This window comes from Muscardinus avellanarius (assembly GCF_963383645.1).
Source record: "Muscardinus avellanarius genome assembly, chromosome: 10".
NCBI classification, from domain to species: Eukaryota; Metazoa; Chordata; class Mammalia; order Rodentia; family Gliridae; genus Muscardinus; species Muscardinus avellanarius.
In genome coordinates, this window is record NC_137796.1 from 60,671,188 (window position 1) to 60,741,925 (window position 70,738).

Consider the following 70,738-nt stretch of genomic DNA (forward strand, 5'->3'; position numbering starts at 1 on the left):
TGCACTCGCCTGGACCGGTCCTTCTTTCACTCAAATGCGCATTAACACACTCACAGTTAGGATCCTGGATGAGGCCGAATGGTGTCCACTTCAGCGGCGGTTGGTCAACCAGCTCAATGATCTCTTCATTTGACGCCAGGATGTTTCCTTTGCTCGAGCCCAGAGAGGAAGAATCCTCTCTTCGAAGAGACTTAAAGAAAGTCTCTTACTGAGGTCACCTAGGCCTTACACGGCATCCTGATGCCTAAGACTTTTCCTCCAGCCACACTCAGGCTTTATACGGCATCCCGATGCCTGGGGCTTCCTTCCACCCAGACCTTACACACGTCCCGATGCCTAAGGCTATTTCTCCTCTCCTCAGGCCTTATACAGTGTCCCGATGCCTGAGGCTCCTCTGTATATAAACCCTGCCCTTAAGGGGTCGTTTGCTATTAGAAAGGGGACTTATCTAGGTGGGACCTCCAGATGTTAAGGTTGGAGAGTCGCCCCCTTACCCAAATAACAAAGAACCCACCAAGGATGTAAATCACACGCAGGCTTTATTGTGCTGCAGCTCTTACTGGCAAGCCAGTGGTCGGAACTCTTTCACAAGCCTAATTGTCATTAGAGGAATTGCCCAGCAGCTACCAGAGATTTCCCTCTGGCGGAGCTAGCGCTCAGCCCCACTGATAGAAGGGTGTGGTCAGAATCGACCCTGAGCCCACTTCAGGTTCTATATTTATAGCCCCTGAACAGAGTGGTTACACACGTCATGGCCCGCCAAAAGGTAGGATACAGCCAGTCAAATAAAAAGGTAAACAAGTACAACCAATGATTTTAAAAGCAAGCACACACACACTTGAATCACAGCAAATGGTTTTAAAGGACAGTCTTTCTACGTCACCACCCGCCAAGGAATGTCTATCTCTCTTAGGCTTGGTTACTATGGTAACCTTTGGCTCGGGCCATGAGGGCCAGATGTTTTCTTATAGATAAGGCTGTGGCGGGCTTAGAACTCACTTCCAAGGAAAATAGCTTTACACTCTAAAACACTTTATAATATTTTAAAAATAGTTCAAACTTTAAAGAAATGACTCCTAACATCAAAACAAGAATCTTAAAAGACAAGTCTAACCTTAAAACAATTTCTAACAGCAAGCCAGGTTTTTAGATTAAAACAACTTTTAGCATTAGAGCAAATAGGGCATAAGCAGGATTACAGAAGCAAGGACTTGAGCAAGCAGTTACAAAAGCAGGAACTCACACGTTTTTACTCTGACCTAATTCTTGGAAGAGATATAGACATTCCTTGGTGGCAGTGACCTAGAAAGGCTGTCCTTCAAAACCATTTGCTGTGATTCAAGTGTGTGTGTGGTTGCTTTTAAAGTCATTGGTTGTACTTGTTTACCTTTTTATTTGATTGGCTGTATCCTACCTTTTGGCGGGCCATGACGTGTGTAACCACTCCCTTCAGGGGCTATAAATATAGAACCTGAAGTGGGCTCAGGGTCGACTCTGACCACACCCTTCTGTCACTGAGGCTGAACGCTAGCTCCGCCAGAGGGAAATCTCTGGTAGCCGCTGGGCAATTCCTCTAACGACAGTTAGGCTTGTGAAAGAGTTCCGACCACTGGCTTGCCAGTAAGAGCTGCAGCACAATAAAGCCTGCGTGTGATTTACATCCTTGGTGAGTTCTTCGTTATTTGGGTAAGGGGGTGACTCTCGGACCCTAACAACACCTCACAGACAACAGAGATTTTGTTGGGGTGAGTTCTCGGCTCAGGAACTCGAGGTCTGCAGGGTCTTTGGCTAACATGATGGAAAAGAATTTCAGCACGCGCCAGTTAGAGACAAGACAGAGGTTTATTGGGAAAAAGGGAGGAAATACACATTCAAGAGAGAATGCGGGCCACCTCAAGATGAGGAAGGCATATTGGAAAAATCGGGGTTCTCTTCTTATAGGGGACTTTCGTGAGGGGTGGGCTAGAGAAGGTATGCGAGGATGAGCTCAGTCCGGGGGTCCCAAGGCGGCTTATGGTGGGCAGGTGGTCTGGCAGCCTTAGGGTGGATGAGCTCAGTCCAGTAGTCCCAAGGCGCTTCCTGATCATCTGGTAATCTGGTCAGCCTTAGGGTGGATGATCTTGGGCTGATTGGGGTCCTCATTAGTTGATTGACGGATAAGCTAGGATATCCTAAATTATAGGTTTTCTCAGAGATATTGTTAACTCTAGGATCTACAGGTTGCCCAAGAATTTATGGTAGAGTCAGGCCTGGGAAAGAGAACTGGTTTGTGGACTAAGGCTGAAGCACTTCAGCTCCAGGTTCTTATATCAAAGTTGTATTTTTACTTTTCCTTCCTGTCTGTCTCCTTTCTACCTACTTATTCCTTCTATCCTACATCAGTTTTTTTGTTGTTGTTTTTGCGGTACTGAGTGTGCCAGTATTGGGAAATAACTTCAAAATGTATTTGAAAATAGCTCTGGTATTATAAAGACTGAGGTTGGGTGCAGGCAGGCACTCAGACACAGAAGGAACCCTGCAGAGTTCTGGGCACCAAGGAGAACAATAGAGATAGCCCAGGGCCCTTTTTCATTGTAAAGACAAATTTACATAATAGATAACTTCTAGCAGGACAAGCTAAAATTTCCCAAGAATGTGGGAAGATGCCACAAGCTTTCAAGAGATTCCAGACTCCAATAATGAATTAATACATTTTGGGGTGTAACAAAAGGCTTAGGAAACAGGGCAGGCCTACAGGAAGAAATCCCCACATCAAAAGTCTTGCCCCTTGCCAGGCGTGGTGGCGCACGCTTGCAATCCCCACACTTGGGAGGCGGAGACAGGAGGATAGCGCAGGTTCGAAGCCGGCCGTGCTGGCTTAAGAGACTATGTTTCCAAATAAAAAAATAATAATAAAAAAATAGGTCTGGGAGTGTAGCCCGGAGGTAGAAGGGCTTCTAGGAACCCCAGTACCACCACACACACACACACACACAAAAAGTCTTGCCTCAGAGAAGGGGTGAATCTAGTCGGGTCAAAAGATGACTGGTTAAGCAATGATACAGGGGAAAAATTCTTTATAGAAACTGTTCTGTATCCAAAACTCCGGTAATTTATTTTCCAGTTACTCCACTACATTTATTTCTTTAACGCAGTGCTTTAATCTACTTCTATTTTTCCATTTTTGTAATAATAAAACTGCTTAAGCTTATGGCATAAAGGGGTTCTGGCTATTGTTTTCTACAAATAGCTAGGAACAAGAACCCATGGCTACATCTCACACTGGTACAATTTCTCTCTACCGGTACCATAACACTAAGGGGGTAACCCAGGGACGTTATACCTCCAAGCTACACCCCCAACCCTATTTTGTATTTTTTTTTTCTTGCAGTATTGGGGATGGAACCCAGGGGCATTCTACCTCTGAGCTAGATGCCGAGCCCTTCATTTATTAATTATTATTATTCTTTAGTTTAAAACAGGGTCTCACTGAGTTGCAGAGGGCCTAAGTAGCTGAGGCTGTCCGCGAACCACGATCCTCCTGTCTCAGCCTCCCAAATGCTGGGATTACAAGTGTGCGCCACCACTCCTGGATTATTCTTTATTTTAGAACAGGATCTCACTAAGTAGTTGAGGCTGGCGCCAGATCTGGCCACCACACCCGTCTCCCAGGGCTTACACACTCTGTATCTCCTTTTCCAGTCAGACTCTCAGCAGCAGTCTCCTGGAATTTGCATAGTGTATTTGCATAGTATCCTTCTTTGAGTTTCCTTATCTTGTTTGGGGTTCCAGGCGCTATTTCCTGGACTCTCCTAAGGTTGCTTATCAGCAGGAACAACTGGAGTTTTATGAAGCTCTGGTCACTTTCAGTAGGCTTTGATCTCATTATCACTTTTCAGGGGTTTTGGAAGTTGTTTAGCTTCTCAAGAAACGAAGGGGTTTTTTTGTTTTTGTTTTTGTTTTTACCGTGGCCCTCTGGCCCTTTCTACCTACTTCTTTCTACCTCCTCTGCTGAGGTTGTCCTTGAATCAGAGATCCTCCTATCTCAACCTCCCAAGTACTGGAATTACAAGCATGTGCCCCCATGTCCGGTTCACTGGGTAGATTTTACAAAGCCAGGAATGAAAAATATAGACACATGTACAAAAGTTACAAAATAAACTTGGGTGTAGTGGCACATACTTGTAATCCCAGAATTTGGGAGGCTGAGACAGGAGGATTGCAGGTTCACGGCCAGCCTCGGCTATTTAGTGAGGCCCTCCACAATGTAGTGAGACCCTGTTTCAAAATAAAGAATAAAAAATGCACCAGTATTGGAATGACCTAGGAAGATTTGGGAAAGCTCTGATTATTAATATATTTCAAAAGAAAATAATTGGTATATTTCAAAATAATTGTGCCAAAATGGTGGCAGACCTAGACCGAGAAAGGCTTGGCTTTGGTCAGGAAGCAAACAGCTATTAGATTGACTTGGCTACATGTAATTAGCAAGTCAATAGAAGAGGAGAACTAGGCCTTTCTCTATCTAAAGACAGATCTACAGGATTGAATAAGCTAGCTAAGATGGTAGGAGGGGTCGACCTTCATGAAAGGAGACACCTTGTCACACCTTATTGGGGGAGGTACCTTACAGGGTTAAGGGGAGGTACCTTACAGGGACATTCACTACGTCAGAGTTACGCAAATAAGATGGAGGTCATGGGTATAAAAGGCCGAGTCCACGTGTAATTCCTTTGGTGTACTCATTCGAGTCATCCCCTCATGCCATCTTGGCATGGGGCTGTATTTCTATTTTCTGTATTTCTATCTTTCTAATAAATTTCTTTAAATCTTCAGCAACGGTCCAAGCTATGCATATTTATTCTTAGCTTAGGACAAGAATCCACGGTTTTTTCTTCTGTTTGGGGTCGTTTTGGATTTTGTTATGGGTTGGGGGAAAGCGTGTCCGGGACCCTAGCAGGGGTCCCCGGGGAACGGCTTCCACAAATCATACTCCCTCGATCCGTAACAAAAAATAGGCCTGGAGGTATAGCTCAGAGGTAGAATGTCCCTGGGTTCCATCCCTAGTACCGCAAATAAATAAATAAATAAATAAATAAATAAATAAATGTTACAAAATAGAAACCTACCAATTTCTATGGGATCTTGTGTGAGACTATAATCAGATCCTTGTGTGTGTGTGTGTGTGTGTGTGTGTGTGTGTGTGTGTGTGTGTGTGTGCGCGATACTGGGGATGGAACCAGGGACATTCTACCTCCGAGTGACACCCTAGTCCTATTTTTTATTCTTTTTTGGGGGGCAGGTCTGGGGATGGAACCCAGAGGCATTCGACCGCCGAGCTACACCCCCTGCCCTATTTTTTATTCTTTATTTTGAAACCGGGTCTCACTGAGTTGCAGAAGGCCTCACTAAGTAGCTGACGCTGTCCGCGAATCACGATCCTCCCGGTCTCAGCCTCCCGAATGCTGGGATTACAAGTGTGCGCCACCACGCCCGGCTCTATTTTTTATTCTTTATTCTGAAACAAAGTCTACGGAGTTGCAAAGGTCCTCACTAAGTAGTTGAATCTGGCTGTCAACCCGAGGTTCTCCCGTCTCAGCCTCCCAAATGCTGAGATTACAAGCACGCATCACCACGCCCGGCTCTAATCAGATCTTTGCTATCAAAGGAATAGCTTGACTTAAACTTCCTTTTATAAAACTGCTATTGTGTAACCTTGTGTGCACTTATGTTCTTTGTAAAGAGAGCATTTCCTGGAAATCGTGGGTGCCAACCCCTCCCCAGCATCTCCTTCAGCCAATGGCATAAGGTTGTGCAGCTAGGGCTCCTACCAATCAGAAGACAGTACAGGAGCCATTCGCTGGAAATTAAAGACCCGGCAAGTTCCCGACACGTTGCTCTGGCACACCTAACTTTCCTGGTGTCAGGATCCCTCGCTTTGTTGAGCCACTTTTGAGCACGTGTCTTTTTCTTACAATGCCATGGAATTTTATTTCTAACTCACGTGACTTTGATAGAAAAGCCTGCTTTCCTTTCTTACATAAGTGGCCCATACATCCCTAGTTCTTTCTTGAGACATGGACCGTTTTTCCTGCCAAGGTTGCTTTACTTCTGACTATGCTAACTAGTCAGGCATCACAATCAGGAGAAAAGACAATCTGGGGCTGATTTTCTTAAAGGAAAATTAGCCATAGTTCTCTGATTTTTCCCTTTATGGGCCTTTTTTGTCTTACGACTCTTTTCCCTCGGTCCTCATCTCCTAAACGTGCTAACAAAATTTGTTTCCTTCTAGCTCCAGACTATCAAAGTTCAAATGACACTCTGCCAAGCCACCAACCCTCTGCAATTGTCGCCAACTATTCTGAGGACCGGTGGACCAACCTGCTGTCCTAGAACATGTCTGGTCCCAACAGGGCCCGCCCTGACAGAGAGCAGGACCAAGACGTCCTGGTGTGCCTACATCCCTGTCCAGCTTGAAGAAGTTACAGAAGACGGACCATCAGCCGGGCGCGGTGGCCCGAGCTTGTAATCCCAGCATTCGGGAGGCTGGGACAGGAGGATCGCGGTTCGCAGACAGCCGCAGCTACTTAGTGAGGCCCTCTGCAACTCAGCAAGACCCTGTTTCAAAAATAAAAAAAAAAATCCCGCCGGGCGTGGTGGTGCAAGCATGCGCCACCATGCCCGGCTCCTACTGACTTTGTAATAAAGACTTGTTGAAGCTGCACCAAGCTGTCTATTGATTTTAATTTCCCTATTCAACAAATACTAGTTGAATAGAGGAAAAAGAGCCCACAGCAGCATTACGTTGTTGTTGTTGTTGTTGTTGTTGTTGTTGTTGTTGTTGTTGTTGTTTTTGCGGGTCTAGGGATGGAACCCAGGGGCATTTTACCTCCGAGCTACAGCCCCTGCCCTAATTTTTTATTCTTTATTTGAAACAGGGTCTCACTGAGTTGCGGAGGGCCTCACTAAGTAGCTGAGGCTGTCTGCAAACCGCAATCCTCTGGTCTCAGCCTCCTGAATGCTGGGTTTACAAGCGTGTGCCACCACGCCCGGCTTAGCAGCATTACAATTGTAATAACAGGGCGGAGGATTCAGTCAGCGCCCCTTAATAAGGATAAGGAAATTCACCACCTGGCTACAATAGCCATCTTAGATGTGTGTAATGGTTGAGAAACTGCTACGGTGGTGGAACTGTTCCGGGGGACCCTTTTGGGCTCCTGAAACTGTTCGAGTTATGGTGAGAGAGAGGGAGAGGGAGAGGGAGAGGGAGAGGGAGAGAGAGAGAGAGAGAGAGAGAGAGAGAGAGAGAGAGAGAGAGAGAGAGAGAGGGGTAGCCGCGGGTTCTTGTTCTGAACTAGGTATAGAAAACTCTAGTCCGAACTTTGCAAGCTTAAGCCACTTTATTATTACAAAGATGGAAAGATAGGATATAGATTTAATAAAGCCCTATACCCAAAATAGTATGGGGGGTTGACTTGAAGTCACTGAAGTCTTTTGGATACAGAGTATTTCATGACCAGCCTCCTGACCCGACTAGATCCTCCCTTTTTCCGAGGCAGGTCTTCTGATGTGGAGATTCCTCCCCGTAGACCTGCCCTGTCTCCAGCACAGACCCCACACCTTTTGTTACACCCCAAAATGTGTTAGTTGCTTATTGGGAGTCTGGGATCTCTTGGAGGCTCATGGCATTCCCCCACATCCTTGAGGAAGTTCGCATCTCTTAGAAATGTAAAAAGAGCCGGGTGTGGTGGCGCATGCTTGTAATCCCTGTGCTTGGGAGGTGGAGACAGGAGGATCGCGCAGGTTCGAAGCCAGCCGCGCTGGCATAAGAGACCCTGTTTCCAAAAATAAAATAGGTCTGGGAGTGTGGCCCGGAGGTAGAAGGGCTTCCAGGAACCCCAGTACCACCAAAAAAAAAAAAAAAAAAGTAAAAAGACCCTAGACTTTTGGGCTTCTTCTCTTCTCTTGCTAATCACCCTGAGCACCTGGTAATCTGCAGCCCTTTCCTTGAAACTTCTAGCTTCCTAATACTGGAGGTTGTTTTTTTCCCCCCACATATTTCTCAATACTGGCACATTCAATATTTCCCAATACTGGTACATTAGACCCTCCCACCTCCACCCAGGGTTTCACTTGGGCACCTTGGGGAAAGTTTCCAACATAGTAGAAATACTGCAGGTACATTACACGGTGGCACAAAAGGAGATATCTACTCCCCAACATGTATATACCTGAGGAGGAAGCTTTCCAGAGTACATCAGTCTCGCCCGGCAGAGAACTTGCCGCCATTTTCTACGTCGTGAAATGGACCATTCTGTCAGGAGTCACAGGTTGATTCCTCAATGTAAGGACAGCGGGGTCTACGGCAGAAATGAATTCCAGCACGTACCGGGAAGAGACAAAGACAGTGGAAAGTGGAGGACACACATTCAAGGGAGAATACGGGCCACCTCGAGAGGGGAGAGCAACTGTGAATTCTCTACAGTTCATTTTTATAGGGGACCCCTGGGAGGGGTCGGGTGGGGTGTCCCACAGGGATGCAAATATTTTTTTGAACCCTCAGGAGCCGGGCATGGTCTTGTACACTTGTAACCCCAGTACTCGGGAGGCTGAGACAAGAGGAGTGCAGATTCAAAGACAGCCTCAGCAAGTAGTAAGACTCTTTCAATCTATTGAGACCTCTTTAAAAATGAAAAATAAGCCGGGCGTGGTGGCGCACGCTTGTAATCCCCGCGCTTGGGAGGCTGAGACAGGAGGATCGCACAGGTTCGAAGCCAGCCTCAGCTACTTAGTGAGGTCCTCAGCAACTTAGTGAGACCCCTGTTTTCAAATAAAGTATAAAATAGGTCTGGGAGTATAGCCCCAAGGTAGAAAAGCCCTTGGGTTCCACCCCCAGTACCACCAAAAGAAAGAAAGAAAGAAAGAAAGAAAGAAAGAAAGAAAGAAAGAAAGAAAGAAAGAATAAAATAGGGCTGGGGGTTGTAGCTCAAATGTAGAGTGCCCTGGATTCTATCCTAAGTATCACACACACACACACACACACACACACACACACACACACACACACAACTACTTTATGGGAAGTAGGCCTCATGTCATCAAGAAGGCAGAGTATCATATAGTCTCTCATTTTTATCCCCTCACCCCACCATTTGGGGCTGGCTGTCTACCAGGCACTGCTACAATGGGGCAACCAAGATAGCGACCTTGTGGTGTTACTGGGTTGTGACCACGTCATCACAAAATGGCGGATGACAGGGGAAAATGGGGGAGAGTAGTCAGAGGGACAGGAGCACAGGAAAAGAGGCCTGGACATAAAAGACTTCTGACCATTCACCAGACCACTTACAAAAATTGCTGGTCCTGGTCAGGGTATTAAGATCCAGAGCTCCGTTTTTGGGCCACAGTGACCCATTATTTTGGAATTCTGGCTTCCCATGTCTGGTCCGCAGGTGAGAATGAAGAACAGGAAACAGGCGTCCCTGATTATCCTCGTCAACATCTGGGAACCGGGATCAAGAGGGCGGGAAAGACATCTCAGTCCCTCCTCAAGACCGGAGGATGACCTGGTTGCCTGGGGGTGATTCTGACATGGCCACACATTTCGATAACAGAGAAGCCGGAGGCAAGAGGCCAGAAGGCAAGAAGCCTGGACCTGCTGACCAGAGGAAGGGAAGAAACTTAACCTGTTTGAAAGCAGAAGCAGTCGGTCCAATTAAGGGTTGGGTCTGAGAGTCCAGGTTCCTGGGAGTCAAAAGGAGGGCTCCCAAGAGGAGACATGGGGGCTCAGGAAAGGATAAAAAAAAAAGAAAAAAGAAATCCTCTTGGGGTCGGAGGGGTTTGGCACCAGATGTAATGTTGAAATTGAGTTGGGGGGGGGGGTCGCAAAGGAGGCAAACACCAGCCAAGTTTTAAAGGCCTCTTTCATTAAAACTGGCACCTTCGGGCGAGGTCTGCCGACTGTGGAGGAAGGGACCGATGGCCGAGCAGCAGAGTCACATGGTCATCAGAGTCACGGTCAGTCAGCAGAGTCAGGCCACAGAGAGGAAGTGAGGGTATTTATGTAGCCGGGTCTTGGGGTGGGGCTAGCAGCCAGTCCTCTCACAACATCTGGAGTCTCACAGCATCTGGAGTCTGCCCTGAGATGTCTAGAGTCTTGCGACACCTGGAGTCTTGTAGCATCTCTGCTTCCGGCTTCTGGGCTTCCACCTCCTGTCGCCGCTGTGGGGTCTCGTGGGGGAAAGGAGGGACCCACGAGATTACAGGCCTGTGCCACCATGCCTGGCTCTGGCTCAAATCTTTATTTATTTATTTATTTATTTATTTATTTATTTATTTATTTTGGTGGTACTGGGGTTCCTGGAAGCCCTTCTACCTCCGGACTACACACCCAGACCTATTTTTATATTTTTGTTTATTTGGAAACGGGTCTCTTAAGCCAGCGCGCGCAGCCGGCTTCGAACCTGCGCGATCCTCCTGTCTCCGCCTCCCAAGCGCGGGGATTACAAGCGTGCGCCACCACGCCCGGCTGGCTCAAATCTTTCTACCTATTATTTTTTATTTTTCCTATCCTACCTCCATTCCAGACCCCTTCTCTGAAATGTACACCTTAACCCGGCCTTCTCTTAAGCTGTACCACTCTTCCCTAAATAAGCTTTGTCTATTCCCTTACTTGTATTTTCCATTTTAAATATTTCTCTTGCAAAGCAAGGACCAAGGATGAGACCGCACTACAATGTTCATTTCTAGGAAACCTCATCGCCCTTCATCAGTACCATGAAAACAAAAACAAATAAAAATCATAAATAATCCAGGCATGGTGGCATATGCTTGTAATACTAGTACTTTGGGAGGCTGAGACAGGAAGATCACATGTTCCAGGACAATCACAGCAGTAGTGAGACCCTCATCAGCCTCGTGGAAGAATATAATTGGATCTTGTCTGTCAAAGGAAAAGCTTAACTTTCACCTCTATTCTGTAACCTGGTAGGAATTCACATTTCTCACAAATTAGCATCTCTTTTTTTTTTTTCTTTTGCAGTACAAGGTATTAAACCCAGGGGCATTCTACCTCCAAGCTACACCCTCAGCCCATTTTTTTTTTTTTCCAAAACAGGGTCTCACTAAATTGTGGAGGGCCTCACTAAGTTCACTAAGTAGCGAAGGCTGGCAAAGAACCTCTGATTCTACAGTCTCAGCCTCCCAAGTAATGGGATTACAAGCGTGTGCCATGAAGCCCAGCTAAATTAGCATATCTTAAGAGAGTACAAGCCAGGCGTGGTGATGCACGCTTGTAATCCCAGCATTTGGGAGGCTGAGACAGGAGGATCCCAATTCGTGGACAGCCTCAGCTACCTAGTGAGGCCCTTTGTAACTCAGTGAGACCCTGTTTCAAAATAAAGAATAAGAGGCTTGGTGGCGCACGCTTGTAATCCCCGCGCTTGGGAGGCTGAGACAGGAGGATCGCGTAGGTTCAAAGCCAGCCTCTGCTATTTAGTGAGGCTCTTAGCAACTTAGTGAGACCCTGTTTCCAAATAAAATATAAAATGGGTCTAGAAGTATAGCCTGGAGGTAGAAAGCCTCTGGGTTCCACCCCCAGTACCACCAAAATAATAATAATAATAATAATAATAATAATAATAATAATAATAATAAATGAAGCTGGGGTATAGTTCAGAGGTCAAATGCACCTGGGTTCCATCCCAGCATTTGGGAGGCTGAGACAGGAGGATCGCAGTTCGAGGACAGCCTCAGCTACTTAGTGAGGCCCTCTGCAACTCAGTGAGACCGTTTCAAAATAAAGAATAGGCAGACAGGTGTGATGGCACAGGCTTGTAATCCCCATGCTTGGGAGGCAGAGACAGGAGGATTGCGCTGGTTTGAAGCCAGCCTCGCTGGCTTAAGAGACCCTGTTTCCAAATAAAAATATAAAAATAGGTCTGAGAGTGTAGCCCGGAGGTAGAAGGGCTCCATCCCCAGGACCACCAAAAAAAAAAAAAAAAAATTAAAGAAAATAAAGAAGACGGGCGTGGTGGCGCACACTTGTAATCCCTGCGCTTGGGAGGCGGAGACAGGAGGATCATGCTGGTTGGAAGCCAGCCGTGCTGGCTTAAGAGACCCTGTTTCAAAAAATATAAAATAGGTCTGGGAGTGTAGCCCGGAGGTAGAAGGGCTTCCAGGAACCCCAGTACCACCAAAAAAAAAAAAAAAAAAAAAAGAATAAAAAATAGGGCTGGGGGTGTAGCTCGGAAGTAGAATGCCCCTAAATTCCATCCCCAGTACCACACAAAAAAAAAGATTGTCAACCCCCCCAGCCTCCCCCCCATAGTCTGTAGCTGACCAGGAAGAATGTAAACTGTAACTCCCACCAATAGTTCAGCACAAGTGTTTTGGTCAGATTATAAGACCCACTGGGTTCTTTGTCAAGTATGCAAAAAAGTAAAATCCCCTTGCCAAACAATTTTTGAACATGTGCCTTTTTGACACCATGAAAATTTATTTCTAACAAAATTTGCGTGTATGTGTGGTACTGGGGATGAAACCCAGGGGCATTCTACCTCCGAGCTATACCCCCAGCCCTATTTTTTATTCTTTATTTTGAAAAAAAGTCCCACTGAGTTGCAAAGGGCCTAAGTAGATGAGGCTGTCCCCGAACCGGGATCCTCCTGTCTCAGCCTCCCAAATGCTGGGATTACAAGCATTCACCGCCACACCCGGCTTATTTCTAACAAATTTAACAGCCAACGTGGTAACATCACCTCTCCAGAGTGGTGAGGATCCCTTCTTTTTATTTATTTTTATTTATTTTATTTTATTTTATTTTTTTGCGGGTCTGGGGATGGAGCCCAGGGGCATTTGACCTCCGAGCTACACCCCTGCCCTATTTTTTATTCTTTATTTTGAAACCGGGTCTCACTAGTTGCAGAGGGCCTCACTAAGTAGCTGAGGCTGTCCGTGAACCGCGATCCTACGGTCTCAGCCTCCCGAATGCTGGGATTACAAGCATGCGCCACCACACCTGGCTGAGGATCCCTTCTGAACAGAAACACATTTTATTGCCTTTTTGGGGGTAGTTGTCCTGTCCCTAAGGCTCCAACCTGCAGAGCCTTAGGAAAGAACACACAAACGCCGAGTCTGCTGATGATGCTTCCTCTTTAATGCTTCCCCTTCAATGCGCACAGCAGGCAAATATATATCAGTCTCATAACCCCTCCCTCATCACTCCACCAACCCCAAGCTTCCCACAGCTAGAGCATGCACATTTCTAACCCTCTCATAGGCGGGCTGGTGGTAGCATGAGGCGCTGAATCACTGATCATCCGTAGGGCGCCTGATAGGGCTCACTGCGCAGGCTCAGGGCACCGCCAGCCTCGTGAGCCTCGTGACTTGGCAACATGCCTAGGCGCCATCTTGAGCCACCGCCCCATCCCGGTCTAGCCGAGCGGGCCGCGACAGGTAGTCTTAGGATGAAGGGGGCCCACAATCTCTGGAGCAGGTGGAAAATCTTCAGGCGAAAATTTCGAGGCAATGCAGAGAGGGACTTAAAAGACCCAGTGGTCACCAGAAAGAAATTCCATGCATGGACCCAGGTATGGATGAACGCTTCTGGGTGGTCGGGTCGTCTCGGAGGTTGTGGGTGTGTGTGATTGAGTGAGTGTAGGGTCTGGATCTGCCATTCTGTTATATCTTGATCCTTTATATAGTATAAAGCGGCCTCCCCAGAGGAACCTGCTGGGAGTTTTAGCTAGCCCGCCAACAGCGAAGAAGTGCCTACCAGCCGGGCGTGGTGGCGCACGCTTGTAATCCCCGCGCTTGGGAGGCGAGTCAGGAGGATCGCGCAGGTTCGAAGCCAGCCTCACTGGCTTAAGAGACCCTGTTTCCAAATTAAAGGAAAAAAATAGATAGATAGATAGATAGATAGATAGATAGATAGAAGCCCTGGGAGTGTAGCCCGGAGGTAGAAGGGCTTCTTTCCAGGAACCCCAGTACCATTTTTAAAAAATAGTGCCTACCGTGGATATATTTCCCTCAAGGGAAATCACAGAAAAATCACAGTGCATCTGGGAAGGAATACTAGAAATGTCCAGCAGGGGGAAACTAGGTCTCAGCCAAGTACCTAGTTGTGGTTACATAGCTAGGCAAGCCAGGATGGGAAATAAGAGTTCTTCACCCAGTGAGAAGGGTCCCCGGGAGAGAGAGAGGCGTTAGACAAAATTCCCTCAGAGTCCCCTGTGGCCTATGCACCGATTTAGGGAAGACAGTCCTAGGACAGCAGGAAAAAGTGAAACACCAATGAAAAGATACGGCTGCTTCATGAGGACACAAGAACCCATCCTCAGAACATCAGTATTCTGGCCAAAGTTTGGTTCCGATGAAGATTAGGTTTGCCAATCATTAATCGAATATGCCAAAGATAAAAGTCTTTACCAGAGCCAGGCGTGGTGCCGCACGCTTGGAATCCCCGCACTTGGGAGGCTGAGACAGGAGGATCACACAGGGTTGAAGCCAGCCTCAGCTACTTAGGCTCTCAGCAACTTAGTGAGACCCTGTTTCCAAATAAAATATAAAATAGGTCTGGAGCTGGGCGTGGTGGCACATACCTGTAATCCCTGCGCTTGGGAGGCTGAGACAGGAGGATCGTGCAGGTTTGAAGCCAGCTGCGCTGGCTTAAGAGACCCTGTTTCCAAATATATATATATATATATTTTTAAAGTATAAAATAGGTCTGGGAGTGTAGCCCGGAGGTAGAAGGGCTTCCAGGAACCCCAGTACCACATATATACACACACACACACACACACACACACACACACACACACACGTGTGTGTGTGTATGTGTATGTGTATATGTATATGTGTGTATATGTATATATATATATATGTCTGGGAGTATAGCCCAGAGGTAGAAAGTCTCTGGGTTCCACCCCAAGTAACACACACACACAAAAATGTCTTTGCCAGGAAAGAAATAGACTCTGCGCTCTGCTGAAGGAAGGGACTTGTATTCTTGTTCCCTATTAAGGCAGAAATGAACAAAAACAAGGGCAAAAATGGCAATTGAGACCCCTTGACTGTTTTCTTCCTCCTTATAATTCAGGGAATCAACAGACTGACCCACCTCAAGCCATCGGGGAGGCAGCGGAGGGGGCAGTCTCAGAGGTCTCCCCCTCATGTACCTCTCTTCCTTGCTGAGATAAGAGGTTCAACTATGTAAACAGGATGTCCAAAATTCCCCTTTTTCTTCTGAAAACGATCGGCCCGCTGGGCATGTGGTGCACACTTGTAATTCCAGTACTTGGGAGGTAGAGACAGGAGGATCACAGGTTCAAGGCAAGCCTCAGCTGCTCAGTGAGGCTCTCTGCAACTTAGTGAACCCCTGTTTAAAAATATAGGACCGGCTGGGCGTGGTGGCACACGCTTGTAATCCCAGCATTCGGGAGGCTGAGACCTGGAGGATCGCGGTTCGCGGACAGCCTCAGCTACTTAGTGAGGCCCTCTGCAAATCAGTGAGACCCGGTTTCAAAATAAAAGAATAAAAAATAGGGCAGGGGTGTAGCTCGGAGGTCAAATGCCCCTGGGTTCCATCCCCAGACCCGCAAAAAAAAAAAAAAAAAAATAGGGCTGGGCCGGGCGTGGTGGTGCACACTTGTAATCCCAACATTTCGGAGGCTGAGACAGGAGGATCATGGTTTGCAGCCAGCTTCAGCTACTTAGTGAGGCCCTTTGCAACCCTGTCTAATAAAGAATAAAAAATAGCGTTGGAGGTGTAGCTCAGAGGTAGAATGCCCCTGGGTTCCAACCCCAGTACTGAAAAAAATAAAAGATAAAAAAAAAAAATAGGGCCGACTGGGGGTGTAGTTCAGAGGTACACCGAGTTTAGAAAGGAGAAAGGTTCAGCCCCAGGCTGTCTACCCTTTTTACCCATTTAGGGAAGCTCCTTGGGCAGGGAGGATATTGGTTTTAAAAATGCCTCCCCCAACTAGTTCCAAAGTTAGAGCTCTAAGAAAGGAACTCAAGCCTCTTCTACAGGACCCCACGGGGTCACAGGTCAGCTAGATCAATTTCTAGGGCCCTAGACTTACACGTGGACCGAACTCATATCCATTTTGGTCATCCTCGTTACTGGAGAGGAAAGAGCAGCCGTTGGATAGACAGCCATGGCCGCATGGCAACAAGAGCTTGCTGAGGCCAAATTTCCCCACCAGGAGCCCTCCTGGAATAACAACAACCCAAGACATAGAAGACATATGAGGATTTGAGGGACCTTCAGGAACTAATAGTTAAGGGGATTAGAGAATCCATACCTTGGTTCCAGAACATGACTAAGGCTTGCGATGTACTGCAGGGAAAGGAGGAGGGACCAGATGATTTTCTTAACAGGTTGAAGGACCAGATTTTGAAATATTCTGAGTTAAACGTGGAGGTCTCTCTAGGACAAGGAAGGCTTAAGTTACATCTTTTTACTAAAAGTTGGAAAGACATTGCAAGGAAACTACAAAAATTAAAAATCAGACCCTAGAAGAATTGGGTTTTTTTGTTTGGTTTGGTTTGGTACTGTGGATTGAACCCAGAGGCATTCTACCTTCAAGCTACACCCCCAGCCCAATTTTATATCTTACTTGGAAATAAGGGTCTCACTAGGGTTGCTGAGAGCCTTGCTACGTTGCCAAAGCTGACTTTGAGCCTGCGATCCTCCTGTCTCAGCCTCTCAAATACTGGGATTACAAGCATGTGCCACCACACCTGATACAAGGAATTGTTAAGGGAGGCTCAAAGGGTATATATATAAAATTGTGTGTGTGTGTGTGTGTGTGTGTGTGTGTGTGTGTGTGTGGTGCTGGGGATTGAGCCCAGGGCCATTCTACCTCCCAGTTACATCTCCAGCCCAATTTTTTACTTTTATTTTGAAACAGGGTGTCAAAGGGCCTCACTAAGCAGCTGCAGCTGTCCTGGATCCGCCATCCTCTTGTCTAAGCCTCCCAAATGCTGGGATTAGAAGTGTGCTCCACCGTGCCCGGATTTCAAAGAGTATATGAAGACGCCAGGCGTGGCGGTGCACACTTGTAATCCCCGCGCTTAGGAGGCTGAGACAGGAGGATCGCACAGGTTGGAACGCAGCCTCAGCTACTGAGTGAGGCTCTCAGCAACTTAGTGAGACCCTGTTTCCATATAAAATATAAAACAGGTCTGGGAGTATAGCCCGGAGGTAGAAAAAAGCCCCTGGGTTCCACCCCCAGTACCACCAAAAAAAAAAAAAAAAAAAGAGAGAGTATATGTAAGGAGGGATGAAGAAAATAAAAGCAAACGGCTAAAAGAATGGTCTCTACTATAGAACAGACGAGGGGCGCCCAGGCGGCTGCTGGGGACCACAGGGACCAAAGAGAAAAAGAAGTTGATCAGAGATTTTGATGAAAAGAGCCAGGAAGCAAAGGAAACACTGGCAGAAAAAGAGGAAGAGCCCGGTACGCACCCCTGTCTTTCCGTAATCCCATGATGCTAAACTACGAAATTACCAGAAGGACTTGGCAGACTCCACCGGGAAGTGAGGAGCAGGCCTTTGGCAGCTGCGCCTGGGGACTGAGGAGACATGAAATATGGTGCGATGCCTTAGAAAACAGGCTACGGTGGCCGGGCGTGGTGGCGCACGCTTGTAATCCCCGCGCTTGGGAGGCGGAGGCAGGAGGATCGCGCAGGTTCGAAGCCAGCCGCGCTGGCGTAAGAGACCCTGTTTCAAAAATATAAAGTAGGTCTGGGAGTGTAGCCCGGAGGTAGAAGGGCTTCCAGGAACCCCAGTACCACCAAAAAAAAAAAAAAAAAGAAAGAAAGAAAGAAAACAGGCTACGGTCACAGCGGGGCATTACTCATACAAGGTACTGAAAGCCTGAATCGGGCCACCCAGAGTGTTGAGCGTTCTCATCGGGTTGCCACAGAGACCGACAGGATTGGCTCAGACATTATAGAAGAGCTGGGGGAGCAACCAGACCAGTTGGAACACACCAAGAGCAGACTGGTAAACACAAGTGAAAACCTGAGCAAAAGTCGAAAGATTCTCCGTTCAGTGTCGGGAGTCAGCCGGCCGTGGGGGAAGGGGCCAACGGGCCACACATCTAGATAGCCAGAGGAAAACTAGCCCCAAAAACTGGAGACAAAGGTCCTCAACCCAGGGACCTCGAAGGAAGGAGGGACTCAGGGATTACCTAAATGGAAAAGAAAAGATAGGTGTAACTGATATAGAAAGGAGGGCCATTTTTTAAAAGAATGCCTGTACTTTAAGAAGGAAGAAAGGAGTCAGGCGTGGTGGCGCATGCTTGTAATCCCAGCATTCGGGAGGCTGAGACTGGAGGATTGCGGTTCACGGACAGCCTCAGCTACTTAGTGAGGCCCTCTGCAACTTAGCGAGACCCTGTCTCAAAACAAAGAATAATAAAAAAAAAATAGGCTGGGTGTGGTGGCGCACGCTTGTAATCCCTGAGCTTGGGAGGCGGAGACAGGAGGATCGTGCAGATTCAAAGCCGGCCTCTCTGGCTTAAGAGACCCTGTTTCCAAATAAAAATATAAAAAATAGGTGCCTGGGAGTGTAGTCCAGAGGTAGAAGGGTCTGGAGTGGCAAGATCCTCCCTTGCCCATCACCCCCCTCCTTAAGGCTGTCTAATAAATCACTAATGGTTTCAGGGGTGAAAGGGGGAAGGATTTAATATACCTATTTTTGAGGAAACACAGGTTGAGTATAAGACTAGACTAGTCCAGCCAGAATTCCTATTTGTACCCCAGGCAGGAACTAATCTTTTGGGCTGAGACCTAATGAATAAATTAGGAATTGGATTAAAAATACATCATCAGGCCGGGCGTGGTGGCGCACCGTTGTAATCCCCGGCTTGGGAGGCTGAGAGGAGGATCTCACAGGTTGGAAGCCAGGCTCAGCTACTTAGTGAGGCTCTCAGCAACTTAGTGAGACCTGTTTCCAAATAAAGTATAAAACAGATCTGGAAGTATAGCCCAGAGGTAGAAGGCCCCTGAGTTCCACCCTATCGCAAAAGTAAATAAATAAATAAATAAATAGATTATCAAAGCATTCAATCTCTTATCCATCCTGGATGAGGAGAGGATGTACCCTGTAGCTCGAACCAAGAAAGGAAATGGGAGGGACGGGGGACTTATGATTTCTCCCATTCAGATCTAAAAGAGAAATGGAAGCAGTTAGCAATACCCAATACCCCTTGGAAGAACAGGGTTGCACCATCATAGAAGGCCTACTCCAGGATGGCCCACTTGAACCCTGAATGTCCCCATTTAATACTCCCATATTACCCATAAGAAAATCAAATGGAGCCTGGGTCCCGGGCAGGGGTCGCGCGGGGCACGCCATCCGGGGCCCGGGTCACGGGACTCTGGGCCCCGGGCCGGACTGCGTGGAGCACGCCAGGCCCTGGAGAAACCAGGCCCAGTAAGACCCTGGGTCCCGGGCAGGGGTCACGCGGGGCACGCTGGAACCTGGAACAGCCGGGGCTCAGGTCGCAGGACTCTGGGCCCCATGTGGAGTAGTGCGGAGCATGCTGGACCCATGGGGAAACCGGGCCGGGTCACAGTGCTACTGAGTGCCTGATCCCACTATCTCCTCAAACCACACATACTGTCTTATCTTATTGAAAAAAAGAAAGGAAAAGAAAAAGAAAAAAGAAAAATATCAGAGAGGGGTTAAGAAGGCCATAGCAGATGCCAGGATACTGGAGATGCAGACAAAACTTATCCAAGTGCACTGGAACTTATAGAAAAATTCCCCGTGAAGGAGGATTGCTGTTTCTCTATATTGTTAAGACTCTTGGACATCACCTATAAGGAGAGAGTTTAGCGGAGACCAAGGAGAAAGGTGGTGTTGAAAGTGGTCTCCGTGATGGCGGTGGAGACTTGTATTCAGGAGAAGCAGAAATCGGATCCTACCAACCTTATTTTTTTGGAGAAATTACACCAAATGTTGAATGCTACCGTCACGCATGCTTAGGAACACTGGACAACATTCAGAGTGGAAAAAGAGCTTGGGAAAGATTTGAAATGGTGGAGGCAGTGGCAATGGCAGTGGCCAGTACTCAGGGGAGGCAGAGATCTGATGCATTACACCTGGAACCTTTGAAATAATAACCCCAGAGGCAGAATGCTACCACCACGCACCCTCGAGAAAGTGGGACAATTGGTTGGGCGAAGAGGGTGCTTGGATTAGAGCCTGCCGAGGGGTGAGGCCAGCGACGGACACAGCAAACCTGGGATTGGAGCCTGTCGTGAGGCAAGGCCGGTGCTGGAGCCTCCGAGGCCAGGATCAGAGCCTGCCGAGGGGTTAGGCCGGTGCTGGGGCCAGCGAGGCTGGCATCGGAACCTGCTGTGAGGCAAGGCCGGTGCTGGGGCCTCCGAGGCCAGAATAAGAGCCTGCCGAGGGTTAGGCCGGTGCCAGGGCCAATGGCCGGCATCAGAGCCTGACAGGAGGCAAGGCCGCTACTGGGGCCTCCGAGGCTGGGATTGGAACCTGCCAAGGGGTTAGGCCGATGCCGGGACCAGCAGCCAGCATCGGAGCCTGCCGTGAGGCAAGGCTGGTGCTGGGGCCTCCGAGGCCGGGATAAGAGCCTGCCGAGGGGTTAGGCCAGTGCCGGGGCCAATGGCTGGCATTGGAGCCTGCCATGAGGCTAGGCCAGTGCTGGGGCTTCCGAGGCTCAATTGGAGCCTGCCGAGGGGTTAGGCCAGTACCGGGGCCAGCGAGGCCGGCATTGGAGCTTGCTGTGAGGCAAGGCGGGTACTGGGGCCTCCAAGGCCGGGATCGGATCCTGCCGAGGGGTTAAGCCGGTGCCAGGGCCAGCATGGCCAGGTTTGGAGCCTGCCGTGAGGCAAGGCGGGTGCTGGGGCCTCCAAGGCTGGGATTGGAGCCTGCCGAGGGGTTAAGCCAGTGCCGAGGCCAGTGTGGCCGGGATCAGAGCCTGCTGTGAGGCAAGGCCGGTGCTGGGGCCTCTGAGGCCTGGATCGGAGCCTGCCGAGGGGTTAGGCTGGTGCTGGGGCTAGCAGCTGGCATCGGAGCCTTCCGTGAGGCAAGGCCACTAACTGAGGCCTCCAAGGCCGGGATCGGAGCCTGCTGAGGGGTTTCCCGGTGCTGGGGCCAGCGAGGCTGGCATCGGAGCCTGCCGTGAGGCAAGGCCGGTGCTGGGGGCCTCTGAGACTGGGATCGGAGCCTGCCAAGGGGTTAGTCCTGTGCCAGGGCCAGCGTAGCCGGGATCGGAGCCTGCCGTGAGGCAAGGCTGGTGCTGGGGCCTCCGAGGCTGGGATCGAAGCCTGCCGAGGGGTTAGGCTGATGCCGGGGCCAACAGCCGGCATAGGAGCCTGACAGGAGGCAAGGCCGCTACTGGGGCCTCCGAAGCCGGGATCGGAGCCTGCCAAGGGGTTAGGCTAGTGCCGGGGCCAGCAAGGCCGGGATTGGAGCCTGCCGTGAGGCTAGGCCGGTGCTGGGGCCTCTGAGGCTGGGATCGGAATCCTGACGAGGGGTTAGGCCGGTGCCGGGGCCAGTGGCCGGCATCGGAGCCTGCTGTGAGGCAAGGCCACTACTAGGGCCTCCGAGGCTGGGATCAGAGCCAGCTGAGGGGTTAGGCTGGTGTCGGGGCCAGCAAGACCAGAATCGGAGCCTCCCATGAGGCAAGGCCGCTGCTTGAGCCAGCGAGGTCTGGAGCAGTCCACCGAGTAGCCAGGCCATAACTGGGGCCGTCAAGAGTGAGATCGGTACTTGCAACGCGGCATGCACAGAAAAATATCGCAGAAAATAAAAATCAGATGCTTCCCTTAATCAGCAATAACTAGGAGGAAAGGGGCAACAGGAAGTGGACGAGCTATAGAAAGGGCCCTATAGTGAAGCAACTAAGGTGACCAATCAGAGGGTATGGAATAGGGGAGGATGGAGCCTCTTTAAAAAGCAGGAGGTACATAAACATATGTATCAAAGTTAATCACCAAACAAGCATGGGATCGAGGGAGGGGGAGGGAATGGGATGGGGACTGGATGAGGGCTAATTGGATGATGTGTGCTTGTATATCCTCTCAAGTCTTGTATTCCAATGTGATATATGATTACAATGCACCAATAAAAATAAATAAATAAATAAATTAATTAATTAATTAAAATGGATCCTACCGATTGGTTCAGGACCTAAGGGCTATAAATCAGATTGTTCAGAGTAGGCACCCTGTAGGCCCTAACCCTTATATCCTTTTTTTCCCCTCTCTTTTGTGGTACTGGGGGTGATACTCAGGGGCTTTTCTACCTCTGGGCTATACTCCCAGACCTTTTTTTTTTTTATTATTTATTTTGAAACAGGGTCTCACTGAGTTGCAAGGGCCTCACTAAGTAGCTGAGGCTAGCCACGAACCCGGATCCTCCTGTCTCAACCTGCCAAATGCTAGGATTACAAGCTTGCACCACCACGCCCGGCTAGTTTAGAACAATTCTAAACAAGAGGGTAGGTAGGTGGGCGAGATTCTCAAATACTAATGTGTGCAGCAATCCTACTAGAAAAAGATGATCTGACCCTCACTGACAGCCTTAACCTGGCTGTCTTTTTTTTATTTTTTCTTTCAGTACTGGGGATGAAACCCAGAAACATTCTCCCTCTGAGCGATACTCTTAGCTCTACTTTTTATTCTTTACCCTGAAACAGGGTCTCACTAATTGCAAAGGGCCTCACTAAGTAGCTGAGGTTGTCTGCAAGCCTGTGATCCTCCTGTCTCAGCCTCCCAAACGCTCAGATTACAAGCATGTGCCACCACGCTCAACAACCTGGCTGCCTATTTATTTATTTATTTATTTATTTATTTATTTATTTATTTAGTGTGGTCCTGGGGGTGGAACCCAGGGGCTTTTCTACCTCCGGGCTATACTCCCAGACCAATTTTATATTTTATTTGGAAACAGGGTCTCACTAAGTTGCTGAGAGCCTCACTAAGTAGCTAAGGCTGGCTTCGAACCTGTGCGATCCTCCTGTCTCAGCCTCCCAAGCTCGGGGATTACAAGCGTGCGCCACCACGCCCAGATCCTGGCTGCCTTTTTAATAGAAAGTGAAGTCCAAGAGCCCTTGGAATATCATTATCTGAATCTCACAGGTTATCAGACTCAATTCAGGGGGACCCCTTTCTCCACGGATGCTAGACTCTTTGTAGATGACTCCTCTAGAACACTCAAGAGAAGCCGGGTGTGATGGCACTCACTTGTAATTCCAGTGTCTGGGAGGCTGAGACCGGAGGATTGCAGTTCAAGGACAGCCTCGGCTACTTAGTGAGGCCCTTTGCAACTTAAAGAATAAAAAATAGGGCTGGATGGGTATCTCGGAGGTAGAATGCCCCTGGGTTCCATCCTCAGTACTGCAATAAATAAATAAATAAATAAATAAATAAATAAATACTTGAGAGAAAGAGACATAATGGATACTCAGTTATAGATAGAGAGCAATTCGCTGTCATAGAGGTGGGAGGACTTCCCAGTGTCTGGTCAGCCCAGATCTGGGAATTGTATGCTTTATTTTATTTTATTTTTTGGTGGTACTGGGGTTCCTGGAAGCCCTTCTACCTCCGGGCTACACTCCCAGACCCATTTTTACATTTTTATTTGGAAACAGGGTCTCCTAAGCCAGCGCTCACAGCTGGCTTCGAACCTGCGCGATCCTCCTGTCTCTGCCTCCCAAGCGCGGGGATTACAAGCGTGCGCCACCACGCCCGGCCAAATTGTATGCTTTAAATCAAGCTTTAATCAAGCATCTAAAAGTAAAGAAAGGCATCATCTATACAGACTCAAAGTCTTCTTTTGGAGTGGTGCAGACTTTTGGAAAGATTTGGGCAGAAAGAGGTCTTATCAACAGTGAGGGACAGCCCGGCATTTGGGAGGCCGAGACAGGAGGATGACAGTTCGTGGACAGCCTCGGCTTCTACTTAGTGAGGCCCTTTGCAACTCAGTGAGACCCTGTCTTAAAAAACAAAGAATGAAAAATAGGGCTGAAGTGTAGCTTGAAGGTAGAATGCCCCTGGGGTCCATCCCCAGGACCACCAAAAAAAAAAAAAAAAAGGGAGGGACAGGAGCTTATGCACAATGAATTAATGATTCAGGTACTAAATAGCTTAGTGTTACCTGAGGAAATAGGTATGGTACGTGTCCCTGAGCATCAGCCAGGCTCCTCCACAGAAGCTCAGGGAAATAGACCTGCAGACATGTTTGCTAAGGAAGCCACCCTGCAACCAGAACCCCAATTCTCCATCTCAGCCCTGTCCTCCCTCCCCTCCTGCTACCCCGGTGTTCACTTCCCAGGAGGAGGGGCGACTGATCGAATTGGGAGCCTCAAAAACTCCTGATGGAAAATGGATGTTACCAGATGAGCGGGACATGCTTTCTAAACCCATCATGAAGGAAATATTAGCCCAGTTGCACCAGGGAAGTCACTGGGACTCACAGACCATATGGGATGCAGTCCTACGGGTCTGTGGACACATGGCCTTTTCTTTCTTTTTTTTTTTTTTTTTCAGTACTGGGGATGGAACCCAGGGGAATTCTACCTCCCAGCTATAACCCCAGCCCTATTTTTTTATTCTTTATTTTGAAACCGGGTCTCACTGAGCTGCAAAGGGCCTCACTAAGTAGCTGAGGCTGTCCTTGAACTGTGATCCTCCTGTCCCAGCCTCCCAAATGCTGGGATTACAAGCGTGCACCACCACGCCCAGCTTGTTGCATGGACATTTATACCACAGCTAAACAAGTAAATGAGGGCTGTGTTACTTGTAGAAAGGTAACTGAGCAAGCTCTAAGAAGAAAACCAGGAATCAGGCCTTTCCAAAGTATTCAGGTGGATTAGAGGGGATTTAAGTCCTCCCACGCCAAAGCTTGCAGAGGGGAGGGAGGCTTAAATACTTTTGATAATAGCTGACCACCTTGCCAACGGGGTTGAGGCGGTCCCACTTCCGAGAGCCACGCCAACCTGTCATTAAGGTATTACTAGAAACCATAATTCCCTGCTTTGGATTAGTTGAAAACAGGTACAGATAATGAAAGTCATTTCACTGCTGCTATTATCAGGAGTCTGGTAAAGGTTCTGGGAATACCACACACCCTGGCATCCCTGTCCTCTGGTAAAGTAGGAAGAAGGAGCCAGACCCTAAAAAAATGAATAACTAGAGCCGGACGTGGTGGCACACGCTTATAATCCAAGAATTTAGGAGGCTGAGACTGGAGGGTCATGGATGTAGACAGCCTCAGCTACTTAGTGAGGCCCTTTGCAACTCAGTGAGACCCTATCTCAAGCTAATGAATAAAAATTGGGCTGGGTGGTGTAGCTTGGAGGTAGAACGCCACTGGGTTCCATCCCCAATACCGTAAAAAAAAAAAAAAAAAAAAAAAAAAAGAATAACTCAGTTGGTCTTAGAAACCAGGCTCCCATGGATGAAATGCTTCCCAGTTGCCTTCTTTAAGATTAGAACTGTTTTCCCTTGCAGCACCAGGCCCCAAAGAGGAGGGGAACTCACATAACGGAGCTCAGAGCCACAGAGGAGATACGCCGGCCTCACGCCCGAAGAGGCAGCAGCAGCGCCTTACTGCCGGCGGCAGCGGCGAACTCACCGGATGGCACCAGACCAACGCACTCAACAGCCCAGCAGGCTCCAGAGAGGAGCAGCGGACAGTGAACCGAGGTGAGCGGCTGCGGATCAGCCGGGCAGAATTCGGCAGATTTCTCGGCGCAGGGAGCATCTAAAGCTCACCGAGTCCACTACAGCTCCATCGGCGCACTCAACAACAGTGAGTCAAATTGTGGCCCCTAGAGGAGAAATCCCAGTACTGCACCCCCAGGGACTTGACCCAGTGGGGGAGTGGCGGTGGCAGAGATATCACACCATAGGAGAACGCCCAACCTGGCACCCCCCATAATCTAAAGCAGCCTCGATTGCCTCCCTGGGTCTGAGACTCTGCGATACAACCCAGTAAAGGAGTAGTGGGGACTGAGATACCACAGACTCGAGATCCAGAGCACCTTAAGTGAAGTCGTAGTGACCCAAGGGAAGAACCCAGAGAAGGCACAAACTTCCTAAATCATGGGAAAGAGGAATAGCAATGGAGCAATGAATGCCCACAACCCCACAACATCAGAACCTGATAAAACAGAAATTCAGAGATTTCTAGAAGATCAAATCAGGAAAATAACTGTAGAAATAATAGAGGTATTTTGAAAAGAATTCAGAGAGAGCCAATAAGAGATAAAGGATGCAATTAATGAAGTAAATGTCTCAATTCAAAGTACAAACAACTGATTAGACCACATGGAGAATAGAATCTCGCTCTTAGAAGATGATCATTCAAAAATGAATGCATAGTTTCTAATTTAGAAAAAAAATCTGACAGCAGGAATCTGACATTGAAGAAATATGGGCCCATTTTAAGAGAGCTAACCTAAGAATAATTGGAATAGAGGAGGGAAAAGAAGGTGAAACCAAAGGGATCAACAATCTCTTCAAGGAAGTAATAGCAGAAAATTTTCCAAACATAGAGCAAGAGGTCGATACACAGGTCCAGGAAACTTATAGAACCCACTTTAGACAGGATCGGAGAAGAGGATCCCCACGCCACATAATTGTCAAAATGACCAATGTGGAAGCCAAGCAGAGAATCTTAAAGGCAACAAAAGCAAAGGGCCAAGTGACATTCAGAGGCAAACCAATTAGAATCACCCCAGACTTCCCAAACCAAGTCATGAGAGCCAGAAGGGCTGGGAGTAACATATTCCAAACTCTGAAAGAAAACAACTTCCAGCCAATAATTTCCTATCCAGAAAAACTTTCTATCAAATTAGATGAGGAAATAAGAAGCTTCCACGACAAACAGAAACTGAAGGAATTTATGTCTTCAAAACCAGCGCTAGAGAAAATACTCAAAGAGATTAACTACAAAGAAGAAATAGGTAACACACACCAGAACCAGAGAAACAAAATTTTTTATCCAACAGACAACTAAGATTGGTTATCTGTGGAGATTCATTATTTATGTTAGTCTTTTACCTATCTCTAAATTGTATTGTTGCTAATTTTTAGGATTTCTAGTTGGAATATTAATATACCTTCAGATATAGCATTTGGAAATATTTTATCCCATTCTGTCAGTAACTTTTAACTCTGTTTACATTGTCTTTGGATATACAATTTTTTTTGAGGGAGTTTGTTTACCCTTTTGTTGCCTGTGCCATTGAAATCATATCCAAGAAATCACTGCCAATTTCAATGTTGTGAGGTTTTATGACCCAGATTTTCTTCTAAAAGTTTATAGTATTAAGATTTATATTTAGGTCTTTTATCTGTTTTGAGTTAATATTTGTATATGGTGTTAGGTAAGGGTCCAATTTTATTCTTTTTCATGTAATTATTATTTTTCAACAATATTTAGTTAAAAGATTAGTATTTCCTCCACCAAATGTTTGTGGAAACCTTGTCAAAAATAACTTGACAAGTTATGGAAGAATTTATGGAAGAATATATGGAAGAATTTATCTTATATATGGAAGAATTTATCTCTGGGCTTTTATTTAACTCCAGTGGTTTATATATTTGCCTTTAGAACAGTACTACACTGTTTCAATTATTGTAGCTTTATATGGTTTGAAATCAGAAAATATATATCTTCTAGCTTTGTTCTTCTATGAGATTGTTTTGGGTATCTAGAGTCTATATTCCAAATCAGGATAGATTTTTTTCTGAAAATAAATAAACAAATGTATGATAGTTTCACCTAAAAAAAAAAAGAAAAAGAATATTCTCTGGTAAGAAAGAAAGTAAAAAGAAATATTGAAATGTTATCTTTAAGTCATCAAAAGCTTGGTCTCAGACAAATGAAACTGTTATGTGAGATTATCATCGTTAATATTGGATAAATTGCTATAAAACTAGATGTCAACCACTAAGCCAAGCATGGGAAAGAGGGATGGGGAGGGAACAGGGTGGGGATTGGGTAGGGGCTAACTGGGCGATGTGTGCATGTATGTCTACAAAAGTATTTTCTTTATACCATTATGATGTATGAATACAGTGCACCAATAAAAAAAAAAAAGAAAAAAAAAGATTAGAACTGTCGGGCGTGATGGCACACACTTGTAATCCCAGCATTCGGGAGGCTGACACTGGAGGATCGTGGTTCGTGGACAGCCTCAGCTACTTAGTGAGGCCCTTTGTAACTTAGTGAGACCCAGTTTAAAAATAAAGAATAAGAAATAGGGAAGGGGTGTAGCTCGGAGTTCGAATGGCCCTGGGTTCCATCCCCAGACCTGCAAAAATAAATAAATAAATAAATAAATAAATAAATAAATAAATATATATATATATATATACATATATACATATACATACATATACATACCGCTCCTTGTAAGGATTCTGGCCTGTCACCATATGAAATCCTCTATGGACTCCCTTACTTGGGCCAAGGTTCAGACATATCAACCATGAAGACCAAAGACCAATTTCTCAGAAATTATGTGCCGGGTTTCTCCTCTTCCTTGTCTTCTCTTAGGGTACAAGGATTGTTAGCCCCCATCTCTTGTATTTTCAGCGCACTCTCTTTGACCTGGTGACAGAGTCCTAATAAAGGCCTGGAAGGACAAGCTCGAGCCAGCCCGGGAAGGACCTTATCAGGTGCTGCTTACAACCGAGATAGCTGTTCACACTGCGAAAAGAAGTTGGACTCATTACACGCGGGTTAAAGGGGCTTCAGTTTCTGTTCAGACAGGACAGTGGACCATCATTCAACACCCAGACCCTCTCAGGTTAATGGTGAAAAGACTCTAAATTTATTCTGGTTTTTGGTTCTGTTAAGCTTCCAAATACAGGGTAGCTTTTATCCAGGCCAATTAACTATTAATGTAACTATTAAAGAAAACCCCCTGACTATAAAGATGAATGTATATCACGTCCTGCATCTCTGCCCAGAACCAATCTGGGTGATAAAGCAAATATCCCAAAGCAAGTCCCTTGCTCTAGTCGGGGCAAGTCCCGGGGGGACCATCCCATGTGGAGGGCGGGCAGCCCCACTGTATAAGGCTGCTCCAATTCCCGGGGGGAGGGGTTAAAAAAAAATAACCAGGCCTGGAAGAGTTCCCCTTGACACCTGTGCTAACTTACAGTCTAATCCACTCTTGTTAACCTACAAGCCAGGAAAGCCAGCCCCTTCCACTGGTCTAGTCTGGTCTTTAGGCAGACATGTTAGGAAGTAATCTCATGGAGAGGTTTGCCGTTAAACTAGTTAATAATTCAACCTCAGAGGCTAATGTTAGCCCCTCAACCCAGGCCACTTTAGTAAAAATAAAGGATTCACACCAAACGATAGAAGACAGGATTATGGGGAGACAAATGCCTGGTTGAAATGGATTAGAGATTCTGCCAGCTTCTTAAACAAAAGTGGCTGCTACACTTGTACGGCAGGTAGGCCAGAGGTCGAGTGGTACTTTTTCCGCTCAGATGGACCTCAGAGCCAACTGGCATGAGCTGTATGACAGCCCCCTTTCAGGACAGTCTAGCAGAGGGCAACAAGTCTTGGAAGATCCCATCTCTCCTGTTCCCAGTGGTACAGGGTTCAAAGAAAAAGACTCCATACCCTAAAAAAAAACAAAAAAAACTGTCAAACCTCTAGTCCCCAGACTAACTATACATACCTTATGCCTCTCAAGGTGAAAGGGATAATGTTTTCAAAAAATGATACTGGCTGTAGTGAGTGCCGGGCCTTTAAGGAGCTAGGCAATCAGCCTGCACTATGGTTGCCTGAGCAAATATCTGGTGGTACTATGGGGGACTGTTACTTGAGACCTTACCCGCTAACTGGAGTAGAACCTGGTCTCTAGTACAATTGGCTGTCTCTTTCACTCTGGCAGTTCAACCCCAAGTAAGGCCCTTTAGGCCCAATAAAGGGCCAACAGGAGCCGGGCGTGGTGGCACACGCTTGTAATCCCAGCATTTGGGAGGCTGAGACCGGAGGATTGCAGTTCAAGGACAGCCTCGGCTACTTAGTGAGGCCCTCTGCAACTCAGTGAGACCCGGTTCAAAATAAAGAATAATAAAAAAAATAGGGCAGGGGTGAAGCTCGGAGGTCGAATGCTCCTGGGTTCCATCCCCAGACCCGCAAAAAAAAAAAAAAAAAAAAAAAGGGCCAACAGGGATTCCCTTAACCCTCTGGTGGGTCATTGGACCTTCACATATATGTTGACTTGATAAGGGTTCCAAAAGGTGATTCCAACAACTGTAAGGCTAAAAACTGGATAGCTGCATGGTTTGTGCCAATATTATTTTGGTGGCCTACCATTAATAAAAAGGCTGGTCATGGTGGCACAAGCTTATAATCTCAGTACTTGGGAGACTGAGACAGGAGGATCGCAGATTCATGGTGAGCCTCAGCTACTTAGTGAGGCCCTCTGCAACTTTGTGAGAACCTGTTTCAAAATAAAGAATAATAGCTGGGTGTAGTGGTTCACGCTTGTAATCCCAGTATTTGGAAGGCTGACATAGGAGGATCGCGGTTTGTGGACAGCCTCAGCTACTAGTGAGGCCCTTTGCAACTCAGTGAGACCCTGTTTCAAAATAAAGAATAAAAGCCAGACGTGGTGGCGTACACTTGTAATCCCAGCATTTGGGAGGCTGAGACAGGAGAATAGCAGGTTCATGGCCAGCATCAGCTACTTAGTGAGGCCCTTTGCAACTCAGTGATACCCTGTTTCAAAATAAAGAATAAAAACTAGGGCTGGGGGTGTAGCTCAGAGGTAGAATGTCCCTGGGTTCCATCCCCAGTAACACACACACACACACACACACACACACACACACACACGTAGATTAGATGAATATTACAATCAACAGAGGTTTGTCAACTACAGCCTAGACGCCATTAAGGAAGTAGATAAATAGATGCTACTAACAAAATAATCTGGGGAAAGAGACCAGCCTAAATATAATCTTAGAAAAAAAAGGAAACGTGTGTCATAAAAAGGGACCAGTGTTAGACCTTTATCTCAAACAATGAGGCACCAGATGGCGCTATAACTAAAGCCCTAAGAGGCCCGCCTACATTAGCAATTGAGCTAGCAAAAATTCTAGGATAAACCGGGCGTGGTGGCACAGGCTTGTAATCCCAGCATTCGGGAGGCTGAGACAGGAGGATCGTGGTTCGCGGACAGCCTCAGCTACTTAGTGAGGTCCTCCACAACTCAGTGAGACCCTGTTTCAAAATAAAGAAAAAATGGGACTGGGGTTATAGCTCAGAGGTAGAATGCCTATGGGTTCCATCCCCATTACTGCCAAAAAAAAAAAAAAAAAAAAAATCAAAGATAAAAGATCCTTTCTCCAGCCTAATGGAATAATGGTTTGGAAAATAAGAATAATGACTTTGATCACAACTTCTTATTATTATAGTGTGGTTTTTGTGTGTGTGTGTGTGTGGTGGTACTGGGGATGGAACCCTTCTACCTCCAGGCTACACTCCCAGACCTACCCAGATCTATTTTATATTTTATTTGGAAACAGGGTTTCTTAAGCCAGTGTGGCTGGCTTCGAACCTGCGCGATCTTCCTGTCTCTGCCTCCCAAGTGCGGGGATTACAAGCGTGCGCCACCACGCCCAGCTTATTATTATAGTTTTTGAAATAATAATCCAAGTAGGATGTGGTATCCATAGATTACTAAAATAATCTCTTACCAAACACCTTCAAGAACAAAAGCACCTTATGTTATTAGAATTTTAATAAAAGAATAATCATATATAATAAAAGAGGTGTGGTGGCACACGCTTGTAATCCCCACGCTTGGGAGGTGGAGACAGGAGGATCGCACAGGTTCGAAGCCAGCCTGGCTGGCTTAAGAGACCCTGTTTCCAGATTTTAAAAAACATATTAAAATATGTCTGAGAGTGTAGCCCGGAAGTAGAAGGTTTCCATCCCCAGTACCACCAAAAAAATAAATAAATAAAAGAGGGGTAAATTATACTAATATAATTGGATCTTTTCTGTCAAAGGAGCAATTTAACTTATACCACCATTTTACAAACTGTTAGGGGCTGACATTCCTTCACAAAACTAGCCTCTCTTAAAGAGGTTGCAGCCGGGCGTGGTGACGCACACTTGTAATCCCAGTACTTGGGAGGCTGAGACAGGAGGATCGCAGGTTTGCAGCCAGCCTAAGCTACTTAGGCCCTCCGCAATTTAGTGAGACCCTGTTTCACAATAAAGAATAAAAAATAGGGCTGGGGCCCGCCGTGGTAGTACATGTTTGGAATCCTAGCATTCAGGAGGCTGAGATCAGAGGATAGTGGACAGCCTCAGCTACTTAGTGAGACCCTGTTTCAAAATAAAGAATAAAAAATAGGGCAGGGGGTGTAGCTCAGAGGTCAAATGCTGGGTTCCATTCCTAGATCCACAAAATAAATAAGTAAGTAAGTAAGTAAGTTAGTTAGTAAATAAGGCTGGGGATGTAGCTCCGAGGTAGAATGCCCCTGGGTTCAGTCTCTGGTACCAGAGAGGGGGGGGGGCGCGAGAGGGAGAGGGAGAGGGAGAGGGAGAGGGAGAGAGAGAGAGAGAGAGAGAGAGAGAGAGAGAGAGAGAGAGAGAGATTTTGCAGGTGTCAATGCTCCTGCCCACGAAGGATGTGAAGCTGTAACTCCCACTAGTAGGAGTTCGGTGCAGGAGCTTCGTGTCAGGGATATAAAACCCACCGGGTTCTTTGTCAGGTATGCTCTCGCATACCTGGGAGCACCCTTTTTGCAGAAAAGGGAAATCACCTTTGCAAATAATTTTCTAACACATACCTTTTTTTCTCTTTCTTTCAGTAGCCAGGATGGAACCCAGGGGCATTCTACCTCCAAGCTACACCCCCTGCCTTATTTTTTATTCTTTATTTTGAAACAGAGTCTCACTAAGTTTCAGAGGGCCTCACTAAGTAGCTGAGGCTGCCCGTGAACCTGCAATCCTCCCGTCTCGGCCTCCCGAATGCTGGGATTACAAGCGTGTGCCACCATGCCCGGCTTGACACATGCCCTTTTGAGGCCGTGGAATTTTATTTCTAGTGCACAAGAGGTCTGAGTAGCACCCGGAGCTGTGGACTGGGCCCTGGGATGCGGGGTCAGGCAGCTTTCGCCCTGCGATCTAGCCCCCTCACGCCAGGATGTTGTACATGCTCTCACAGCTGCACAACAGCTGGCAGGAGGAGGACTGCATCGTGGCTATTCTGCATAAAGATGGACGAAGATTCTATACAGCATAGCAAAAAAGGCTAAATTTTTTTGCAGTTATTTGTCTTGTGGATATTACAGAAGTACCTGACCTCACCGGGTGTGGTGGCACGCGCTTGTAATCCCAGCATTCAGGAGGCTGAGACAGGAGGATCTTGGTTCACGGGCAGCCTCAGCTACTTAGTGAGGCCCTCTGCAACTCAGTGAGGCCCTGTTTCAAAATAAAGAATAAAAAGTAGGGCTGGAGGTGTCACTTGGAGGTAGAATGCCCCTGGATTCCATCACCAGTACCACAAAAAAAATAAATAAATAAAAGAAGTACCTGACTTCAACAAAATGTATGAGTTATACAACCTACGTACCGTCACGTTCTTCTCAGTAATAAACACATCATGATTGACTTGTGCACTGGCAACAATAGGATTAAATGAGCCATGGAAGAAAAAGCAGGAGGTGGTGGACTCAAGAGACACTGTGTGCCTGCCGCAAAGGCCGGGCCGGTGGCGTCCCCCGAGGACAACTCCACCAAGTCCAGGTACTGAGGTACGGTCGCTGCAACGTGTGGATGAACACGGTGAGCCGTTTCGCATGGAAATAGCTCAGCTGTGGAAAGCCTTGGAAAAGTACCTGACTCAAGGGCAGGGAGTCCGAGATGAAGGTCGCCCCGTCCTAACTAACTGAAGCAAATAAACCCATGAAGGAGCAGTTTAAAAAAAATTGTTTTAGCCGGTCGTGGTGGCGCACGCTTGTAATCCCCACGCTTGGGAGGCTGAGACAGGAGGATCGCACAGGTTCGAAGCCAGCCTCAGCTACTGAGTGAGGCTCTCAGCAACTTAGTGAGACCCTGTTTCCAAATAAAATATAAAAAATAGGTCTGGGAATGTAGCCCGGTGGTAGAAAAGCCCCTGGGTTCCACCCCCAGTATCACACTAAAAAGTAATAAAATACAATTCTCTCCCTTCCACCTTTGAGACTCTCTACCCAGCACTGGCCATGAGATAACGCTGTAGGCAGCACCAGCCGCAGCTGAAACCAGCTCAGCAATGATTGGACTATCACTTTAACGGAATTTTCTATTATTATTTATTATTATTATTATTTTTTTTTGTGGTGGTGGTACTGGGGTTCCTGGAAGCCCTTCTACCTCCGGGCTACACTCCCAGACCTATTTTTACATTTTCATTTGGAAACAGGGTCTCCTAAACCAGCGCGCGCGGCTGGCTTCGAACCTACGCGATCCTCCTGTCTCTGCCTCCCAAGCACGGGGATTACAAGCGTGCGCCACCACGCCCGGCATAAATGATGACTTAAATGAAAAAAATCCACCATACTTCGTGGCACAGACCTGCAATCTCATGTGGGAAGCTGAGGCAGGAGGATCACAGGTTTGAGTCTAATGCGCCACCACGCCCAGCACGAAATTTTCTTTATATGTTAAACTGTTGCTTTTCTTTTTGTGGCTAGGAGATTCTGAGAATTGAACCCAGAAGCATTGTGCGTGTGTGAGGGGGGGTACTGGGGATGGACACAGAGGCTTTCTACCTCCAGGCTATACTCCCAGACCTATTTTATATTTTATTTGGAAACAGGGTCTCACTAAGTTGCTGAGAGCCTCACTCAATAGCTGAGGCTGGCTTCGAACCTGTGCAATCCTCCTGTCTCAGCCTCCCAAGCGCTGGGATTACAAGTGTGCGCCACCACACTCAGCGACCCAGAAACATTTTACCTACAATCTATATTTCCATCTTTGTGTGTGTGTGTGTGTGTGTGTGTGTGTGTGTGTGTGTGTTACTGAGGATTGAACCCAGGGGCATTCTACCTCCAAACTACATCTCCAGCCCTATTTGAAACAAAGTCTCACTAAGTAGCTGAGGCTGGCCATGAACCTGCAATCCTGTCTCAGCCTCCCAAGTACTGGGATTACGTGCACCACCACCACGCCTAGCTTCCAGCCTTCTTATTTTTCTTTTTTTTTAGTACTGAGGGTTGAACTCAGAGGCATTCTAGCTCTGAGCTATACCCCAGCCCTATTTTATTTTGAAACAGAGTTCTGCTGGGTTGCTGAGAGTTTCGGCGCTTACTAAGGCTGCCTTTAAATTTGTGATTCTTATGTCTTAGCCTCCTAAGTACTGGAATAACAGGGCCTCACTAAGTTGCCGAGGCTGGCCTCAAACCTGTGATCCTCCTGTCCTAGCTGCCCAAGTACCAGGATTACAAGCATGCAGCAACACACCTAGCTCCATTTTATTGATTTTCTTCATGAACTCATTACTTTTTTTTTTTTTTTTTTTTTTTGGTGGTGGTACTGGGGTTCCTGGAAACCTTCTAACTCCCAGCCCTTTTTTTTTTTTTTTTTTTTTTTTTTTTGCGGGTCTGGGAATGGGACCCAGGGGAAATTTGCCCTATTTTTTATTCTTTAGTTTGAAACCAGATCTCACTGTGTTGCAGAGGGTCTCACTAAGTAGCTGAGGCTGTCCGTGAACCGTGATCTTCCAGTCTCAACCTCCCAAACGCTGGTCCTGGAAACCCTTCTAACTCTGGGCTATACTCCCAGTACTATTTTATTTATTTGGTGGTATTGGGTTACTGGAAACCCTTCTAACTCTGGGCTACACTCCCAGACCTATTTTTTTATATTTTTATTGGGAAACAGGGTCTCCTAAGCCGACCCAGTTGGCTTGGAACCTGCGCGAGCCTCCTGTCTCCACCTCCCAAGAGCGGGGATTACACGCATGAGCCACCACGCCTGGCATGAACTCATTACTTTTGAACTGGCTGTGTTCACGGACTAGATCTGTTTGTTGATTTGGGGATAATGGCGGGGTTTGAACATTGAGCTATGTCCCAGCCCTTTTATTTGTTTGTTTGTTTGTTTCGCAACACTGTGAATTGAACCCAAGGGCATTCTACCTTCAAGCTACCCCACCCCAGCCCTTTTTTTTTTTTTTTTTTTTTTTTTTTTTTGGTGGTACTGGGGTTCCTGGAAACCCTTCTACCTCTGGGCTACACTCCCAGACCTATTTTTATACTTTTTTATTTGGAAACAGGGTTTCTTAAGCCAGCAAGGCTGGCTTCGAACCTGCATAATCCTCCTGTCTCCGCCTCCCAAGTGCTAGGATCACAAGCGTTGTGCCACCACGCCCAGCAAAAGGGTCTCACTAACTTGCTGAAGGTCTTCGCTGGCCTTGATCCTCCTGTCTCTGCCTCCCAAGCGCTAGAATTTTGGGCGTGCGCCACCACGCCAAAACCCTACTTTTTTTTTTATTATTTATTTAAAACAGGATCTCACTAAGTTGCAAAGAGCCTCACTAAGTAGCTGAGGCTGGCCACGAACCTGCGATCCTCCTGTCTCAGCCTCTCAAGTACTGGGATTACAAGTGTACATCACCACAGCTGGCCCCTTTTAATTTTTATTTTGAAAAGGTCTCACTAAATTTCCACACATTAGACTCAAACCTGTGATCCTCCTGCCTCAGCTTCCCACATGAGATTGCAGGTCTGTGCCACGAAGTATGGTGGATTTTTTTCATTTAAGTCATCATTTATGCCGGGCGTGGTGGCGCACGCTTGTAATCCCCGCGCTTGGGAGGCAGAGACAGGAGGATCGCGCAGGTTCGAAGCCAGCCGCGCGTGCTGGCTTAGGAGACCCTGTTTCCAAATAAAAATGTAAAAATAGGTCTGGGAGTGTAGCCCGGAGGTAGAGGGGCTTCCAGGAACCCCCGTGCCACCAAAAATAATTATAATAAAATAAATAAATCATTATTTATTTTTGGGAAACTAATAAAATATATTTAAAAGCATGAGTTTAGTTGAATGTGGCAGCACATGCCTATAATCCCATTACTTGGGAGACTAAGGCAGAAGGATCACAGGTTCAAGACCAGTCTCAGCAACTTAGTGATATCCCATTTCCGAGTAAAAAATAAAAAGGGTTGGGAGTGTAGCCCAGAGGTAGGACACTCCTCAGTTCAGTCCCCATTACCCCCACACACACCAAAATAAAAACTGTGTGTGTGTGTGTGTGTGTGTGTGTGTGTGTGTGTGTGTGTGTTTCTGGGTATACCTCTGAGGTACACCTTCAGCCCTATTTTTCATTCTGTGTGTGTGTGTGTGTGTGTGTGTGTGTGTGTGTGTGTGTGCGGTGCTGGGGATTGAACCCAGAGGCATTCTACCTCTGAGCTACATCCCCAACCTTATTTTATTTTTTATTTGGAAATAACAAGAATCTTGATAAGCTGATGCAAACCTCACTGTTTGCTGAGGCTGGGTATGAACCTTTGATCCTCCTGTCTCAGCCTCCTAAGTACTGGGATTCCAAGTGTACACCACCGTGCCCAGCCCTTTTTTCTTTTTCTTTTTTTTTTTTTTTTAATAGGATCTCACTAAGATACCGAGGTTCTCGCTAATTTGCTGAGGCTAGCCTCAAACCTGTGATCTTCCTGCCTCAGCCTCTCAAGTATTGGGGTTAGAGGTATGCACCACCACACCTGGTTCTTTGGACTTTTTAAGAACAAAACGACCAGAAACCAAAGGTTTCAGGAAAAAAAGAAAGAAACCGACAAGCAAACCAGAGGTGCATGGTAGGATTAGGAGACTGCTCATTTTAGTGCTCTGCCAAGTTCAGTGCATAGGCAGTAATGCTCTTTATGGGTATAAAATAGCTGCAGCAGCTCCATCACCCCTTCATGTAATTAGCCAAGGAAGGAGGGAGGAAAGGAGAGTTAGTCCTTTGGACTCCGTCAAGGGAATGCTTTCCACTGGCCTCCGGCTCGTCCCTTGGGTCCCCCAGGCCCACAACCTTCACTTGGGCAACCCCTGGCAGAGGGGAAGAGAGGGTGTAGCAATGGGTCAGCTCCTGCCCTAAGAAATTAGAATCCAGTCCCAGGGCTGCTGCTGCTGGACAGGCCACAGACCATGTCTGCCAAGTAGTCCCAAGGGTCTCCCGCCAGCAAAATTCATCAGAGAGAAAACAGCACACTTAAGGTCACACAGTAAGCAGGTCTCTGAAGCTGGTTTAGAATCCAAATCTGCAGTGGACATGCCCAGGAGTTGGTACTGTCCCGTCTTTCTATTTTATTTTATTTATTATTATTATTATTATTATTATTATTATTATTATTATTTGTGTGTGTGTATGTGTGCTACTGGGGTTTCTGGAAACCCTTCTACCTCTGGGCTACACTCCCAGACCTACTTTATACTTTTTAATTTGGAAACAGGGTCTCTTAAGCCATCTCAGCTGGCTTCGAACCTGCGTGATCCTCCTGTCTCCGCCTCCCAAGAACAGGGATTACAAGGCTCCTGTCCATCTTTCTAAAGGTCCACATGAGCTGGGCGTGGTGGTGCATGTTTGTAATCTTCGTACTTGGGAGGCTGAGACAGGAGGACCACAGGTTTGTGACCAGCCTCAGCAACTTAGTGACACCCTGTTTCAAAATTTAAAAAATAAATAAATAAATAGGGTGGGAGTATAGCTTGGAGGTAGAATTTCTAGTACAAAAAAAAAAAAAGTCTACAGGGGAACCATTAAATCGTTTGTGCAAGCTGGGCATAGTGGCACACCCCTGTCATCTCAGTACTTGGGAGGCTTAGACAGGAGGATCACAGGTTCCAGGACAGTTTCAGCGAGTAGTCAGATTCATATCAGCCTAGCGAGACTGTTTCAAAATAAAAATAAAATCGAGCTGGAGCTGGGCGTAGCTCAGAGGTAGAATGCCCCTGGGTTCAATCCCCAGTCAGTACCACAAAAAGAAAAAGAAAAAAAGTACCCGCAAGGTGGCCAAGACTAGGCATAGAGGCACTGAGGCCCAATGGATACTGCGTTTTATAAGCTGCGTGATGGCCACCTTCCAACAGCCAGGGAGCGCCAGCGCCTCACCCACTCCTAGCAGGCCCACCATCGGCAGCACAGGTTGAGGGCGCTGGGCCAGCTCAGGGCTATAGAAAGATTCCTTTGGGGCCAGGTAGGAGGCAAACTGAAGTCCAGGAGGCCAGAGAGGAGGCTGGGACAAGGACCTAAGCTGAAACCAAGGCCTGGGGAGAAACAAGGCAGAAAAGAAACAGAAATGGAGAAAGAACGGAGCAGTCAGGGACAGGAGGGGAGGGTTGAGGGCCAACAGGCTGGGAGGGAGGGACACAGCTGATCGGTCTGGACTAGTTGTATGGGTGTATATGGTGGGGCTGCCCCCAAGATGGGGAGCTGGGGGAGGAGACAGTGAGGAGGGAAAGATGTCACACTTGGCACAGAAATGAAAACTGCCCCCAGGTTGGAGCAACCGCTAGGACACTGGGGCTTGGGTTACTGGGTCCTTGAAAACAGAACGGGCCAGCAGCGGGTGTAATGGTGCGGGTCTGTAATTTCAGTACTTGGGAGGGTGCAACTTAGTGAGACCCTATTTCAAAATAAAAAAGGAGCCGGGCGTGGTGGAGCACGCTTGTAATCCCCGCGCTTGGGAGGCTGAGACAAGAGGATCACACGGGTTCGAAGCCAGCCTCAGCTACTTAGTGAGGCTCTCAGCAACTCAGTGAGACCCTGTTTCCAAATAAAATATAAAAATGGGTCTGGGAGTATAGCCCGGAGGTAGAAAGTCTCTGGGTTCCACCCCCAGTACCACAATAAATAAATAATAAATAAGTAAGGGCTGGGGGAGCTGCGCACAATGGCACATGCCTGTAATCCCAGTACTTGGGAGGCTGAGACAGGAAAACCGCAGATTGGTAGCCAGTTTCAGCAACTGTGAGACTCTCTCCACAATTCAGTGAGACCCTGTTTCAAAATAAATATAAAATAGGGCTGGGGGTGTATGTAGCTCAGAGGTAGAATAAGGGAAGGAAGGAAGGACGGGCGGATGGGCGGGTGGGCTAAGGACCAGGATTCCTATTTTAAGACCTTAAGAGTCATTGAGTTGCGTCACTGATGAATAGTCTTGTTCTTTGGCATTTTATTTCAAAACTGCAGCAAGGACACAGAGGAATAAACAGTCAACAGCAGCACCGGGGTCCGGCCTGAGAACGGAAAGACGCGGAGTCGAGGCTGAGGTGTATCCTTGACCTCCAGACACGGATGGGTACCCGATCGCGGAGGCTCCAGGTGCGGGGCTGGGGTCAGCGCCTGGTCTGGCCCTTCTGGCTTTGGGAGTGTCGCGGCCACGTGGGGGCGTGAGAGACCCCGGCGTCGGCCCCCAGGCCTTTTCTTTATTGCACTTCTGGTGAGCCATGGGCAGGAAGGCTGGCGGGACTGGATGCGTGAGTCCGTGGATCTGAAGGGTCCTGAGCACAGTCCGCCCTCACACCAGGAGCATCCACTCGTGGGCTTTTGTTCCGTACTGCAGACAACCAAGGCGGAGCGTGAGGGGGAGCCGCTCTGCAATCCCAGCAGGCCCTAAGGCGCCCCCAGGGCCTCGTGGGGAACGTAGTCCATCTCCACAGGCCTGGAGCTATAGTTCTAGGGAGGAATTACTTATGGACTCAGAAAGCCCAGTGAGAAATGTGGTCCCAGGTCCTGATGCACAGGAGTCTACGTAAGTCCAAGGAAAGGTAGTCAGGAAACCTAGTCACCCTGGGCCTAGAGCGCCAGGAAAGGAGACCAGAAGTTGTCGGAAAAGTGCTCTTGGCTGAGAAGACCTTGTCTCCGGGCTCTTTAAAGAAGACTTTTCAGATCAAAGGGATAGCCCTAAGGAATCCTCTAAGGCCTTTTGTGTGTCCTGAGGGTGGGCTACCCCACAGGTTCATGGAAACATTTCCCACACCAGGAGACCCAGAGCCCACAGAGATTCATGGGAAGGAAAAGGGAATTCTCCCACCCTGAGACCTAGAAACGGTGGAGGCTCTTGGGAAAGGAAGTTCTTCCACGGATAAATACAGGGACCCAAGACTCAGGGACCATGGAAGCTTATGGAAAAGGAATTTCTCCCACCAGGAGACCCAGAGGCCACGTAAGACTTAAGGAAAAGAAGAGGTCTCCCATCGGGAGACCCAGGGGAAGCAGAGTCTCATGGGAATGGAAGAGGCGCTCTCCCACCCGGAGACCCAAGGACCAAGGAGACTCCTAGGAAAGAAAGATCTCTCACTAGGAGACATGGGACCCGGAGGCCTAGGGGTGGTAGAGGTTTATGGGAAAGGAAGTTCTCCACCAGGAAACTTAGGGCCTGCAGGCTCAGGAGGAGGCCTCTCAAGCCAAAGTGTTAGACCAGCTCGTTCTGAAGCTGCAGGAAAGGGTTATTCAGCCCCAAGGAGTGGTGTTTCGGGCCACAGGAGTCGGCTCAGGATCCTGGGAGCGGTGGGTTATTAGTCCAGAGGCTCAGGGGATGTGAACTTCTGTAAGGAATAAAAACCCAGCCCCTTTCCCTGTGAGTGCAACTCACCTGGATCTCCTTCAGCTCCTTCTGGAAGCGGAGGATAAGCTCAGGCCCATTCTCCATGGTGGGAATGTGGAGTTGCTGGGGGAGAAGGTGCTGGTGAGGAAGGAGCTTCTCCTCCCTCCCCGCTCGGCCCACAGTGCCCGCCCTGCCTCACCTGGCCTTCATACAGGATTCGGTGCACAGGGCACACCTGGCAAGCAGTGCCCGAGCCAAAGACTTCCCGCACCCGGCCCTCCTCCAGGGCCCGCAGAAACTCCTTCATGGTGACCTTGCGCTCCACAACTCGGAACTCACCCTGCAGGGCACGGGGCAGACACGAGAGAGAGGGCTGAGCCGGGTGCAGGGGCCCATGCCTGTAATCCCGGTACTTAGGAGGCCGAGACAGGAGGACCAGCCTCAGCAACAGTGAGACGCTGTTTCAAAATAAAAATTTAAAAAGGGATATAGAGCCGGGCGTGGTGGTGCACGCTTGTAATCCCCGCGCTTGGGAGGCAGAGACAGGAGGACTGCGCAGGTTCGAAGCCAGCCGCGCTGGCTTAAGAGACCCTGTTTCCAAATTTTAAAAAAGTATAAAAATAGGTCTGGGAGTGGAGCCCGGAGGGAGAAAGGTTTCCAGGAACCCCAGTACCACCAAAAACAAAAACAAGAAAAGGGATATAGAGCTGGGCGTGGTGGCACACGCTTGTAATCCCAGCATTTGGGAGGCTGAGACAGGAAGATCACAGTTCACAGACAGCCTCAGCTACTTAGGCCCTTTGCAACTTAGTAAGACCCTGTTTCAAAATAAAAAATAAAAAATAGGGCTGGGGGTGTAGCTTGGAGGTAGAATGCCCCTGAGTTCCATCCCCAGTATTGCAAAAAAGAAAAAAATAGGGCTGGAGGTGTAGCTCAGAGGTAGAATGCCCCTGGATTAAGCTGGGCATGGTGATGCACACTTGTAATTCCAGCATTTGAGAGGCTGAGTCAGGAGGATCTGGGTTCAAGGCTAGCCTCAGCTACTTAGTGAGGCCCTTTGCAACTCAGTGAGACCCCTGTTTCAAAATAAAGAATAAAAACTAGGGCTGGGGGTGTAGCTCGGAGGTAAAATGCCCCTGGGTCCCATCCCTAGGACCACAAAAAAAGAATGCCCCTGGGTTCTATCCCCAATACCACAAAAAAAATTTAAATTAATAAATAATGCCGGGCGTGGTGGCGCACGCTTGTAATTCTCACGCTTGGGAGGCTGAGACAGGAGGATCGCACGGGTTCGAAACCAGCCTCAGCTACTTAGTGAGGCTTTCAGCAACTTAGTGAGACCCTGTTTCCAAATAAAATTTAAACAAAGGTCTGGAAGTATAGCCCGGAGGTAGAAAGCCTCTGGGTTCCACCCCCAGTACCACCAATAAATAAATAAATAAGGATATGGTATAACTCGGAGGTAAAATCCCTCTGGATTCAATCCCCAATACCACAGAGAAGAGAGAATGCTGTCTTCATAGAGACCCCTGCCTTTCCCTCCCTAAGAGGATTTTTTTTTTTTTTTTTTGGGTGGTACTGGGGGTGGAATCCAGAGGCTTTCTTGGGCTATACTCCCAGACCTTTTTTATATTTTATTTGGAAACAGGGTCTCACTAAGTTGCAGAAAGCCTCACTGAGTAGCTGAGGCTGGCTTCGAACCCGTACGATCCTCCTGTCTCAGCCTCCCAAGCGCGGGGATTACAAGCGTGAGCCACCACGCCCGGCCCTCCCTAAAAGGATTAAAAAAAAAAAAAATGACAGAGGCCCAAGGAAGGAGACAGACCTAGAGAGAAGGTAGACAGAGAAATGCCAGTGTGTACCAGCCGCCCCCCCCAACCCTAGTCCACACAGGCACCCCACCGTGCCCTCACCCAGGTCTGAGCCAGGTCCAGCAGACTCCGTCTGACCACGCCAGGCAGGATGATGCCATCCAGAGGCGGTGTCACCAGCTCCAGCACTAGACGGGTGCAAGGGACGGGGGGGGGGGGGGGGGGTGTCACCATGTCCTCTAGCACTCTCCCCACCCCCTTAGGAGCCACACCCCCAGAATCCCGGGACTGTGGGGCCTGCTAGGAATTACGGTCCTGCCCACTTCCACCCGGGCCGGGTTGGGTCGTGGGTGGGCTCACCGCCATCCTCGTAGGTCCAGTAGATGAAGATGTTCATGGTGCCCACCTCGGTGAGCTGGTGGTCGGGTCCATAGAGCCAGAGGACCTGCTCGCAGCCCTTCTTTTTGGCCTCCTGTTGCACTAACACAGTGGGCCCGTAATTCCTGGGGGAGGGCAGTGTGGTCAGAATGAGCCAGGGACACGGCCCTAGAAGAGCCTTCCCACACCTCGGCCAACCCTGCTCCTCCCAGGCCGGTTCCCCCAGGACAGAACCCTGACCATCAGCTGGAGTCAAGTTCCCAGCACCCCTTGCCTGGACCTCCCTGTTCCCAGATCCCCAGTGCGCCACTGGCTTCCTCCGCTGGGTCATCTTCCCCACCCCTTTCATCATGACCAAGTCCCAATGGCCCTTCAGAGCCTTTCTGATGCTGCTTCCTACGGAGGCGTTTCTAGACCCCCAGGGGACAGCTCCAGGCCTTCTCTAGGCTCCCCTAATGACCTGGGCCACCTCAGTGACTGCCTGTGGGGCCCTGTTATCACCTGTGTCTTACCCAGAGCTGGCCTCACCCTTGCTTACTAATAAGCCGGCCATGGCTCCCCATTCCCTCAGGACAGGTTGCTAGCCCATGCGTGATGTTCTGAGCCTTTTGCAGGATTGTATCTTGTTTTTCTTCCCTGGACACTGGGATCCTATCCCTTCCCAATATGTGTAATACCCAGGATTGCAAAGCTTTTTATTACTTTTGGTCTTCTGCGTGCTCGCTCTCCCTCTCCCTCTCCCTCTCCCTCTCCCTCTCCCTCTCCCTCTCTCTCTCTCAGTATCGGTGATGGAACCCAGGAGCGTTCTACCTTCGAGCTATACCCCCAGCCCTATTTTTTTGTTTTTAAAGCAGGCTCTTGGTCTGTTGCCCAGGCTGATCTCAAACTCATGGGTTCAAGCATTCCTCCCACCTCAGCCCCTGAGCAGCCAGGAACACAAGTAGTGCCTGGCTTTGTTTGTTTACTACCTTTTGTAGTCAAGAATCTACCTCCTCCCTAGGCATCAGATGCCACTGAAATGTCACCCCCACCCCCGCCTGAGACGTCTGCACAGTCCCTGCATCACTCCATCACAGCCCGGCCTGAGAGCCCCTTCCCCCAGAGAGGCCGTCCCTGACTCACTTGTGTCCCCAGCTGTGGCCAGGGCTGGGTCTCAGGGGACCTCAGGAGATGGGTGCTGAAAGCACCTGAGTGAGCCCCCGGCTGCAGCCACACTCCTGTCCCAGCCTGCCAGTGACCCAATCTCTGCTCCTCCCTGCCACACCACCCAGCGCCTGGGGAGGCAGACGACAGAGTGTACAAGGGGTAGGCGGGCACTGGAGGCCCAGCGTAGCTAAGGTGCCCGGGACGGCTGGTTGCTGGGGGAGAGACTGATGAGCTTAGTGTAAATGGCCTTTCTGGAGGCTTCCAGGGGCTGATCCTGGTTTCCCCACTGACCTCCATCCAGTCCCTCCCATCTCTTGAGTTCACTGGTCCATCTGTAAAATGGTCCTATCCTCGTTGCATTTGTTTTCAGACATCGGGGGTGGGGGGGCCACGAGGGTGCGGCGCTTAGCCTCGACCATGCAAGACAGGGAAGACAAGGGACATCCAGAGACACCTGAGACCTTGGGCACGACGCCCTGATCCGCAGTGTCCAGTGCCTGGGACTTCCTGGGGCTCTGGGTGTTACTTACCCTCCCAATTTGCAGTCACCAACCCCACCCATCCAGGCCCGGATGAATGTCGGGTCGGCCAGGAGGGACACAGGGGTCATGGAGTCTCCAGGGAAGTAGGAGCCCACTGGACAGAGAACGACGTACAAGAGAGCTTGGGTGGCACTGCCAACGCCCAGCGAGGCCTGGGATAGGCAGAGAGATGGCATCAGGGGCCAGGGATCTCAGGAGAGCAGACCACGCCGTCCTACCCCAGTCCCACAAGATCAGGTCCCAGCCCTCTTCCCTCAGACCCAGGAGACCAAAGCAAGCCCTCTTCCCTCAGTCCCAGGGGTCCAGGCTCAAGCCCTTCCCTCCCTCTGACCCAGGGGCCCATATCCCAGCCCCGAGGGTTGGGCCCACCTCGTTCCCCATGAGCAGGGGCCGCACGTAGAGGCTGGTGCCTCTACCGGCTGGAACCCAGTCCTTATCCACCTCGATGAGCCGGCGAATGCACTCCAGCAACTCCCCCTTGTCGAAACTCTGGGCAGGATCCCACAGGTCAGAGGGCCCTCCTGAGGCCTGCCCACCCACGGCCTCCTCCCGCAGGGCCAGGGCCCGCTCACCGGCAGGCACATGCGCAAGGCTGAGCGTAGCATCCGGTCCATGTTGAGCCAGGGTCGGAAGAGGCGCACCTGCTGGTCCGAGCCCTTGAATGCCTTCATGCCCTCAAAGAGCTGCAGGGACAGGCATGACACTGAGTGCTCAGAGACCCCCAGACCGTCACGGAGACAGACAGTGAGGGACACAGGACAGAGACTGATACAGAGATGGAGAGAGTAACACAATGAGTCACACAGACAGAGAGGGAGACTTAAAACAGCAAGGGACAGCTGGGTGTGGTGGTGTACACCTGAAAACCCGGTACTTGGGAGGCTGAGACAGAAGGGTCGCAGGTTCAAGGCTAGCCTCGGCAACTCAGCAAAGCCTTTGGGAACCTAGTAAGAACCTGTTTCAAAATAAAGAAATAAGCCGGGCGTGGTGGTGCACACTTGTAATCCCCGCGCTTGGGAGGCGGAGACAGGAGGATCGCGCAGGTTCGAAGCCAGCCGCGCGCGCTGGCTTAGGAGACCCTGTTTCCAAACAAAAATGTAAAATTAGGTCTAAAGCCGGGCGTGGTGGCGCACGCTTGTAATCCCCGCGCTTGGGAGGCAGAGACAGGAGGATCGCGCAGGTTCAAAGCCAGCCGCGCGCGCTGGCTTAGGAGACCCTGTTTCCAAATGAAAATGTAAAAATAGGTCTGGGAGTGTAGCCCGGAGGTAGAAGGGCTTCCAGGAACCCCAGTACCACCAAAAAAAAAAAAAAAAATAGGGCTGAGGGTATAAGGTAGAATGCCCCTGGATTCAATCCTCAGTACCACAAACTAAAAAATAGCCAGGTAGGGTGGTGGATTCTTGTAATCCCAGTACTTGGGAGGCTGAGACAGGAGGAACACAGGTTCAAGGACAGCCTCAGCTATTTAGGGAGGCCCTCTGCAACATAGTGAGACCCTGTTACAAAATAAAGAATAAAAAGTAGGGCTGGGGGTGTGGCTCGAAGGTAGAATGTCATTGGGCTCAATGCCGAGTACTGAAATAAATAAATAAGTAAGTAAGTAAATAAATAGAGCAGGGTGTGGTGGCACACGCTTGTAATCCCAGCATTCAAGAGGCTGAGACAGGAGGATCCAGGTTTGCTGCCAGCCTCAGCTACTTAGTGAGGCCCTTTGCAACTCAGTGAGACTCTGTTTCAAAATAAAGAATAAAAAATAGGGCTGGGTGTAGCTCGGAGGTAGAATGCCCCTGGGTTCCATCCCTAGTACCTCAAAAAATTTTAATGAATTTAAAAAATAAGTAAAGAAGTAAATAAATACAGGACTGGGGGTATCTTGGAAGTAGAAAGCCCCTGGGTTCAATCCCCAATACCAAAAAAAGAAGAAATGTTGATCCTACACCCATCATGTTATTTCAGGAAAAAAAGCCCCAATCCTTGCCCTGGCCTCCCAGCCTGGGGATCTGGCATCTCACTGGGAGTCCCCTCTATTCTGCCCCCTGCTGCCACCACGCTCCTCTGCGCCTGCGGCCCACAGAGGTTCAATTCTCTGTTTCACTTCACATTTTCCCATTCATCTCTTGGGGCGCACACTTGTAATTCCAGTACTTGGGAGGCTGAGACCAGAGGATCACGGTTCGCATACAGCCTCAGCTACGTAGTGAGGCCCTCCGCAACTTAGTAAGACCCAGTTTCAAAATAAAGAATAAAAAGCTGGGCGTGGTGGCGCACGCTTGTAATCCCCGCGCTTGGGAGGCAGACACAGGAGGATCGCGCAGGTTTGGCTTAAGAGACCCTATTTCCAAATAAAAATATAAAATGGGTCTGGGAGTGTAGCCCAGAGAAGGGTTCCATCCCCAGTACCACCAAAAATATATAAATAAAAAGAAAGAAAGAATGAATGAATGAATGAAATAATTTTTTAAAAAAAGAATCTCTAAAGCCACTTTGGAGATTGAAAAAGATCTCAAAGTTCGACAAGGCTTGTCCAAGGTTTGGGGAAACAGGCTAGGTTGGTGGGTGTGGAAATATATACAAGTTCTATAGAGGGTGGTGTGGCAATACTTTTCAAAATTACAACGGGACAGGCCCTTTGGCCCAGTACTTCTAGAGACTGGATGGAGAGACACCCTTGAACTTAAAGTGATATATGTGCTCCACTGTCAGTGGGGCAACAGGAAATAACAGTGTATCCAACAGTAGGGGATGGCTTCAGGAGCCCCACCTTTGGAATGGAATGCTGTGCTGCTGCAGAAAGGTGGAAGAGTTCCCTAAGGACCGCTTTAAGAAAGTCCCCATGGCCCTGGCCAGGGCTCAGACCGCACACCCACCTGTCCTCGCCTACCTTCACCCAGCCTGGCTGCGGGCTCTCAGCTGAAGTTCATCCTTCACGCAGCACAGCGGGGCTGACTATCCCAGGCTGGCCCTACCGCTCCCTGCTCAGAGTCCTCTACGGCCCGTGCTCCTGGACAAGACCTCGCCCTTGGCTCCCCGGCGGCCCCTGCCACGCTCCAATCCCACAACTCCTCCCAGACCTGCCAGGCGTTCCTCTGGACGGGCACTTTGCACTGTCTGTCCTCTTTCCTGCTAACATCCCAAACTCCCTTCTTTCTTCCAAGAGGCCTGGCTTTCTTTCAGGTCAGAGAGTGGAGGCCATGGCCTCTCTCACAGCCTCATCAAAGTATATATCACACCAAGTTGTAGCCAGAGTATGGGGCTTTCTCTTTTCTTTCTTTCTTTGTGGCACCTGGGATTACACCTACGGGCATTCTACCTCCGAGCTATACCCCAGCCCTTTTTACTTTATATTTTGAGACAGGGTCTCACTAAGTTGCTGAAGGCCTTACTAAACTGCTGAGGCTGGCCTCACACCTGCAATCTTCCTGTCTCAGCCTCCCAAGTACTGGGATTATAGGCATGCACCACCACACAGCTAGGTGCAGGGTTTTCAAGTGAGAACACCAGGTCTACTCATCCTGGGGACCCAGTGTCACCCTGCACAGAGCCTGGACCAAGGGAGGCAATGGAAAACAGAAGGTGAGTGCACAGAAAAAAGAAACACAGAAGCAAGCCAGGGAGGCCACCTGCAGGGAGTAGTGGAGGGCGGAGCAGGCGGGGTGCAGGGTGAGGTTCTGGAAGGGCTGGATCCGGGGTGGGCCCCAGCCCTCCTTCTGGTTCCACTCCACCATCAGCATGTGGTCGGTGAATATCTTTCCAAACACCAGGGGGTCGCTGGGGTCAGGCTTCTTTTGTGGCTTCTGCGTCATCTGCAGCTGCAGATCTGTGGCCTGAGAAAAGATGGGATATCCAGGTGTCCTGCGATCTGGTCACAGTCACTAAAATTCCTGTGACCCAGCCTCAGCAGAGAAGAACCAATCACCCCAGTGGCCTCTAGGAAATACATTTCACCTCCTTCCCTCTGCCCAGTGCAGGCCTTTAGGTCTCCTGACACCACCACCTTCACCTTGAGGTTGTGGTCTCTTGGAAATGCCAAATCCAGCTGCCAGGCCCTCCTCCCTCAGACCCAACCCTCCTCCCTCATACCCAGTCTTCCTCCCTCAGACCCAGGGCTCCAGGCCCAGCCCTCCTCCCTCAGACCCAACCCTCCTCCCTCAGACCCAGTCTTCCTCTTCAGACCCAGGGGTCCAGGCCCAGCCCTCCTCCCTCAGACCCAACCCTCCTCCCTCAGACCCAGCCCTCCTCCCTCAGACCCAGGGTCCAGGCCCAGCCCTCCTCCCTCAGACCCAGGGTCCAGACCCAGCCCTCCTCCCTCAGACCCAAAGGTCTAGGCCTAGGGGCCTCCTCCCTCAGACCCAGGAGTCCATGCCCAGCCCTCCTCCCTCAGACCCAGAGGTCCAGGCCCAGCCCTCCTCCCTCAGACCCAGAGGTCCAGGCCCAGCCCTCCTCCCTCAGACCCAGAAGTCTAGGCCCAGCCTTCCTCCCTCAGACCCAGGGGTCCAGGCCCAGCCCTCCTCCCTCAGACCCAGAGGTCCAGGCCCAGCCCTCCTCCCTCAGACCCAGAGGTCCAGGCCCAGCCCTCCTCCCTCAGACCCAGAAGTCTAGGCCCAGCCTTCCTCCCTCAGACCCAGGGGTCCAGGCCCAGCCCTCCTCCCTCAGACCCAGAGGTCCAGGCCCAGTCCTCCTCCCTCAGACCCAGAGGTCCAGGCCCAGCCCTCCTCCCTCAGACCCAGAAGTCTAGGCCCAGCCCTCCTCCCTCAGACCCAAAGGTCCAGGCCCAGGGGCCTCCTCCCTCAGACCCGGGAGTCCAGGCCCAGCCCTCCTCCCTCACACCCAGAGGTCAAGGCCCAGGCCTCCTCCCTCAGACCCAGGGGTCCAGCCCTCCTTCCTCAGACCTGGGGGTCCAGGCCCAGTTCTCCTTCCTCAGACCCAAGGGTCCAGGCCCAGCCCTCCTCCCTCAGACCCAGAGGTCCAGGCCCAGCCCTCCTCCCTCAGACCCTGAGGTCCAGGCCCAGGCCTCTTCCCTCAGACTGGGGGGTTCCAACCCCCCCAGCCCTCCTCCCTCAGACCCAGAGGTCCAGATCCCTCCTTTCACCTTGAAGTTGGAGGAGGCATATCTTCTGGGGCCACAGAGAAGCCAAGGAACAGGGAGAAGTTTTCGTGTCCAGATCTGTGGGTGTGGGGGAGGCAGATGAGGATGGTGAGACCAGCTGTGGGAGAGTGGGGTCCTGGCCACCTCCTGCATTTGGGAGGTCCCGCTGGCCTCCTTGGGCACGGTCCCAGTGCATTCTAGACAGAGCACTGGCCCTGTCCAAGTTCCCCACCCCCAGTCCCAAGAGGGCCATCCTTAGAAAGACCTGAATCAGTTCCAGCCCCCCATCCCCCCCCAGGCTGGGGCAAAGTCAAACGCAGGCGCCTCCCACCCCAGGGAACTTTGGCCTCAGCCAGAGACCAGCTCACACAGAAGAGAAAGGAAGGTGTGCAGGTAAGTGGAGGGCTTCAGAGGGGACCGAAATCCTGACCAGATATTAAAACGTGAGGGACTAAGCAGGCGTGGTGGCGAATGCTTGTAATACCAGTACTTGGGAGGCTGAGACAGGAGGATCGCAGATTTAAGGAAAGCCTCAGCAAGTAGTGACACTCTCAGCAACTGAGCAACACCGGGATTCAAAATAAAAAATAGGAAGGGCTGGGAGTGTAGCTCAAATGTAGAATGCTTCTGGACCCCACCCAAAAAAATCTATTCTCTGAAAACTCAAAACTCTGGGCCTTCAGCCCCAGGAGTCTTACTTTTTTTTTTTTTTTTTTTTTTTTTTTTTTTGTCCTCAGGATAGAACCCAGGGTATTCTACCTCTGATCTACACCCCTGGTCCTATTTTATTTATTTTTATTTTTTTATTTTCTTTTGGCGATACTGGTGATGGAACAAAGGGGCATTCTACCTCCGAGCTACACTCCCACCCCCTATTATTTATTCTTTATTTTGAAATAGGGTCTCACTGAGTTGCAAAGGGTCTCACTGTATAACTGAGGCTGTCTGTGAACCAGGATCCTGCTGTCTCAAGTCTCCCAAATGCTGGAATTACAAGCATGCGCCATCATGCCCAGCTTTATTTATTTACTTTTTATGTTTTTATTTTTATATTTTTGCCGTACTGGGGCAGAACCCAGGAGTTTTTATTCTTTGTTGTTGTTTTTAATTAAAAAAATTTTTTGTGTGTGGTATTGGGGATGGAACCCAGGAGCCTTCTACCTCCAGGTTATACTCCCAGACCTTTTTTATATTTCATTTGGAACCAGGGTCTCAGTAAGTTGCCAAGAGCCTCACTAAGTAGCTGAGGCCAGCTTCAAACCTACGCAATCCTCCTGCCTCAGCCTCCCACTGCCCTGGGATTACAAGTGTGCGCCACCACACCTGGCTTTTATTCTTTATTTTGAAACAGGGTCTTGCTAAGTTGCCAAGGGCCTCACTAAGTAGTTGAGGCTGGCTACAAACCTGCAATCCTCCTGTCTCAGCCTCCCAAACACTGGGATTACAAGTATACGCCACCACACCTGGCTTTATTTGACTTTTTAGTTAGAAACAGGGTCTCACTACGTTGCTAAGACTGGCTGCAAACGTGCAATCTTCCTGTCTCAGCCTCCAAGTGCTGGGATTACAGGGGTTGGCCACCATGCCGGGCTAACCCAGGAGGCAAAATGCTTATTCTTTCTTGGTGTTAAATCACCTGAGCCACTACCCCACACCTTGGACACCACTTTGGCAGTAACTCCAACTCCCTCGGGCCTCAGAGGCTGGGGCAGCTCTGTGGAGCTGGGGGCAGGCTTTCAGCAGACAGTGCTGGATGGACACTTCCGTGTTGGACCTCCCCAAGGACAGCAGGGAGGGCAGCCCATGGCTGGTGACCTCTGACCTCACGAGGCTTCTTTCCTGGCCCTAGGAAAGCAGCTGGGTCATGAGTTTGACGGAGAAAGAACAGTCGCCCCTGCATCTGCCCCGTGAGCTGGGAGAGCTGACGCTAAGCAGAGAGAATGGGCACGGATGGCGGCAGTCACTGGTCAGTAGGTGGGCCACCGGGAGACCGAGCTGTGGGGCTGCAGTGTTGGAAAACCTGGGCCATGAAACCTGAGATATGGTAGGAGTTTTTGCTTTGTTTTTGTTTGTTTGTTTATTTCTTTCTTTCTTTATTTATTTTTGTGGTACTGGGGGTGGAACCCAAGGGCTTTTCTACCTCTGGGCTATACTCCCAGAACTTTTTTATCCTTCCTTCCTTCTTTCCTCCCTTCCTTCCTTCCTTCTTTCCTTCCTTCCTTTCTTCCCAGCCTCCTAAGCGCTGGGATTACAAGCACGTGCCAACATGCCCAGCTTGTTTTGTTTTTTAGTACTGGGGATGGAACCCAGCAGCATTCTACCTCCAATTTACACTCCCAACCCTATCTTAATTTTTTTTTGAAACAAGATCTCGCTATGTTGATAAGGGTCTCGCTACTTGCGGAGGCAGTCCTCAGCTTCCCAAGTACTAGGATTCCAGGCCTGTGCCACCACACCTGGCTTATTCTTTTACTTTGAAACAGGGTTTCACTAGGTTGTGGAGGGCCTACGTTGCTGAGGCTAGTCGCGAACCTGAGCTCCTCCTGTGTCCAAGTACTCCCAAGTACTGGGATTACAAGTGTGCTGGCAATGTATCTCTAAGCTATACTCCCAACCCTTTTTAATTTTTTTAATTTTCTGGTATCAGAGATTGAACCCAGGGCATTCTATCTCTGGACATACCCCAGCCCTATTTTTTTTTTTTTAATTTGGAAATAGGGTCTCACTAGGTTGCTGAGATTCTTAATGTTGCTGAGGCTGGTCATCTACTTGCAATCCTCCTATCTCAGCCTCCCAAATACTGGGATCATAAGCATGTGCCACCATACCAGGCTTATTTGGTATTTTGAAACAGGGTCTTGCTAAATTGCCAAGGACCTCACTAAGTTGCTGAGGCTGGCCTCAAACCTACAATCCTCCTGTGTCAGCCTCCCAAGTACTGGGGCTGCACCCAGCTCTGCAGAGGGGTCGAGATGGCCTAGGCCCAAGGGCTTCTGGTAGAACCACAGCACGCCTCCTGCCACAGGGCCTCCGCACAGTAACATGGAGCCTGCCCGGCCCTGTGGCCAAGATTCTGCCCCACAGAGGACAGCAAAGCCCCACCCTGGAGAGCAGACAGCCAGCGCAGGGCAGCCAGGAGAGCAAGAAGAGCCAGAAAAATCAGCCGGTGAAATAGTAAGAGGGGGAAGCGGTAGAATGAGAAGAGAGACACAGAAATGGAGAACGCCAGCCAACAGCAGAAACCAAGGCCAGGGAGGCCTCAACAGATCTGATCACCAACAGAGAAACAGAGCAGGAGCCTGCATGGCAGCCCACCCATGGAATCCCAGCGTTTGGGAGGCTGAGGCCGGAGGATCATGGTTCAAGGCCACCCTCAGCTACTTAGTGAGGTCCTCTCAACTCGGTGAGACCCTGTTTCAAAATAAAGAATAAAAAACAGGGCAGGGGGTGTAGCTCTGAGGTCAGATGTCCTTGGTGTTCAACGCCCAGTTGAAAAAAGAAAACAGAACAGAAGGAAAGAGACAGACTTGGGCACAGAGATAAAGACTGGAGAAATCAAAGAAATTATTGAGGGAAGGACAAAGAGAAACCAGGAGACAGAACAATAGAAAAGGAGAGAAACAGCTGGGGCAGGGGGCTGGTGGCAATATGCCTGCAAATGGAGTACTTGGGAGGCTGAGACAGGAGGATCACACATATAGTCTTTTAAGGTCAGCCTCAGCAATTTAGTGAGGCTCTCAGCAATCTAAGAAGACCCTGTTTCAAAATAAAAAATAAAATATGAAGCTGGGCGTGGTGGTGCACACTTGTAATCCCAGCATTCCAGAGGCTGAGACCGGAGGATTGCGGTTCGTGGATAGCCTCAGCTACTTAGTGAGGCCCTTTGCAACTCAGTGAGACCCGGTTTCAAAATAAAGAATAAGCTGGGCATGGTGGCGCACGCTTGTAATCCCCGTGCTTGGGAGGCTAAGACAGGAGGATCGCACGGGTTTGAAGCCAGCCTCAGCTACTTAGTGAGGCTCTCAGCAACTTAGTGAGACCCTGTTTCCAAATAAAATATAAAAAAGGTCTGGGAGTATAGCCTGGAGGTAGAAAGTCTCTGGGTTCCACCCCCAGTACCACCAAAAAAATAATAAGAATAAAGAATAAAAAATAGGGCAGGGGGTGTAACTCGGAGGTCAAACGCCCCTGGGTTCCATCCCCAGACCTGCAAAAAAATAAAAAATAAAAAAATAAAGACTCAAAAATAGGGCTGGGGCCAGGCGTGGTGGCACACGCTTGTAATCCCCGCGCTTGGGAAGCGGAGACAGGAGGATCGCGCAGGTTCGAAGTCAGCCGCGCTGGCGTAAGAGACCCTGTTTCCAAATAAAAATATATATAAAAAAAATAGGTCTGGGAGTGTAGCCCAGAGGTAGAAGGGTTACCAGGAATCCCAGTACCACCAATAAATAAATAAATAATAAAAATAGGGCTTGGGGTGTAGCTCAGATGTACAATTTCTCTAAGGTCCATCCCCAGTACCACAAAAAATAATAATAATAAATAAAATATGGCTGGAGGCGTACCTCAGAGGTAGAATGCCCCTGAGTTTGATTCCAAGAACCAAAAAGAGAAAAAGAAAAAAGTAGACAAAGACTGCACCTGAGAGAAGCGAGAGTGGAGGAGAACAAATAAAGGAAGAGGCTGGAAGACAAAGGGTCATATCAGAGACAGAGATACCCAGAAGGGCAAGATGGGGGGGGGGAAATACCACACACCCACAGGGCAGCCAGAAGACACTGAACGCATCATTGGAGATTATGAATCCCCCCTCACACACTGGTCAAAGGGACCTAGTGACAATGGAAATAGTCATATTCAAGCCATGTGTGGTGGTACATTGCTGGAAACCCAGTACTTGGAGGCTGAGACAGGAAGATTGCAAGTAAGAGGCCAGTCTCAGCAAAACCCTCAGAAAATTAGCAAGACCCAGCTTCAAAATTAAAAAGGTAGCCGGGCGTGGTGGCGCACGCTTGTAATCCCCGCCTGTAATCCCGTTTGTAATCTCCGGGTTGGGAGGCTGAGACAAGAGGATCGTGCAGGTTCGAAGCCAGCCTCAGCTGGCTTAAGAGACCCTATTTCCAAATAAAATATAAAATAGGTCTGGTAGTGTAGCCTGGAGGTAGAAGGCCCCTGGATTCCATCCCCAGTAGCACCAAAATATATATATTTAAAAGGTCCAGGGAAGCTGGTTGTGGTGACAAGAGCATGCAAGTCCATTACTTGGGAGGCTGAGACAGAAGGATCACGGGTTTGAAGACAGCCTCAGCTACTTAGTGAAGCCCTCTGCAACTTAATGAGACCCTGTTTCAAAATAAAAAATAAAATAGGGCTGGGGGTGTAGCTCAGAGGTAGAATGCCCCTGGGTTCAATCCCTGGTACAAAAAAAAAAAAAAAAAAGGTCCAGGGGAGTAGCCCAGAGGTGGAATGCCACTGGTTCAACCCCCAGTACCAAAAAGGAAAAAGAAAAGCTACTTTTCTCCTCTCAAGATACTTCCCTAGCCGGGTGTGGTGGCGCACGCTTGTAATCCCAGCATTTGGGAGGCTGAGGCCGGAGGATCACGGTTCGCAGACAGCCTCAGCTACCTAGCGAGGCCCTCTGCAACTCAGTGAGACCCGGTTTCAAAATAAATAATAAAAAATGGGGCAGGGGGTGTAGCTCGGAGGTCGAATGCCCCTGGGTTCCACCCCCAGACCCACACACACAAAAAAAGACACTTCCCTAAGGGTAGGGGTCTCACCTAGGCTCCAGAAATTGCCCTGATATTCCAGATCCCAAGCCATGGGGTTGAGCCAACAGGTTATGCCTAGATTGCCAGAAGGCTACAGGAGCAAAGTGTAAAAGGACTGAGGCTGAATTAAGAAATAAAGGGTCAGGTGTACAGGGTAGGGCTCCACAACACAGCGGAGCCTCTACCAAATTGCATACAGCCCAGACAGTCTGTCCTCAACAAAGCTCAAGATCGTCACCATCAAAGGCCAGGAATAAAACCTGAGTGGTGGCGCACACCTGTAACCCCAGTACTTGGGGGGGTGGGGGCTGAGACAGGAGGATCGCAGGTTCAAAGCCAGCCTCAGCTACTTAGTGAGGCTCTCAGCAACTTAGCAGGATCCTGTTTCCAAATAAAAAATAAATAAAATAGCCAGGCGTCGTGGCACACACTTGTAATCCCAGCATTTGAGATAGGAGGATTTGGGTTTGCAACCAGCCTCAGCTACTTAGTGAGGTCCTTTGCAACTCAGTGAGACCCTGTTTCCAAATAAAAAGAATAAAAAAGCAGGGCTGGGGGTGTAGCTTGGAGGTAAAATGCCTCTGGGTTCCATCCCCAGTATCAAAAAATAAATAAATAAATAAAAATAAATACATAAATAAACAAATAAATAAATAAATAGGTATGGGGGTGTAGCCCAGAGGTAGATGGTCCTTGGATTCCACAAAAAAATAGGGGCTGGAGTGTAGCTTAGGGTAGAATGCCCCTGGGTTCAATCCCCAGTATCAAAACCCAAAATAAAAAAAATGAATGTTCCTATCCTTGTCATGGTGCAAGACTGACCCCACTACACCCAGAACTTCCCCTTTATAGCCCAGAACTTTCAGTCTCCGTCACACCAGGACTATTCTATGACACTCTGAGTCTCCACAGCCTTGACTGCCTCTATTCTGTTCCAAGATTTTCTCCACCAGAGCCAAGTACTGTTTCAACACAGCTCTAAACTGTCCTCCCTCCAAAGCCTAGCGCCTTCCCCCTCTAGATCTCTAGATTGTCATGTCCCAGCACCTTCCAGATCCAAGAACTGTCCCCAACTCAGTCTAGACCAGTCCCTGCAAAATTGTCCCTACCAAGGCCTAGCACTTGTCCCCTTCACGCTCCAGATGTTCCCATATGGGAGTCCAGAACTGCGTGCCCTTTAGAGCTCAGGACTCAGCCCCATTACAGGATAAAACTGGCTCCATCGGAGCCCAGGGCTGTCCGAGTAAAGTTCAGGACTCACCTGTTATGGCAGAACTGTGCCATAATAGGACTCTGCACATCACAGCCCCAAATTACACTAGACAAAAGCCCAGATCTAGCCGGGCATCGTGGCACACAATAATAATCCCAGTACTTGGGAGGCTGAGACAGCAGGATCACAGGTTCACAGACCGCCTCAGTTACTTATAAAGAGGCCTCTGCAACTTAGTGAGACCCTGTTCGAAAATAAAGAATAAAAAACGGGGCTCAAAGAATTAAAAAAACAGGGCTGGGGTGTATAGCTCGGAGGTTGAATGTCCCCCCTGGGTTCAATCTTCAGTAACACACACACACACACACACACACACACACACACACACACACAGAAAGGCAGGCCCAGGATTGTGCCACCACAGCTTAGATGTGTCACCATTAATTAGAGCTCAGAATGACCATGTCAGATCCCAGGACTGTCCCATAATTTCTGTCCATAACTGTCCCCATGGGCCACTAAGACCCGCAGAAAGTAAAACTCTGCCCTCCTACTCATCAGCCCGGGATAAGCAGCGTAGATATGGTCAGACTCGAAGTTAAGAGGAAGCATTTCTCCCAAGGTTATGCTGCAGCTGTCAAGGGATTGGATGACCAGACCGTTTCCTTCCTCCCTAAGAAAATTTGTTCTGTAAAATCATAGTCTCCCAAATTCTGTTGTTTGATATCCTATCAGTAAGAACAGAATGTCCCACTCTAGCCTGGAGGATCTACGTCTCTTTGACAGAGAGAAGTTACCTCAACTTCTAAACCAGGCACAGAGCTTCAAATAAACATTCCACTTTTTTTTTTTTTCGTTTATTTGTTCTGTTTGGGTACCCAGGGGCATTCTACCTCCAAGCTACACCCCCAGCGCTTTTTATCTCGTGTGTGTGTGTGTGTGTGTGTGTGTGTGTGTGTGTTACTGAGGATTGAGCTCACAAGCATTCTACCTCTGAGCTACACCCCCAGCACCCTCCACCTTTATTGTTTTGTTTTGTTTTGAAACAGGATCTCACAAGACTACTGAGAGTCTGACTACATTACTGGGGCTGGTCTCCAAACTGCGATCCTTCCGTCTCAGCCTCCTTCCAAGAACTGGAATTACAGGCACGGGGTCCGGCTGGGGCTCTGCCTTATTTACCCTTAGTTTGGTAGATTCCGGGTCCGACGCGAGGCCGAACCCTGCGCCTTCCTCCTCCTCCCCCGACACCCCGAGAGCCCGGCTCGCCCCCCGCCCCCTCGGCGCGCCCCCTCCCCGCCGCCCCCACGCCCACTGCGGCGCAGGCGCCGCTTCCGCGCGGAACCACTGGGCCGGGGGCGCGGCGCCGGCCGGAAGGCTGCGGCTCAGTGGTCCCCGCGGAAGTGGCCCGCGGGGCGCCCGGCGCGGGCCTCCGTCCGACCCACCTGGCCCAGGGCGGCTGCGGCCATGACTCGTGCGGCGAGAAACTGAGCCCGCCGGGCCGCGGCCCGCGAGGAAGGCGTTCCGGCCCCGCCCCGCGCACGCCCCCACCCAGCCGCACCCGCCGATGCCGGCCCCCGGGCGCCCCGCAGCCCGGCGCCGCGAGCTCCCGAGCCGGAAGGGGCCGGAATTCAAGCGCACCCTCCCTCCTCACCCCCAGCCTCTGGGCCAGCCACAGCGCGCCCTGCAAGAAGGAACCTGCAGGGGCTGGGGGGGACGGGAGGGGGAGGGGGAGAGAGGAGCACTAGGGACTGGACTCACGTTCTACCTCCTTCGGCTATTTATTTATTTATTTATTTATTTATTGTTTTCAAACAAGGGTCTAGCTAGGTTGATGAGAGTCCAGTCTCACTACTTACCGAGAGACCCGGCATGCAGGGATTTTTGAAAATGCAGTTTTTATAGGGACTGTCATGGAGTGCTGGCCAGGATAAGCTTAGCTAAGAAGGGCAAAGGCGAGGAGCAGAAAGCTCTGCTTATCACCATCCGTAAATGTCAGCGGATGGCGGGCGTGGTGGCGCACGCTTGTAATCCCAGGATTTGGGAGGCTGAGACAGGAGGATGGGAGGATCGCCGTCAGCATCAGCTACTTGGTGAGGCTCTCCGTATCTTAGTGAGATCCTGTTTCTAAATAAATAAATAAATAAATAAGGCTGGGGGTGTAGCTCAGAGGTAGAAGGCACCCAAATGCAATCCCCAGTGCCCACACACACACACACACACACACACACACACACACAAAGTCAGTGGAGGCATAAAAAAAAATGGGACTTGGGAAAAGGCCTTTAATGAGAGGGGCAGTAGGGATAAAGGAACAGCCTCACTCTGCAGTCTGGATACTATTTTGTTTGCATCTAGTTTTTCTTATCAAAGAAAAGACATGTAGAGGTTTTGTTGGTATTAGGGATTAAACCTCTGAGCTACACCCCAAGCACTTTTTTTTTTTTTTTTTTTTGCAGTATCTGGGATGGAACTCAGTGGCATTCGACCTCCGAGCTACATCCCCAGCCCTATTTTTTATTCTTTATTTTGAAACAGGGTCTCACTAAGTTGCAGAGGGCCTTGCTAAGTAGCTGAGGCTGTCCACAAAACCACGATCCTCCTGTCTCAGCCTCCCAAATACTGGGTTTACAAGCGTGCGCCACCATGCCTGGCTCTATATTTTATTTTGAAACAGGATCTAAGTTGCAGAAAGCCTTGCTAAATTGCTGAGGCTGGCCTTGAAACTGAGATCCTCCAGTCTCAGCCTCCCAAATACTGTGATTTACAAGCAAGTGCCACCACTGCCCCCACCCAGATCTTGGAGATAAAAGCACACGAGGGGTGGGGGTGGGGTGTGGGGGGTGTTAAGTCCCTTTAATCAGGGAAGCCAAAAACAACACACACACCCATCATCAGTGAACTTTTTTGTTGTTGTTGTTGTACTGGGGTTCCTGGAAGCCCTTCTACCTCCGGGCTACACTCCCAGACCTATTTTTATACTTTATTTGGAAACAGGGTCTCTTAAACCAGCGCGGCTGGCTTCGAACCTGCGCGATCCTCCTGTCTCCACCTCCCAAGCGCAGGGATTACAAGCGTGCGCCACCACGCCCGGCAATCAGTGAACTTTTTAGAACAGCTCATGACCATCCCTCCCACCCCCACTGGCAATTTCAGCACCCAAAGGCAGAAGTTAGCTAATTAAAGCCCTTCAGGATTCCAGGGACCCCCCAAGACCGTTCAAGCCTGTAGCAGTGACCCCTAAATCAGGCTTCTGGCTTGCTGTGCCCCCAAAACATTTTGTGCTCAGAGGTCCCTGGAACTCCTACACTCAGGTAACTGTAACACCAAAGTACCACTTCTGCCTTACCCTAAAATCTGGTTCCAGTGGGGCATGCACACACCCTGTAATCCCAGTACTTGGGAGGCTGAGATAGGATCACAGGTCCAGTGTATCTCAGAGGTAGAGTACCTCCGGGCTCAATATCCAGTATCACATCCAAAAAAAAAAAGAAAAGAAAGAAAAACAAGCCAGGCGTGGTAGTGCACATATTTGGAAAGCTGAGACAGGAGGATCATACTGGTTCGAAGCCAGCCTCAGCTACTTAGTGAGGCCTTTGCAACTCAGTTAGACCTTGTTTCAAAATAAAAAATCAAAAGTAGGGCTGGGGGCGTAGCTGGGAGGTAAAATGCCCCTGGGTGCAATCTCCAGTGCGGCAAAAAATAAATAGGGCTGGGGATACAGCTCCGTGGTAGACATTGCTGGGTTTCAATCCCTCATACTACACACACACACACACACACACACACACACACACCAGTTCTAGGTCACTGTGTCTACATATTTTGGGGACATTGCCCCCAAAATTCTACCCCCACATCACCCACGTCCTGGTTCCGAGAGGCTAACCCCCCCACACACACCCCCAGCTCAAACAGCCTCGGGCCAGAGCAGCCCAACCCCGGCCAGCCCCGCACGTGCCGCAGCCGCCCTCCTCCCCCACTATCTAGCCCAGGACTGTGGGGGCGGTGCCCGCAGGCCGCCGCCTCTGCCAATCAGTGACTGCCGCACACCCCAGCCGCGGCCAATCCGGAGCAGCTTTACAGCTCCACCCCTCATCTGCCGGGCTGCAGCCGCTCCCGCCCTGGTGCGCCGGCTCCGCGCTCCCGCCCCCCAGACCCAGGAGTCCCGGCCCCAGCCCCTTCTCCCTCTGACCCAGATGTCTCAACCCCCTCCTCCCTCGGGACTTTTCTTGACAGCCACTTTCCTGCTCCACAGGCCTGGAGGTAAAAGCTCCTTTCCCCTAAGGGTCAAGAATAAAGCGGAGGCCTTTTGCTTCTTTCTCATTATCCCTTAATTAGCACTTAATTGACTCTCCCCCGTGGGCCTTTTAGTTAGCGCCCAGGTAAAGCCCAACTGCTCTACCTGGCTTTCCTTAGCCACACCAGGCACCTGCCGCAAGGCCCTCAAGGAGCTGCAGTCCCTCCGCCACGTGACTGACGGGCACAGCTGGGGAGAAGGGGCACACCCCTGGTGTGGCCCGATTTCTATAAAAGGCAGGAAATAAAAGATAATGATGTTCTCTGACTGCGAATTGCTTTTATGAGGCCTGCGGGGTGATCTGGTACATCCTACGTGGACTTAGCGTCTAAAGGGCTGGGGACCCGCACCTGTACGGGAGATGGGGAGGGTTGCAGGTTGGGGCTGGGAAACACGAGGGAGGGAGACCCAAGTAGAAATGTGGGCAGTCAGGATGGGAAGGTGGGGAGGACCACAGGGGTGCACCGGCTAGCCTTGCACCCATACCCCAGCTCTGCACCCCCGGTCACAGGAAGATCGATGCCCGTGCAGAAGTTGGCTTCGGAGGCCAGAAACACGGCTGCAGCCCCCACCTCAGCTGGCTGGCCCATGCGGCCCAAGGGCTGGAGAGGAAAAAGGGCAAAGAAAGGAGGTCAAGGGGAGCCCCTACCTGGTGGCCACACACCCCAAGCCCGTTCATCCCACCTGAGTCTGGGCCTCCCCCTACCTGGGCCAAGGTGCCCTCTCGGACTGTGGCCGTGGGGTCTGGTGTGCAGGCTGCCAGCTCTTCCCACAGTGGAGTCCAGATGTTTCCTGGGGAGATGCTGGGGGAAGGGAGAAATCTGTCCCAAATGCTGCCTCCTGGGCAAACCCCCAGTCTTTGCCAGCCCTCCTCCCCCAGGAGGCTCTCGATCCACTTGAAGCTGCTTACCAGTTGACTCGGACGCCATACTGGCTTTCGTCCAGGGCCAAAGCTTTGGTCATAGCTGTTACCGCCCCCTGCAGAAAACAAGGCCCAGGAGAACATTCAGTTCCAGAGGATGTGGCCTTTCCATCCTCCCAGCCAGGAGGCATCAGAACCGGGGAGCCTGGCCGCCTCGCAAGCTTCCTGCAAACACACCAGACTCCTTTTCTTGGGAGAAACTTGGCACAGAGCAATTTCTCACAGGTTGTCCTGTCTTGTGGCTGAATCAGGGAGTTGGGTGTGGAATTCTTCTGGGCTCCTGCTCCTAAAGAGTCAGGGCTCAGCCACGAGTGGTGGAACACACCTGTAATCTCAATACTTGGGAGGTTGAGACCCGAGCCTCACAGGTTCAAGGCCAGTCTCCACAACTTAGCAAGACCCTCGGGAACATAGCAAGATCCTGTTTCAAAATAAAGGACTAGGGGCATAACTAGGAGGCAGAATGACGCTGGGTTCAATCCCCAGAACCAAAAGAAAGGAGAGGATATCACTATTTCAAGTCAGTAGAGTAGTTCACACCTGTAATCTCCGTACTTGGGAGCTGAGACAGGAGGCTTGTAGATTCGAGGTCAGCCTCACCGAGTGCACCCACCTACTAGGTTTATGTGTGTGACTCAGCTGTCTACCGCTTTCACAGCCGCCACTTTCTTCGCAATTCACACTGTCTTTATGGAATAAAGGTGATGATCCACCTAGTCATCCCCTGCATCCTGGACTCTTGGCACAGAGACAGTACTTTTCTGCAAGAAGTGCCCAGAGAGTCCCTGCTTCTCTCTCTCCTGTGTTACTGCTGTCCCTGTTACTCAGAAATTTAGCCATACCTTGTTTCAAAATATTAAACCTGGAGTGGTGGCCCACGCTTGTAATCCCAGCATTTGGGAGGCTGAGTCAGAAGGATTGCAGGGTTTGCTGCCACCCTCAGCAACTTGGTAAGACTGTTTCAAAATAAAGAATAAAAAATAGGGCTGGTGGTGCATGCTTGTAATCCCAGCACTGGAGAAGCTGAGACAGGAGGATCGCACAGGTTCGAAGCCAGCCTCAGCTACTTAGTGAGGCCCTCAGCAACTTAGTGAGACCCTGTTTCCAAATAAAGAATAAAAAAGGTCTGAGCCGGGCGTGGTGGCGCACGCTTGTAATCCCCACGCTTGAGAGGCAGAGACAGGAGGATCGTGCAGGTTCGAAGCCGGCCGCACGCTCTGGCTTAGAAGACCCTGTTTCCAAATTTAAAAAATGTAAAAATAGGTCTGGGAGTGTAGCCCAGAGGTAGAAGGGCTTCCAGGAACCCCAATACCACAAAAAAAAAAATAAATTAAATAAATAAAAAAATAAAAAAGGTCTGGGAGTATAGCCCAGAGGTAGAAAAGCCCCTAGGTTCCACCCCCCAGTACCACACACACACAAAAAAAAAATAGGGCTGGGGGTGTAGCTAGGAAGTAGAATGCCTCTGGGTTCAATCCCCAAAACCACCAAAGAAGAAGAAGAAGAAGAAGAAGAAGAAGAAGAAGAAGAAGAAGAAGAGGAGGAAGAAGAGGAGGAAGATGGAAGAGGAGGAGGAGGAAGAGGAGGAGGAGGAGGAGGAAGAGGAGAGCTGGGAATGTAGCTCAGAGGTAGAACACCCAAGGATTCAATCCCTGTACCAAAATAATAATAATCATCATCATCATCATCATCATCATAATGATGATGATGTCTGGACTCTAAGACAAGGTCCCTGGAGACTACAGTGGGAGGAAAGGTGGGGGGGGCGGGGTTGGTGGTACCTTGGTGGCCACATAGGGAACCGCTTGGGACTGGCCAATCACCCCAACCAGGCTGGAGATGTTGATGACGTTGCCCCGGCTCTTCCGCAGGTGGGGGAGGGCGAGCTAGGAAGGCAGACCAGAGGCAGGATCAGGCACGCAGGTCCCTGGGTCTCCGCAGTGCGCTGGAATTCAGCCACAGGCATCCTGCCTTTTGGAATAATGGCCATCTCCCAGGCATGGTCTTAGTTGGTCTCGGTAGCACCCAGGGGTAGCATCCAGCACTTTCTGTGGGTTCCCCTAGCACCCCTGAGTCTCAGTGCTTATGGAGTCCTCTCTCATTGTCTGAAGAGATTTCTCCCCTTGTCTCCTACTTGGTCTCTTTCCCGTAACCGCACACCCCATTAAGTTCTCTGCTACTTTCTATTTTTGACGTGCAAATTACTAACCTTGTCTGTGCCTGTTTCTTATCTGTAAAGGGGGTTAGTAGCTAGGCATGGTGGTGCATGTCTGTCATCCCAGTATTTGGGAGGTGGACAAAGGAGGATCGCGGGTTTGAGGCCAGCTTCAGCAACTTAAGGAGACCTTCAGCAATTTTGCAAGACTCTGTTACGAAATAAAAAATAAAAAAGAAGCCAGGAGTGGTGGCACATGCTTGTAATCCCAGTACTTGGGAGGCTGAGACAGGAGGATCGTGGCCAGCCAGGAGATTGTTCGTGGCCCAACCTCATATATTTAGGCCCTCTGCAATTTAGTGAGACCCTGTTTCAAAATAAAGAATAAGCCAGGTGTGGTGGCACACTCTTGTAATCCCAGCATTTGGGAGGCTGAGACAGGAGGATCGCGGTTCACCGACAGCCTCAGCTACTTAGTGAGAGCCTCTGCAACTAAGATCTTGTTTCAAAATAAAGAATAAACTGGGTGTGGTGGGCAGGCTTGTAATCCCTGTGCTTGGGAGGCGGAGACAGGAGGATTGCGCTGGTTTAAGAGACCCTGTTTCCAAATAAAAATATAAAATAGGTCTGGGAGTGTAGCCCGGAGGTAGAAGGGCTTCCAGGAACACCAGTACCACAAAAAAAAAAAAAAAAAAAAAAAAAAGAGGCCTCTCTGACCGTCCTATCTAAAACTGCAGCTTGAGCCAAGGGTGGAAGTGCACGCCTAAATCCCAGTACTTGGGAGGCTGGGACAGGAGGATTGCAGGTTCAAGCGCAGCCTCAGCAATTTAGACTCTCAGCAACCTAGCAAGACCCTATTTAAAAACATAAAATAAGCCGGGCATGGTGGCGCACGCTTGTAATCCCCGTGCTTGGGAGGCGGAGACAGGAGGATTGTGCAGGTTCGAAGCCAGCCTCAGCTGGTTTAAGAGACCCTGTTTCCAAATAAAATATAAATAGGTTTGGGATTATAGCCCGGAGGTAGAAGGCCCCTGAGTTCCATTCCCAGTACCACCAATAAATAAATATATATATATATATATATATATATATATATATATATATATATATATATATAATTAAAGGGGCTGAGGGTACAGCTCAGAAGTAGAATGCTCCTGAGTTCAATCCCCAGTATCACAGAAAACATATATTTTGAAACAGGGTCTCACTGAGTTGAAAAGGGCCTCACTAAGTAGCTGAGGCTGGCTGTGAACCCCAATCCTCCAGTCTCAGCCTCCAGAATGCTGGGATTACAAGCCTGTGCCACCACGCCCAGCTGTCCCTGGGTTTTAGAGAAGGGGTTCTCCCTCCTCCCCAGGGTCCTTGTGGTCACCCTCTCCTCTCACTCCTGTCAGCCTCTAGATCCTCCCTTCCTCCCTACCCCTCCTCCTCCTCAGTCCCTCGGCCCAGCCTTGTACCTGACTGGCTGCTACACTTCCTCATCACCCAACCTGAGCCACCCTCTTCCCAGCACCAGCCACACAGCTGTTACTCAATAAATATTTGTCCCTTGCTCCTTGAGCCCTGAGCCAGCAGTCCCACTCTCTTTGGCCAGTGACCTTCACCAGCCCCTCAAGGTCACTTGTTACCTGCAGGTAGCTACAGTTGGTCCTACAGGTTTTACTGGCCTGTGTCTTATGGGCCTCGATTTCCTCCCTCCCAGGCCTCCGGCCTCACTCCTGCCTGACCCTGGTATCCCAAATGTTTGCATGAGGGGCACCTTGCTGGTTCTTTTGGGGGAGAGACTGTACCCAGCAGCAAAGTAAAAAATACTAAAAGGGCTAGGGGTGTAGATGCCCCTGGGTTCAATCCTCAGCACACACAAAAAAAAGAGAGAAACAGACAGAGAGACAGACAGACCAGATACCACAATGTGGTCCTAAAGTTCTCATACATGCCCCCCCCCCACTCCACACAGCCCCTCCAGAGCACCAAACCCCTCTCACTGCCAGGCCTCAAATAGGCCCTCCCCTCCGTCAGGACCACAGTTAATGCAACCCCTGTTACGGTCCCAGATAAAAGCCTGGCATAAACCTCAGAACCAGCTAGTCTCCTGTTCCACACAGCACTCGTAATCCTCCGGGGCCTGGACACACATGTCCCCGTGTTTATTTAGTAGCACCTGGCTGCCCTCGAGGACCAGCTCCAGGTGCACTTTGCTCCGGTTACTTCCCCAGCGCCAGTGGGTAAGTACAGAAGTGAATGGATGGGTCCACTACACCCCCATGCTCAGACACCTCCTGAGGGTCCTACCGCCCAGAAGACAGCAATTAAATACTTTTTGTTGAGCCGGGCATGGTGGTGCACACTTGTCATCCCAGCATTTGGGAGGCTGAGATAGGAGGACCATGGTTAGCGGACAGCCTCAGCTATTTAGTGAGGCACTACACAACTCAGTGAGACCCTGTTTCAAAATAAAGAATAAAGCCGGACGTGGTGGCACACGCTTGTAATCCCCGCTCTTGGGAGGCAGAGACAGGAGGATCGCGCAGATTTGAAGCCAGCCGCGCTGGCTTAAGAGACCCTGTTTCCAAATAAAAATATGAAAATAGGTCTGGGAGTGTAGCCCGGAGGTAGAAGGGCTTCCAGGAACCCCAGTACCACCAAAAATAAATAAATAAATAAACAAACAAATAAATAAATAAATAAATAAATAAAGGGAGAGAGAAAGAAAGAAAGAAAGAAAGAAAGAAAGAAAGAAAGAAAGAAAGAAAGAAAGAAAGAAAGAATAAAAATAGGGCTGGGGGTGTAGCTCAGAGGTAGAATGCCCCTGGGTTCCAACCCAGTATCGCAAATAAAGAAATAAAATAAATACTTTTTGTTGTTGTTTTTGGTGGTGGTACTGGGGATTGAACTCGAGGGCATGTTACCTCCAAGCTACACCCTCAACCCTATTTTTAATTTTATTCAGAAACAGGGTCTCACTAGGTCGATGAGAATCTCACTACTTGCTGAGGCTGTCCTTGAACTACGATCCTCCTGTCCCAGCCTCCCAAGCGCTGGATTACAAGTGTGCGCCACCACGCCAGGCTTACATACCATATTAAATATTCCTAATCTCTCTGTTTTCTCTAGCCTAGACTCACATGCCCTGGCTTCTATCAGAATTTACAAAGGAGGCCAAAGACCCAGAAATTCTGGTTCAAGGCCCCTCCCCAAACCATTTTCTAGGCAGGAGCCCCAGAGTCAACATTTAGAAAGAGTTTCCAAGAGCCAGGTGTGGTGGCCCATGCCTATAATTTCAGTACTTGGGAGGTTGAAACAAGAGGATCGCAGGTTTGGGGCCAGCCTCAGCAGTTTAGCAAGACTCTTGGAAACCTAGCAACACACTGTCTCAAGAGAAAATAATAATAATAATAATAATAATAATAATAATAATAACCAAAAAAAAGGGATGGGGGCATAACTCAGAGGTAGAATGCCCCTAGGTTCAATCCCAGGTACTACATAAAAAAGTTTCCAAGGAATTTTGGTGCTGATGGTGGAGGTGATGGTAATGATAGTGTGGACATTAATTTTACTGTATTTTTCTTCTTTATGTGTGTGTGCTGAGGCTTATTTTTTAATTTTGAAAAAGGGTCTCACAGCCGGGCATGGTGGCACACACTTGTAATCTCAGTACTTGGGAAACTGAGAGAGGAGGTTCACAGGTTCGAAGCCAGCCTCAGCTACTTAGTGAGGCCCTCTGCAACTTAGTGAGAACCTGTTTCAAAATATAGACTGGAGCCGGGCGTGGTGGCGCACGCTTGTAATCCCTGCGCTTGGGAGGCAGAGACAGGAGGATCGCGCAGGTTCGAAGCCAGCCGCGCACGCTGGCTTAGGAGACCCTGTTTCCAAATAAAAATGTAAAAATAGGTCTGGGAGTGTAGCCCGGAGGTAGAAGGGCTTCCAGGAACCCCAGTACCACCAAAATATATATATATATATATATATATATATATATATATATATATATATATATACATACATATATATAGAGAGAGAGAGACTGGAGCTGGGCATGGTGGTGCATGCTTGTAATCCCAACATTTGGGAGGTTGAGACAGACAGGTCCCAGTTTGCAGACAGTTTCAGCTTCTTAGTGAGGCCCTCTGCAATTCAGTGAGACCCTGTTTCAAAATAAAGAATAAAAATAGGGCTGGGGGTGTAGCTTGGAGGTAGAATGCCCCTGGGTTCCATCGCCAGACACACACACACACACACATACACAAACACACACACAAGTGTGGCAAGCCGGCCCAAAGACACAAAATGACTCAAGGTTCATGATAAACCATAATACCTCACAGAGGGTAAAGTCTTTTCCAGGGCTCTCCTGAGGCTTCGGGTGTATTTAATTTAATTTTCTTCAACCCTCAAAATGGCTCGGAATTAGAGGACATTATTAGCTCTTCCCTCCCTTTTTTTTTTTTTTTTTTTTTTTTTTTTGGTACTAGGGATTGAACCCAGATGCATTTTCTATCCGAGCAACACCCCTGCACTTTTTAGTTTTTGTTTTGAAACACGGTCTTGCTAAGCTGCTGAGACTATCCTCAAACGTGATCTTCTCCCCTCAGCCTCTCAAGTACTGGGATTCTGTAATCATGTGCCGCCCACAGCTGGCTAACACCTGCCTTTTTTGATGTTAGCAATAAATGAACAAATATGTACATTCAGTAACCTCTGTGGATACGTTGTGAGTGTGTCTTGTGTCTGGAGGTGTGGTATGTTTGCTGAACTCTGGGAGACTAGAGCCAGAATTCACTGGCTGGGCAGGGGACTTACTCAAGTGCCAGGACATTTCACCTGGATTGAAAAAAAAAATCACTTTTTTTAGGGAGGGGGGATTCAACCTAGGGGCATTCTATCGCTGAGCTATACCTCCAGACCTATTTTTTTATTCTTTATTTTGAAACAGGGTCTCATTTAGTTGCAGAGGACCTCACTAAGTAGCTGAGGCTGGCTGCAAACATGTGATCCTCCTGTCTCAGCCTCCCCAGTACTGGGATTACAAGCCTGCGCCACCACTGCAGATTTTCAGCTAAATCTCAGATGGAACTCAAAGACAACGGCTAAGCTTCCCGTACCCTGGGGCCCCTCCCCTTCCTCTCCTCCAGCCTCTGCTCTCTCCCTCCCCTAGCTACCCTGAGCATCCAGTTGATAAGCCCCAATCTTCTCCAGACCTCAGTTCCCAGCACAGACCGGTGAATCCCACGGCCATTCCCAGGCGTAGGTCCAGGAACATCTCACATTCCAGTCCCCTCCCTAACCCGGATCTGCTGCTGCTGCTGCTGCTGCTGGCAGCTCTGTCCCTCCAGCTGCTGATTGTGGGGACCAGGAGGAACAAATAAACCCAAGAAAGCTTGAAGTAGTGGTGCACACCTGTAATACTTGGGTGGGGGAGGTGGGACAAGAGGATAGCAGGTTTGAGATCAGCCTCAGCAACAGAGCAAGGCCCTCTGCAACATAGCGAGACCTTGTTTCAAAATAAAAAGGGCTAGGGCGGGGCGTGGTGGAGCACACTTGTAATTCCAGCATTTGGGAGGCTGAGACAGGGGGACTGCGGTTCACAGACAGCCTCAGCTACTTAGTGAGGCCCTGTTTCAAAATAAAGAATAAAAAATAGGGCTAGGGGGTGTAGCTCAGAGGTAGAATGCCCCTGGGTTCCATCCCTACCTAGTACCGTAAAACAAATAAATGAATAAATAAATAAACAAATAAATAAAAATAAAAAATGTTAGGGTGTAGCTCAAAAGTAAAGCGCCAAGTCGGGCGTGGTGGCGCACGCTTGTAATCCCCGCGCTTGGGAGGCTGAGACAGGAGGAATCGCACGGGTTCGAAGCCAGCCTCAGC

At 49.3% G+C, this 70,738-nt stretch overlaps 2 protein-coding genes and 1 pseudogene across 3 annotated transcripts in view; 1 reads left to right on the plus strand and 2 right to left on the minus strand.

Annotated features, from left to right (window-relative positions):
* Positions 1 to 9,957: 9,957 nt before the first annotated feature.
* LOC308268544 (vesicle transport through interaction with t-SNAREs homolog 1B-like) lies at positions 9,958 to 33,257 on the plus strand (annotated as a pseudogene). Its single transcript has 5 exons — positions 9,958 to 10,028; positions 13,475 to 13,568; positions 17,312 to 17,603; positions 17,830 to 18,046; positions 33,144 to 33,257. The product of its transcript is annotated as a vesicle transport through interaction with t-SNAREs homolog 1B-like (transcript).
* A 7,254-nt stretch (positions 33,258 to 40,511) lies between these two features.
* BCAT2 (branched chain amino acid transaminase 2) lies at positions 40,512 to 58,956 on the minus strand (the record flags this gene model as incomplete). The annotated part of the gene is made up of 11 exons (XM_080704179.1): positions 40,512 to 40,550; positions 41,589 to 41,663; positions 41,740 to 41,880; positions 43,454 to 43,539; positions 43,712 to 43,854; positions 45,406 to 45,569; positions 45,787 to 45,906; positions 45,990 to 46,100; positions 49,038 to 49,241; positions 50,507 to 50,581; positions 58,933 to 58,956. The coding sequence occupies 11 exons, from the start codon at positions 58,954 to 58,956 to the stop codon at positions 40,512 to 40,514; spliced, it is 1,182 nt and encodes a 393-aa protein (XP_080560305.1).
* Positions 58,957 to 62,215: 3,259 nt separating this feature from the next.
* HSD17B14 (hydroxysteroid 17-beta dehydrogenase 14) overlaps positions 62,216 to 70,738 on the minus strand; it is a gene marked incomplete at both ends in the record, with an annotated part of 20,824 nt that continues 12,301 nt past the window's right edge. Inside the window, 4 exons of the mRNA XM_080702097.1 lie at positions 62,216 to 62,389; positions 62,494 to 62,590; positions 62,698 to 62,765; positions 64,491 to 64,595. Of these exons, the coding sequence (XP_080558223.1) occupies positions 62,216 to 62,389; positions 62,494 to 62,590; positions 62,698 to 62,765; positions 64,491 to 64,595 (444 nt within the window). The remainder of the gene's footprint in view (positions 62,390 to 62,493; positions 62,591 to 62,697; positions 62,766 to 64,490; positions 64,596 to 70,738) is intronic.